Source organism: Rattus norvegicus, chromosome 2, assembly GCF_036323735.1.
Source record: "Rattus norvegicus strain BN/NHsdMcwi chromosome 2, GRCr8, whole genome shotgun sequence".
Classification (NCBI taxonomy): domain Eukaryota; kingdom Metazoa; phylum Chordata; class Mammalia; order Rodentia; family Muridae; genus Rattus; species Rattus norvegicus.
This window is the reverse complement of record NC_086020.1, coordinates 94,497,705-94,569,793: the sequence shown is the minus strand read 5'-3', so window position 1 is coordinate 94,569,793 and position 72,089 is coordinate 94,497,705. Positions and strand designations below refer to the sequence as shown.

The 72,089-nt window shown below is 46.2% G+C and overlaps 1 long non-coding RNA gene across 4 annotated transcripts; it reads left to right on the top strand.

Annotated features, from left to right (window-relative positions):
* Window positions 1–11,750: 11,750 nt before the first annotated feature.
* Window positions 11,751–71,670, top strand: LOC120100771 (uncharacterized). 4 transcript variants are annotated; one of them, XR_010064180.1, is made up of 5 exons: window positions 11,751–12,070; window positions 12,443–12,602; window positions 15,702–15,881; window positions 17,699–17,765; window positions 59,937–60,345. It is a non-coding gene; the product is annotated as an uncharacterized LOC120100771 (long non-coding RNA). The 4 variants fall into 4 exon arrangements; XR_010064179.1 differs by lacking the exon at window positions 59,937–60,345 and adding an exon at window positions 63,713–71,670 and having other exon boundaries at window positions 11,753–11,820; window positions 15,702–15,851; XR_005500788.2 differs by lacking the exon at window positions 59,937–60,345 and adding an exon at window positions 63,713–71,670 and having other exon boundaries at window positions 11,762–12,070; window positions 15,702–15,851.
* Window positions 71,671–72,089: the final 419 nt, after the last annotated feature.

Below are 72,089 nucleotides of genomic sequence, written 5' to 3'. Positions count from 1 at the left end.
AATGTTATGAGGAGTCATTTTATGGCCACCTTGTTGTTTGTTTGTTTTTTAGAACAGAAGCCTTTGGTTTTATCCATGGTGTCCGGACTATCTAGCATCAGGTTCTTGGTCACCCAAGCACTGTTGGGTATGGGTTCCTTCTTGGGGAGGTGGGTCCTTAAGTCGAGTCAGATGTTGCTTGGTTTCTCCCGCAAGCTTTCTGCCACCATTGCACTAGAATACCTTACAGGCAGAACACTACTGTTGATCCAAGAGTTTGTGGCTGGGGGTGTTTGTATTTCTCAGAGTACCTTCTTGTACCGAAGATGCTAGAACGCAGAGGTGAAGACTCTTACGTAGGCTCCAGCTCACTTCTCCATGTTCAGGGAGTTGTGTAGCTGTAGTCTTCAGCAATGGGGTCCTGCTGTCAATTTGTGGAGGGCAACCTATAGTCTCCGCAAAGTCTGGGTTGTTTGGGGATTCCCACAGGATCCCTTTGGCCAACAACTCAATTAGATGTAACACAGTCAGAAATTTCATTTGGTTACAGGAGATGGCTGGTGTCTCCTCTATTACTTGGTGATTTCAATTAGATCACCTTCCTATATCCATATATTTTAGGAAGCTTCTGCCGTATCAAGTTTCCATTCTACCCTTCAAATGGCCCTTCATGTCACTTGTTTCTCCTTAAATTCTCTCCCTTATCCCCATCTTCCCTCTCTTGAACCTTCTGTTCCAGCACCCCTTCCATCCACCCTTAACTATCTATCTATTTTCCCTTCCTAGAGAGACCTATCTGTCCCCCTAGTCTTCTCTGTCATCACTTCCAACCTTTCTCTTTTCTTCATAAGCATCTCAGACATCCATGTTGGTCCCACACCTTCAAGCTACCCAGAAAAGGTCCAAGTCTCATGTTTTCTGTTAACAGATCATGGCAGCCAGGACTTCTACTGTGTTGCTACTGAGCAAAACACTAAATATTGTTTCATTATCTCAATGACTTTGAGAAGCAGGGATTGTTATCCTCATTTTAAGGAGTAGGAATATGGGGGGGGGGAGGTCATTGCCAAGGTCAAGCACCCTGTAAGTGGCTGAGCTGAGATACATACCCAGTTTGCCACCAGAGTTTGCAAGGAGTTTTGCCACGTGCTAGTGCATGTACAATGCGCGTGCGCGCGCGCACACACACACACACACACACACACACATACACACACACACATTATTTAACCTCTCTGAACCTCTTTCCTGATCTGTGATCTGGGTCCCTGGCCTCTCTGAATATGTGTCAGAGAAGCTGATATGGAGGATCTGGGGTGAGGCAGGGTCTAGATCCTGATCTCCAAAAGCCCGTGCCTTCTGCCCATTTTCTTCAGCAACATCACAAGTTATTACAAGTCATGGCACTTCTTGAATAATCAAATCAAAATCATTAGAGCAGATTTCAGAGACATCCACAGAGAGCTTGATTGTCAGGAAGAGGGCATTCTCGGAGATGCATTTCCTGTTTATGTATGGGTCAGCCACTGGCTGTCCACATTGCGAGCTTCCTGGCTTCTCACTTAGCCCATCCTGGTCAAAGTCAGTAGGGAACTGACCACTGGCCTTGAGCTTCTACTCTTGTCTTTGCTTCCAGAGAACTAGGATCACAGATAGATGCCATGTGATGGGTTCATGCTGATGACATGAAACCCCGGGCTGTGTGCTGCAGGCAAGTACAGCTGAGATCCATCCCCAGTCACATTCTGGGAGCATACGGCGGCCTGTGACTCCAGCACCAAGGGATGTCACCTGGCATCCACAGGCAACTGCACTCACGTTCAATGCCCACATAAAGACATGAGCATATATACATATAGATCTTAAAATATAGAAATTATAGCCAAAATGTTAAAATGTTAATCATGGCTATCTTTGGGTATTTAAAGTATATTAAATATGTTTTGATTTTAGTGCAAGGTGGTCCAGGTTGGCTCAGACTCACTGTGTATGGGAAGAACCTTAAAGGACCCTATCTTTCTGCTGCCACCTTCCAAGTGCTAGGATTATAGGTAGGCCCAACCATGCTCAGTTCTAAATTTTTCCTTGTGTTTATATTTTTGGTTTTGAGTCTAGCCTTTAATGGCTGAGCCATCTCTCCAGTCTCCTTGTTCTTAAGTTTGTATCTTTCTTTTTTCTTCCTTCTCTTTTTCTACCATGAGCATGAATAATCTATATAACTTAATCTATACAAAGATAATTTCCATTTGATGTTAAAAAGTGATAAAAATGTTAACGCTTGGTAAAATCTAGCAAGACTGATGATATGATAGAGTTTTATAAAAATTTTATGTGCATGAGTGTTTACCTGTGAGCAGTGCCCAGGGAGGTCAGAGGAGGAACTGGATGCTGAGAACTGAACTTGGGTCCTCTGCAAAGGCAATGAGTGTTCTTAACTGCTGAGCCATTTCTCCAATCCCCTTTGAGACAGGGTCTTGCTCTCTATATAGCCCAGGTTAGCCTCAGACTCAGCATTCCCCACTTACCGTGTCTCCTCCTAATGCTAAGGTTAGACAACTCTCTGGAATCTTTTCAGCAGTGCATGCTGGGGGTTTTGAGTTCATTGATAACTCTAAGATCGGGCCTGATTTTTAACAAAGGTATTAATTCTGTAACTTACGATATACGGCTGTGCATTGCATAAGGATTGGCTCCGAGGTTCTGAGAACTCTGTCCTTAGGCAGGTTCCCCTTGGAATAAACATCAGAGACATACTCAGCAAGGACTCTCAGTGCACTCACAGTTCAGGGTCACAGCTGAGCTGGGTGCTACTCACCAGGTACTCTAGCTACTTAGGAACCTGACTGGATCATCTCACGTTCAAACCAGCCAAAGCAGTAGAGTGTGCAAAAAGGTACAAGATGGGGCCATGACTCGGGGCCGGAGGATTTGTCCCCCACATGTGAAGTCCTGGGCTCCATCCCCAGCACTGTAAACAAAACAGAATGAAGCGGGTCACACACACACACACACACACACACACACACACACACACACACACACACACCACGACTGGCCTGTTGACTTAGGAAGCCAAGGCAAAGGGATAGTGTGAGCTCAGCAGATGGGAGTCAGTCTGGACAATGGAGAGGCTGCCTGGAGTCAGGGATGGGTAAACGTGGAATGCGTGGAGCTGCTGCCAGCCTGGCCCAGCAGACTTTGCCGTGGTATGCAGTGCCCAACTCTATTACACACCATCTCCAAGCCCAGGGAGGTGATGTATGCCTGTAATCCCTGCATCGGGAGACAGAGGCAAGAGGATCTGGAGTTCAATCAAGGTTAGCCTGGACTGTATGACTCTGTCTCAAAAAGAGCATAAAACAGTACATACGTAAAACAGTAGAGCCAGCGAGATGGTTCAGACCGAGAAGGCTCCCAACTCCCATTCCAAGGACACACGTGGTGATCAACTCCTGCAAGTTGACCTCTGACCTCCACATGCACTCTGTGGCACATGAATCTTAATATATCACACTCTACTTTTGCATGCTGGACCCTGACCTTGCTACTCCCTTGGTGGTAAAGTCCTAACTGTGTGTTTCATACATCGTGGAAGAAATGACCTCTGGCTGGGCTTGATGGCACGTGGTCGTAATCCCAGCACTTAAGAGGTTGAAGCCGGAGGATCACGAGGTCAAAGAATAGTGCGTTCTGGGACAAGTGAGACCTTTTCAGAAACAAAACAAAACACAGACCCCAAATAAATAAATGAGGGCTCAAGATACAGCTCTGTCGTCACGGTAAGTACTGCCAGGCCTGTGTGCAACTGTAGCCTGGCTTCAGTCCCAAGCTGTCCCCGGCCTTATGATATCTGGTTGGATATACATACTTGGGAGGTAAAGACCGGCAACATGGGGTAGTTTGTGCTATTCTAAATACACGGGGAGATCAAGGCCAACTCGGGGTTCATTGACATCAAACAACAGCAACAAGCAAGCCAAGGAACAAAAAAAAAAAAAAGCCATCTCAGAGGCGATGTGAAGGCAGCCCTGCTAGCCAGCTGCCTCTCCTAGGGGCTAGGGAAAAGAGCTGGAGGGGGTGTTGCAGGCACCTGAGTAACTTTTCCCTCTGTTCTTCCTGGTGCTGTGGGGAGGGGGCAGGCTAAACAGTATCTGTTCCTACAGGGCTCTGAAGAGCTAGAAACCACCCAATCTTTAATGCAGCCCGTTGCCCTGAGGGGTAGCGGAGGAGTGCATGCTGAATCTAATGGTCTAAAAAGTTAGAACCATTCCCCAACCGTGTGGCAACCAAGACCCACATATAGGTCTGTGAGCAGTGATCTCACAGCTCAGGGCCATCAGGGAGCTGACCAATTATTTAATCCTTAGTCCAGGCCGCCCCATGCGGAGCCCAGAGGTCTGCCAGCTACAACTTCTGTAGGTTTTTTTTTTCCACATGGTGAGGCTTAATGAGAGAAGAAGAGAGGAGAGGCGGGCCATGAGCACATGGAGGAAGAGGGAGGTAGAGAGAAGGGACAGGGACAAAGAGTGCACGAGAAGAGGAAGGGCAAAGAGAGGAGTTAAGACCTTCTGTAGGTTTTGCCTGGTTGGAAAAACTGTCCTCTTAGGTGTGGAAGTTCTAGCTAGCATCTTGCCATTCCAAATATGGACAGCCAGAAGCCACTGTGAGATAGACTTGAAAAAAAAAAAAAAACTCACCTGGCTTGCTTAACACATCTGGGTCCCAATTCACACTTTCAACAGAGCTTCCCACCCCCACCCCCGGGGGACTCTGCACAATGAGGTCAGGGAGCCTGGCCCACAAGGGTCAAAATCACTTCCCTTTCCGGGAGAGCCCGGAGCCCTAGTTCCTGGGAGCCCCGCGAATGCTGATTATTTGTTTTGGAATCTATCTGAATTTCAAAGGCAATAGGTTCTAAGCACAAATAACACCTCCAACAGGAAAAGGGGACAAAGAAGGGGTTATAGTCGGCTAAGCACTAGATTGAGAGTATTTAAGACAAAATAAAACTGCCCACAAAGCACAGGCTCCACCCCAGGTGGGAAGGTCCTGGTCCTCAGAGCTGCTCTGCCTCTGGGGAACCTGGTTGGAAAAATGTATGAATAGACTTAAAGCTTTTGTCTTCGCTGCTTTCGTTACTTTCAAAGACAGTTTTGAGGAATTGAAAAGGCCCTTTTAGGGAAAGAGGACATATAAAGGGGTGAGGGCAGAACCCATTCTTTTCTTCCACATTTAAGCATAGCACTTGGTTTGCTCGTTTAGAAGCAGGAGCCCACTCTTGTGCTCTGGCTGCTCTGGAGCTCATGAGGCAGACCAGGCTGGCCTTGCACTCATGAGATCCACCCGCCTCAGACTGCCAAGCACTAGAATCAAAGGCAGGTGTGCGAATGCCACCATCCTCGAGCACAACATTTAAGATCTTTTTGGTTTGGGTTTTAAGACACAGTGTCACTCTGTAAGACACCTTGATTGATAATTCTCCTGCCTCAGCTTCCCAAGTGCTGCTGGGATTATGGTTGTGTGCCATCACAGATGGCTTGGACACATTCCTTGATCCTCTTGGCATTGTACCTCTGGACCCTGCCCAAGCAGGTCCATGATGCTGGACTCCGAGCTTTATATTAAACAATTAATGGAAGGTCTCGGCATTGCTCATTTTCTCCAGGGCTGCCCACCCAGAGCCTCTGCTGTGAGGCCTCTCAGTTCATCCATGGTTTTCCCAGCGGGTAGCACTCTGGTCTCTGGCCCGAGCATGTCCCTCAGCATACATCTTCTGTACTCATCTTCAGTCTCCCCAGCCTGACATCCTCTTCCTAGAACTCTGTAAGGGATACTTTGTGTCATATGGGCCTCTGTCCCACATCCCCTCCTTAGAAAAGCCCTCTTTATCTGGGCATAGTCCACAGGGCTTTGATCTCAGCACTGTGGTGGGGTTGGGGATGGAGGGGAATGGGAAAGGCAAGTGGCACTCTGTGAATTTGAGGCCAGCCTGGTCTACATAGTGAGTTCCAGGCCAGTCAGGGCTACACAGTGAGACTCCGTCTTAAAAAAAAAAAAGACTTCCTTTGCTGAGTAAGTTCTTAGTCCGGACCTCCAGACTCCCTGGCTACTGCCTCTTTACATGTCTTCCCAGCACTTATCACCTGAAATTATTTTTTACTCTTATTTGTGTGTCTTTGTGTGTGCGTGGACGCACATGCATGCGTGTACACCCATGCTCTCCTGTGCACATACAGGGTCCCGGGTGTGTGTGCACTCACTGCCTATGCGTGGAGGTCAGAAGATTAATTTCAAGGGTCAGTTTTTGCCTTGTTTCGAGGCAGTCTCTCTCGCTGTACCATGTACTCCAGGCATTCCGGATGATTCCTGTCTCGAGTCCCCATCTTGCCTATCTGAGTCCTGGAATCAGAAGTGCAGGCTACTGCATTCAGCTCTTAATACAGGTTCCAGAGATCAAACTCACAGTGTCAAGCTTGTGAGGCCATCTCTCCAGCCTTCCTGTGAAATTATTTTAGTGACACGTTTATGAGGATTTTCTCTCTGACTTGCCTCCCCTGATCAGAGACAAAAGCCCCAAGAGAGGGAGACCTTGTCTGCCATTTCCCAAGGCCTATGCAATGGCCAAGCTCAAACAAGGACGTTTCTGTCTGTCTTTTGAGATAGGATCTTGCTATGTAGCCCATGCTGGTCTTGAACCCTAGGTAATTTGAGTTCCTCTGCCTCCCAAATGCTGGGATTACAGTTGTATGCCACCATACCTGGGTAAGAACACTGCTTAATGAACCAGTGAGGGAATAAGCACAGGAAAGAAAAAAGGTCTCAGGAGATGGCTTTGCTTTGAGCCGAGGAGAACTAGGCCCTCCTGGTTCGAGGGAATCAGAAGCCCCTCAGACACAGCTTTCCTCACTCTCATCCAGGAACTATAGCATGTTGAACTCTCTTCGAAGAGGAGGAAGAGGAGGAGGAAGAGGAGGAGGAGGAGGAGGACGACAATAATTTGTCTTGATATTTGGAGCTGAACATAGGGTCTTACATATGTTAGCCAAGCATTCTAACACTGTTAATGCTCCAGCCCTTCCCCTCAAGAGACATTTGCACGGCTCTCTTTCTGAAGGATTTCCTGTTCTTCGAGAACAAAGCCCAGTGTGGTTTGACTTTGGTTAGTGCCTAAAAGTGTACCATGCAAGCATGTCCTAGGTCGGAGATGCTAGGCAATCAATAAGAATGTTTCTCAGGTCCAAATACAACCAAGCAGATGATGTTATATACAATGAACCATGCATAAAGTATTACTAATAAAGTCTTTTTTAAACGCTTCTCTTTTGAAAACACTGGCCTTTTTGTCGGCTTCCACTTTATTTGGGGTGTCTTTAAAGTCAGATGTGAAAATATGCAGAGAGTACCTTGGTGCCTGTGGGGCAGAGTGGAGCTGGAGGCCAGGATTCCAGGGTAGGGCGCAAAGTCAGAATTGTTTAAGCTTCCTTATTGCAAGGGAATGGAATTGAGCAGAAGGCCAGGTGAGGGACTGCTGGGATTTCCTGCAGGGAGGTAAGTCACCCCACCCTGCTCTTGCCTTCCAGCACAGAGATTCTGGGAACCAGCCCAGCGGGGACTCTCCAGGGTGCAATGGGTGGGGGTGAGAGGGGTGGGGACTGGGGGGGGGGGCTGGGGAGTCAGCAAACAGGTTCTAAAGAACCTTTCCATAGATACGGCGGGTGGGGAGAGGGAGAGAAATGTCCCCAGGGAGAACAGAGGGAGGCTATGTAAAATGCACACTCAGGTGACCCCTGAGAATTCCAGTCTTTCCCTAGCCCCACCTGACAGCCAATTGTTCTGCAATCTTCAGGGCAGTTTGGCTGGTAAATTTATCTAAATCCAATCTTGGGGGAATGAGGTGTGGAGAAGGGATTTCTTCCTGGGGGGCAGAAGGCAGCTGACACAGCTCATGTGACTTGCTCTATTGCCAAAATTTAAAATTCTCTTAAACAAACTACTTTAAATAAAAGAGTGACCTTTTTAAAAGTTCTCTTTCCTACGTTGTGTCTGCTTCTTTGAAATCCTGCCTGTGGAGGCGAGGAAGAACTCTTGGCTAGCCCAAGGAGCCCGAGTTCTATCCCCTGCACCGTAAATTAATAATAATATATAAACGAGCACCTCGTATGTGCGGCTCAAACTGGCTTCCGTTGGAACAACTCTCCACTATTTTGGTGGCACAGGACAAGTCATGATCTGCCTAAACCTGAGTGTGGAAAATGGTAGAAGGCACAGTCCCCACTTTGTGCCCTTGTGGGTGTGAGGTCAGGGGATACAGGGAGGCTCTAGAACACGTAGCTTATTACAAGTGAACATTAGACCTGCACAGCACAACAGATGCCACAGCACTGGCCTTTGTTCCTTCTCTTATTGCACACTGGACCCTGAGCCTTGCACATGTTAGCTATGCCCTCCATCGCTGACTTACAGCCTTAATCATTCTATTTTGATCCGCTTAATTGTCAAGACAGGTCTCTGTCAGCCTCAGGTTAGCTGGGATTACAGGTCTGTACCATCGGGTCCTTTTCTATTTGTGTCTTGAATTCTTGGTGCCTGGGATAGACAGGTCCTGGAGTCTCGTGCCTGCTAAGTAATCTTTCACTCAGCTACAGCGCTAGCCCAGTATTAGTAAGTAGGAGTCACTTGGGTTCGCTTCCATTCCACTGACACTCATTGGTTTGGAATATAAAGTTCTGCCTCCAGAGCTTGGGTGGAGGCCCCTCCAGACCAAGCAGAGGTGAGTATAGTCAGGTACACTTCAAGAAATGGATAAGGTTTGTCCCAGGGGCTAAGGGAAGTGGCTGTGAACATCTGCCTATTTTATTTCTCTGAGGTTTGGCCTCAGTGTGCCAAGTAAAAGGCCACCTCTTAATGTAGTCTCTATTACATATCTGTTCCTGTACCCAGCCTAGGGCCTGCCATACAGAAGGGGTTGAATACATGCCCCATAAGAAAACGGAGCCAACTCATGTTTCTCCCCTGTCAGTTTTAACTAAAATAAGCAAGTAAGTAAATAAATAATTAGGTAAAGAGAACAACGGAGAACCCAGACAGAGACGCCTGCTCAGCAAAGTCTCCTCTGCCAGTGAGAACCATTCTGTGCATGTGAAGAACAGGACCCTGCCTCATGCGAACGTTCACAGGAAGCTGCTCCTGGGCAGACTAAATACTCCCTTGTGTTTGTGACAACTGTGGAAAGAAGGGGCTTCTGAGTGTTCTAGACTCTCGCAAGCATTTACAGCCCCGTGTGTCTCAAGGGCCTTACTTATGCTTTATGTTGAGATCGTGAACATTCAACAGGAGAAACTGAGGAGCTCAAGATTCCTTGCTGCTTCATAAATGGGTGAATGAAACAGTCGCCATCCATCCCAGTAGAAGACTTAGCCGCACTCTCGGTCTAGTTAAACAGACAGACAGACTAGGCCTTCTGCACTCCCAACGTCCATCTAAAAGATTGATCTCTACCCCCTCCCTCCCCCCAGCCTGTCTCCACCCCACTTCTCGTGTGTGTGTGTGTGTGTGTGTGTGTGTGTGTGTGTGTGTGTGTGTGTACATACATGAGGGCAGGTCCTCTGATGTGACAGAACTTGGGTTCTCTGCAAGAGCAGCACAGCTCATGACTGGTGTGGAGATCCAACCGAGAGTTTTTAAAATGCTAGGTGAATACCCTTCCAAATGAACTACATCCCTATTTAAATTCATCTCTTAAGATGTTAAACAAACACTCTTGGTTAAGGTATTGATATGCCACCATCACTGAGTGTGGTAGGGGACCACAAAAAGGGTTAAAAGAGTAGGCCCAACCATGTAGTCACATTTAGCATTACTTTGTCAGCAGCCAAGATAGCATATCCTTTAGTCTCAGCATTTGGAAGGCTACGGCAGGAGGATCACTACAACTTTTAGTCCTGCCAGGGTGCCATGAGCTCTGGACCAGTTGGAGTAAGAGAATAACACCTCAGCTCAAAACAAGACACCATGTTGCTGGAGGCACATGTCCTAGACGCTGGACCAGGCAGACAAACAGGAGCCATGGCTCCCATGGAGAGTAGCAGGACTTGGAGGTCCTGGGGAGGAGGGAGCCAGCGGCTCAGTCTGTGGAGGCAGAAGGTTCAAAGTTTGGTTCAGTGTTATTTCATGCCATATTTTTAGGCTGGGGTTGGGAAGAGGGTGAGAGAAGTTTCATGTAGGTCAGGTTGGACTCAAAATTGCCATGTAGCCCAAGCTAGTCCTGAATTCTTGATCTTTCGGCTTCTGTTTCCTGAGGGCTGGAATTAAAAGTGTGTACCGTCACAACTTAGTTTTTCTTTCATTTCTATCCAGACCTCAAGAAATCCGTCTGTCCAATTTCCCCTTTCTAGCCAGACCTCAAGAAATGCGTCTGTGCAATCTCCCCAGGTTAGAGTGGAGGTGAGCAACGGCACACCTGGAGCCAGGGGCCTTCCCAGTCTCGTTAACTCATTGTCCTCTGGCAAGTGACCTAAACATTCTTGCTCCTCATTTTCCCAACTGCGTAATGAGAGGATTGCGAGAGGTGGAGGGCTGAGCCCAGAGCATGCATGAGGGAGGAGCTGGTCACACTGCTGCTGACCCCTTACCTAGACACGTGTCCACACGGAGGAGAATGTCCTGGCAGCCAACACCCCTAACTTGCAGGAACCTTCGTATGTTTAAAGCCGAGGCCTGGGACTGGGCATGTAGCACAATGGTTGAGCACTTGCCTTCTCTGTGTGAGGTCCTGAGTCTGAAATCAAGTCCCACATAAAGTAAAGAAAAAGTTATAAAGGGGTTGGGGATTTAGCTCAGTGGTAGAGCGCTTGCCTAGGAAGCACAAGGCCCTGGGTTCGGTCCCCAGCTCCGGAAAAAAGAACCAAAAAAAAAAAAAAAAAGTTATAGAGGCTTTAATGTTAATGCTTAAATTTTACATCATCATCATCATCACCACAGATGGGGTCTCTCTTCATAGCTCTAGCTGTCTTAGAATTCGCCCATAGGCTGAGCTAGACTCATTCGCTGAGATCTACCAGACTCTGCCTCCTGAGTAAGTGCTGGAATCAAGGGTTTACACCGCCATAGTTGCTTGATACAGTTTTAAACAGCAGGGGAAAAAAGTGTGTGTGTACGTGTGTGTAACCCCCTAAAACTGGTTAAATAAACAGCCTAGATGTCCATCATGAGTGAATGAACAACGGAAATGTGAGGTAATTATATATGAATATTATGTAGCAGTAAAGAAAATGAAATAACGAATTTTTTATTTTATTTACTTACTTATTTACTTATTTACTTATTTATTTATTTATTTATTTATTTATTTATTTATTTATTTATTTATTTTTTTGAGACAGGTTGTCTCTGTGTAGTCCTAGCTCTCTAGGAACTCAAACGCACAGAGATCCTCCTGCCTCTGCCTCCCGAGGGCTGGGATTAAAGGCGTGTGCCACCACCACACAGCATGTTTTAAGATTATGTTTTGAGGTGGGACCTTACTGTTGCCCTGGATGGTCTTGAATTCACGGGTGGAAGCCATCCTGTAGTCTCAGCCTCCCCAGGTTAGAGACAGGCATACCAGAGCTGGCTTCACGTCAGGAACAGTTGTTTATGTGCTTTGTTTTTGTGGATGAGAGAAAGAAATCTGCTGGGGGAGACTTGGATGGGAGGTGTAGACTAGGCGTTCTTCTTCACGGAGTTTCCATCTGGGGAGGGGTGACGTCATCGGAGGCGGAAGTGCAGACTTCACCTCTCACCTATTGATCACTGAACTCTCCTGGAGACCATCCTTCAGGGTCCCGCCCGACTTTACTTCTTGTTAGTCTTTGGGCAAATCCTTTTTCATTTCTTTGTTTCTTTGATTCCACACACACACACACACACACACACACACACACACACACACACACACACACACCACAGAGAGAGAGAGAGAGAGAGAGAGAGAGAGAGAGAGAGAGAGAGAGACTCATGTAGCCCAAGTTGGCCCTGAAGTCACGCTGTAGCTGAGGCTGATCCTGAATTCCTGATCTCCTGCCTCTACTTCCTGAAAGCTGAGACTTAACTGGTATGTGCGGCGGCCACACCTGGCTCTCTGCTCACCGCCTGGACCCCATAATTTCAGCTGTCCCTTATCAGCTCTCATCTCCTCAGCTAGCTCCAGCATTGCTCCTGAACTCCTGACCTGGATGTGCAGCTGCTCCCACACAGGCCATCTGGAGAGTTCCTAGGTAGCCAGGTGGAACACATCATTGCTCCCGCTTGTCCCTGAAACGCACACTCAACTCTCTCCCCATTTCCAGACCGGCAAATGAGACCCCCGTGTGCAGCCACCCAAGCCGAGTCTTAGAGGTTCCCACTGCCCCTCCAGCTCCCTGCCCTCACCCCCCACCCCCATCTTCTTTTCTCTACCCCTGAAAGTTTCTGTTTTATTTCCCAGAGCTGGGAACCAAGCGGGGCCTTCAAGCCTGCCACACAAACACCGTTCAATGGAGCTCCGCAGCAGCTCTTCCGGGGTTTGAGTCTGACGCTTCACTGTAACGTGCCTGTCCGACCTTGAGCTGTTATAATAGGTTCTTAACTGGCTTCTCTATCTCCAGGTAACTTCCCGGGCCACAAATCATGTCGAAAATCTGGTCCCACAGGTCTTTCACTCAGGCCTTTCCAAAGCCTCACGCTTTTCAAAATGAAGGCCCGGCCCCTAGCCTTGGCATTTGAAGCCTTCACAGTTTGTCTCCAACCTGTGTTTCTGTCTCAGGTCTCACCAGTTCACGCTCCATATCTGATAATACAGATCTTTGCACGGAGACCACCTTTGTATGAGACTCCTCGGTTTCCGGGCCAGACCAGACTCATTCCCACCGTGTTCCCTCATCCACATACTCATTGCTAATTACCTTTGCGGTACTGGGGAGGGAGCTGGATGCTTTCAGCATGCAAGACAGGTGCCATCTTTGAGTTGACTACATCCCTAGACCCGAAAGGTTTGTGGTTTGTTCGTTTTTAGTCTAGAACGTAGGCAGAGTTTCCAGTATAGTTTACTGGATAGCAGACAAGCGCAAACTCTCTGGGGAATGAAAGTGGATGATGGCAAAGAGACTGTTTTTTTTTTTTTTTTGAGCCCTGTCTATCATCAGAATTTTTATGTAGCTGACGCTAGCCTTGAACTAGTGATCCTTCTGACTCCGTCTCTTGGGTTCTGTCTGGGATGACAGGTATACGCCTATGCCTGGCTAGTGATTATGTATCTGTGTGTTCACATACACTTGAGTGTGCATACGTGTTTTGAAGTTTTGAGAGAGGGTATTATTATTATATAGTTCCAGAGGTGTGAACTTCCTGAGCAGTCTAGGATGACCTTAACCATCCTCCTTCCTCCACCCCTCCACCCCTCCACCCCTCCACCCCTCCACCCCTCCACCCCTCTACCCCTTCACCCCTCCACCCCTCCACCCCTCCACCCCTTCACCCCTCCACCCCTCCACCCCTCCACCCCTCCCCTGGGCTGAGATTATAGGCATGCATATATATATATATATATATATATATGTGTGTGTGTGTGTGTGTGTGTGTGTGTATGTGTGTATATATATGTATATATATATATATATATATATATATGTATATATGCCAATTTTATGTGCCTGTGCTTTTTGCTATATAACTCCAATTGGCCTGGAGCTTTGGATTCTCCTGCCCTGGCCTCCTGGTGTCAATCACCAGGTCTCAGTTTCCCCGTTCATTTGTTCTGTTATCAGCATGCAAAGCCCGGGCCTCCATTGCAGATTTTCATTTACAGTTTATTCGTGTTGCTCTTCCCTCCCATCCCTGCTCCCCACACCTCCTGCTAGTGCTCCCACCCCAGCTTCCCCTGTGTCTTCCCAAGTCACTTATATCCCATTACACTCTTTCCCCTCCTTTCCTCCTTAAGGCCTTTTCTTCCTCTCATGACCCTTTCTAGTTTCATGGCCTATGCCCACACCCCCTCCACACGCATGTACACAATACATAAGAATTAAAACCTAGGCTCTGTATGAAAACATGTGGCATTTGCCTGGATTACTTTGTTTACCATAGTAATTTCCAGTCCCATTCATTTTCTTGCAAATGCCACGATCATAATTTTCTTCATGCCAGTACAGTGTGTGTGTGTGCCTGCTGTATGTGTGGCTGTGTGTTTGGATGTGCTCATCTGCGCGTGTGCGTGTGGGAGCTTGAGATCGACTTCTGGTGTCTTCTTCTTCAATGCTCTACCTTATTGTTGGGGGGGTGTGTGTCAGGGTCTCATCGAACCGGAACTTGCCATTTCTGGCTGACAGCAAACACCTGTCTCTACCTCCCCGGAGATGGGTTACAGCTGGGCCCCAGGATGCCTTGCTTTTATGTGGGTTCTGGGGAGTCAAACTTAGGCTTTCATAGTGGTTCTCTACCCATGTAGACCTTTCCCCAGCCCCTGTGCAGTACTTCCTGAGGAACAGTTAGAATGATCTGGGGACCTGACCTCATGACCACATCCTGGGTTGTTCCTGAATCCCCTGGGGCCTCTCGACCCTGCTTTCTCTTGGCATTTATCATTTTTGGTTTTGTTTCTAGTGACTCAGAGTGATTTGCCAGCATAAGATGATGTCACAGCTGCGTTTCTGTTTGTTAAAGTTCAGAAAGTAGAGCACAGACCCAGAAGGCTCCCCCTTCCAGCTCCGAGCTGGAAAGTGCCTCACACCAGCGCAGGGCCCTTAAGCAGTTACCCCAGGGAAAGGGCAGCTAAACTTCCCTGTGGTGAATCTGAATTTCATTTCATTAACATGGCTTTCTTCTAGTATTAGCTAAGTCTTTAGAAAACAATCAAGGGAAGAGAATTTGTCTCTCTTCGGATGTGGTCTCTATTAGAAATATAAAGACACATTGAATATCAGAGGAACTTGTATTTTGTTTGTGGGCCTCACTTATTTGCATCCTAAATGCACAGTGGGCCGGTTGGCCTACCTAATTCTGAGAATGAGAGAGAGCATCTGTCTGGACTACACCTCAAATTAGCTCCCGAGTTTCGGGCATGGAGCCCCCCAGGAGCACCTTGTTCATTTGAGACAGTACTTCACAGTATAGCCCTGGATGGCCTGGGATTCTCTACAAAGTCTGCTCAGGCTGGTTTCCAATCGCTGCAATCCTCCATCCTCGCCTCCTTGAGCGCTAGGTTTGCAAACACAAGTCCTCATGCCTGGTAGTTGTTGTTAGCAATACTGGCCATGTAGAACATTCTCCATAGCTTAAAAGGTGCCATTTCTACCTCACCGGTGGCAGACTCTTTCTGCGCAAGTTCCTGTTTTGTGTTTATGAGAGTCGGGGTAGGCGGCACGGCCTGGTGGGCGCCAGGCAATGCTCTACCAACCGAGCTTCAGCTTTGGCCTCTCTTTATCACCCCTCCTTCATTTCCTTTTCTTTTTTTCTATTTTTTGGAGCTGGGGATTGAACCCAGGGCCTTGCGTTTGCTAGGCAAGCGCTCTACCACTGAGCTAAATCCCCAACCCCTTCATTTCCTTTTCATCTTCCTCCCCCTTCTTCTAAAATTCAAGTGCCCCTTGAACTTGCCATGTAGATGAGGATGACCTTAAACTCTTCGTCCTCCTGTCTCCACACCCCAAGTGTCAGAATTATAGGTCTGTGTGCCTTCATCCGGCTTCACCCTTTTGTTTTTGAGACAGGTTCTCACAGCTGGCCTGGAGCTGGTGGCTTTTCTGCTATTCCAGGTGTGAGCTGCCATGCCTGGGCCACCTCTATGTTTGTACTGCATTTCTTCTGGATTCCTTTTCTTCTCGGAGCAGATTCCAGTTGACGTTCAGAAGTCCTGAGAGGTATTGGAAGCCCCTAAGGAAGAATGGAACGTGAGTCTGTGGAAACATGGGTGCAGCCAGCTACTCAGAGGCCAGGCCCACAGCCAGCCTCACTGTGAACAGGAAGGAGCTGGTGGGGTTCCTAAGCTGATCCTACACACTCCTAAATCCAATCGCCTTGCTATCCTAGTCAAATACTTACTTACAAAAACAAGTATAGACACTGATACACAATATGAAGAAATCTACAAAAACAACCCAGAACACAACCCCAACAGGGGGGTGTGTGTGTGTGTGTGTGTCTGTGTGTGTGTGTGTGTCTGTGTGTGTGTGTCTGTGTGTGTGTCTGTGTGTGTCTCTGTGTGTGTGTCTGTGTGTGTCTGTGTGTGTGTGTCTGTGTGTGTGTCCGTGTGTGTGTGTCTGTGTGTGTGTGTCTGTGTGTGTGTCTGTGTGTATGTGTGTGTGTGTCTGTGTGTGTGTCTGTGTGTGTCTGTGTGTGTGTCTGTGTGTGTGTGTCTGTGTGTGTGTGTCTGTGTGTCTGTGTGTGTGTCTCTGTGTGTGTGTGTCTGTGTGTGTGTGTCTGTGTGTCTGTGTGTGTGTCTGTGTGTGTCTGTCTGTGTCTGTGTGTGTCTGTGTGTGTGTTTGGGCCTTGCCCATTCACATCACTAACAAGTGCTTTTGGGGAAGGCTCTCTTGATTGACTATTGTTCAAGGAACTTTAATCATTTATTTCTTGGAAAAGATATTTAATGCTAATACAACTTAGGAACCCCATGTTACAAGTGGAAAGAGGGCACAGAAAGGTTGATTCATTTCTTAAAGGTTACTCAGCCAATATGGTGATCTGTTTTACTAAAACTCACCATATTTTCAGGATTCTTGGTTGTGCATTGTATCCAAAGAGGAGGGAGATAAATTGCCTACTGTCTTGGGTTTCAGTCGCTGTATGATAAGATGGGAACACATGCTTAGGGCCTACGGAAGGAGGGCTCAGCACCTCAAGGAAGGGAGACAAGCTTACAGGCCATTGCTGCTGCCGAGGGCCCCGGAAACAGGTTTAGTGGCAGAAATGAAGGTGACCTGTGCAGGAAATGGTGTATGTTCCACCATGACTGAGTAGGAAGGGACCACCACAGAGCCCTTCACTGGAGCCCTGGGGAAAGATCAGGATACAGAACTCAGAAGGCCTTGGGTGTTTGGCACCATGGGGTAGTGAAGAAGACTTCTTGAGGGGGTAAAGCCAAATAGGTCATGGCCTCAGTGATGATCTGGTCTCTGCAGACAGCGGTGAGTCCAAATGACTAGCCAAGAAGACACTTGCCACAAGCAAAGCGGGCCCAGAGAACATCAATGACCAGCAAAAGGGAGGGACCTTGGCGGGAAGGAGGGAGGAAGCAGGCCTCAGATTTGGGGACAATCTAAAGCAGAAGAGAATGTTTCCTGTAGGTAAGGAAGCACTTGGTCTGGGGTCTGATGGGGTCAGAATGTGTGGCATTTTGTGTGACAGGAGGTGAGAAGGCTTGGGGAAATGGACTTCCAGGGAGAGGCTGTGAGGCCCTGGCCTCAGGGTCAGCTTAGTGAGGTGTTGCCTGAGCTCGGGCTCCCTGGGAGGCGTTCTGCCCCAGTGGTCTCCTGAGGAGGTTAACTGCTCTGACACCACTGACAGAAGTGTGAAAAAAGGGTTTGGACTCATCTCCACTTGAGTAAGGAACAATGGCTACTAGCTGACGGACCAGTTCCAAAGTTACTGACGGGACTCAGTTTTCAAGAGGTTTTCCTAGGACTGGAGGTTGTAATTAGGATCAACTGTAGTCACAACAGGTTTCCCCCTGAATGCTGATTTTTTTTTCCTTCTGGTTATATTTCAGACGATTAACAGCGGCCAATGACTCAGCCTTTCGAGTAATTCCCACCAATGACAAGTGCCTCTTAGAGGTATGTGTCTCCCGCACAGGGGCTGTGAAGGGGAAGGGAATTTATGGCAATCGAGAGTTCCTCCAGGTGTCAAAACTATCAGACTTTAAATGAATTCCCCCCTTATCTATGTGTGGCTTGGAAAAAAATGGTGAAAATAATTAAGTACCTTTAAAGCGTTCAGTAGGTCCTTCCCGCCCTTTCTTTTCTCCACTATATGAAGGTATCAGGGAAATCCCAGTGAGAGAATGGGTGATATACAAGCAGCCATTCCTAACGCTTGGCTTCCGGGACCTCTCTCTTCTCTAAGGTGTGAAAGTATTTTAGTGAAAGTTTCATCTCGGCTTTGTGAATAATTAATCCTCTGTTTCTTAGGGAAGCTGGCAACTGTAGGAGTACAAAAACAGACCATAAAACACTCCCTAATTGAGCAAGGGCTCGTTCTTGCAGCAGGCTTGGGGCCACCGGAATGTGCTGAAGTCGCATTCCAGCACCTTCTCAGGCCGGGGCGCCAGAGGGGATTAACCTGACTCTATCTCTGCTTCTGCATTCTGAGAACAGGAGGGGGACAGGAAGAGGCCTGGAGCCATTTCCGGGAAGCCAAGGTGGGGGAGCTGAGGGGGGAGCTGAGGAAGGGGGAAGTGAGGAAAGCACCCAAGGAGAAAGAAAGGCACAGGACTCATAGCGCTGCGGGGCGGAGGAGTGGGCGTGGGCGGCTCCTGGAGAGCGAGGAGCTTCCTTGAGACAGAATTTCGGTCAACCTCCGGCCCAAGACAAGGTTGTTGGAAATAGAAACGTGACTGCGGTTCGCATTTTGTCTTTTTGAGACAGGGGCTTAGCTTCGTAGCTCAAGCTGGCCTCCAAGTAGCAGTTGTCCTATCTCAGCCTCCCAAATGCTGCTGAGTCACCCGGTTTGCCTTCGCCGTTCTTCGCGTAGGTGGGCCTGTGGGCGACACAGTGAAAGCAGCTGGACAGTCTTACTGAGCTGTATTCAATAACCTCAAAAACAAAAGCAGAGTCCATTAAAAAATGTGTGTGCGTGCATGTGCACGTGCCGATAAACAAAAGCAACAAACCCACACAGCTTTAAAGACTCTATGATTAATTTTTCTCTTGAGACAAAAATTTCTTAATGTATTACAGGCTGACCTAAAACTCATTGTGTTGCCCAGGCTAGCCTCCGAACTTAAAATCTTCCTGCCTCAGTCCCCTGGGTGCTGTGCTTACAAGTACACACAGTGACATCGGCTGTGAACACTTACTATTTTATTATTTTTTTAATTGACTCTGGTTGTGGAGTTGGTTTTGAAAATGAACTCAGTGCCACACCATTCCCCAAAGCCCCAAACCTGCTTTTCATTTTCTCTTCTCTTTTCTACTCACCCCCTTCCTCCCATCCTCCCTCTCCTGCCTTCTCCTGCCTCTCTGCACTCCTCTCTTGTGAGACAGGATCTCCTGTAGCTCAGGCTGACCTTGACCTCAAAGAGATCAAGCTAGGGATGATCTTGCAGTCCCTATCCGCCTGCCTGTGCTCCCCAAATGTCTGTGTACTACACCTCCTTGGCTTGCTGGTTCTCCTCCTTCTCCTTTCCCTCCTCCTCAATCCTCTCTCAACTCTCTTCTTTATGCAGATAGACTCTTGCTGTCTTTGTATGTAGCCACCTGAATGGTAAAATTATGTCTGTGTGCCTTGGGCCTTCAATGCCCTTTCTTAGGGACTTTAGTGACATACAACAGCTTACCTTTGTACTCACAGGTCTTCGTTGATTTGTACTGGCTGGGAAAGGGTTAAACACAGGGCTGCGGGCGCTGGCTGTGGGTGCTGGTTGTAGAATTAGTTCTGCACCCCAGCGTGGATATTTATTTGTATATTATGTATACAGTATTCTGCCTTCATGTATGCTTGCAGGACAGATCTCATTACAGATGGTGGTGAGCCACCGTGTGTGGTGCTGGGATTTGAACTCAGAATCTCTGGGAGAGCAACCAGTGCTCTTAACCACTGAGCCATCTCTCCAGCCCCAGGCCTTTTTCTTGTTACTTGCACTTAAGCCCCATTCCTCCCTCAAGTCTTAGGCAGCACCGTGTGCCCTTCTGTCTGTGGACTTTGTCATTCTGTATGCTTCACACAGAAGGCATCCACAGTATGGAATCCTTCCTCATAGCTGGCCTCTTGCCAGGTGTACAGCTCTGTTTTCGTTTTGTTGCTTGTTTGAGTCAGGGTCTCGCTGTGTAGCCCAGGCTGACCACCTTCCTTAGCCTCTTCACTGCTTAGATTACAGGTGCGTGTCACCAACTGCCTTTCCAGTGCTCTGGTTTAGGTCTAACTCCAGTCCCAAGCATCAATTCTTTCTCCTTTTCTCATCTCCAAAGGCTCACCCTGTTGCCCAAGCTAGCCAGGAAGATACTATGGAGCCTACTGGCTGACTTCAGCCTTCCCAGCGCAGGTTATGCTGTGAGCTACCAGGCCAGCTTGTTGCAGCTTGGAACTACACTACATTCCGCTTATGGCGGATGGCCAGCACTCAGACGGTCCCTTCAGTGGTGTCCCTTCAGTCCTTCTGAACAGTGCTCCTGTGAATACCGTGGGTCAGTGTGTTGTTCCCTTTCTTCTCAGTTGACACAGAGAACGTATGTCTAACATGTAACATGTTGAGACATATTTTCACAAACCGATCATCCCATTTTACTAAGAACATTTGAAGGCACGCAGATGTGTGCTCCTTTTGTCACATCCTCGGTGCTCTATGTTGTGCTCTGATGGTTAAACTTACAGCCAGGGCACTGAGTGTGGAGTGGTAACGTGTGCACACAGATGTGTGCATGTGCGTGGGTGGGTGACTTGTTTATTTTACTTTTATGCGTACAAGTGTTTTGCCCGCATGTGTGCCTGTGCACCACATGTGTGACCTGTACCTCAGGAGAATAGTGCTGGGCATCGGGTCACCTGAACTGGGATTACCGGTGGCTTTGAGCTTCCATACGGGTCATACGTTCCTTGGGATAAGTGGGGCTTGTGGTACTCCTGTTCAGTGTGCTAATGCCATGACTACCTCATGGATGTATTTGTACTTTCCGATTGGCATTGTCAGTCAGCTGCAGAGCACATAGACTCATGTGCTTTCTGCTGCTGTGTCTTCAGGAGCTAGCATGTAGAGTGAACTTTATTTGATGAACAAATGAATGAGATCCTGGACTATCAAATCAGTTGTGCAAACAAAATCACCCCTGTAGGTATCTGGGGAGTGGGACAGAGGCTTGGACAGGGCCAGCCCTGGTGAGCACAGAGATAGGAGGTGAGGGCTCATTTTGGGTGTTGGTTCCCTCTGTGGCTCTGCTGCCTGGGTGTGCGACTGTAAGGTATGAAGAGGAGTCTGTGGCATCTGATTACCATGGCAGAGGGGAAAACGTCTTGGGTTCATTCTGGTTTCTTGCCTCTTTCTGTTGGCTATTTAGTCTTGGTTCCCTGGGGATGTTTCTATCTCAATTATGGCCAGAAAAGTAAGGTAGAGAAGGGTTCAGGGCTTCTAAAGTAGACTGCTGGGGCTGTCTCTGTAGCCTGCTGGCCAAGCTCAAAGCCCATATTTAGAAGCACCAGCCAATGGGCGGGGCTTTCCTAGACAGCTGTACCAGGCATCTAAGCAGGTGAAGTTCCAGCCAAGATTATATTGGGTGTGTAATAAAATTAAGGGCAATAAAACCAGATAAACCACTTCATTACAGTAGTTTACTGGTAGAGCCACTCTAACAAGACCTGGAGGTGACAGGAAGAATTCAGATTCTTCACCAAGCTCTTCCATATACCCATGTCACTTGAGGTTGGGGGTCATTTGAGAAGTGCTCCTGGGGATGATTTTGTCTTTGTGCAAATCTCATTGGGTCCTTACCCAATGGCGTGGCCACTACACTCCCTGCCTGGCCACGAGGAACAGCCATGGCTGCTTATGTGCAGCACCATTAGGCTGCATTTGATGAACATGAGGTAACGGCTCAGAAGAAAGTCTTTGAAATGGTCTTACCATGTAGCCCAGGCTGGCCTAGAATTGGAGAACCCCTCCCCCCTCGTGCCTCATGCCTTCTCAGAGATGGGGTGCTACATACCTGCCAGCCTCAAGAATATGCACACGCCACGTCTTTGCTTGTTACTAAAGATCACTGTTGAACTGCTCAACATGTCTGAGCATGGTCTATCCCACAACTGAGTGAGTGGAGAGACCATACCAGCCCGTCTAAGTCCAGACAGTTAAATGCTGACCACATCTGAAAATCACACTGGGTTTGTATTTTGAAAGAACTCCTTTTCCTTTTTTAAACGGTTACGTGTGTGTGTGTGTGTGTGTGTGTGTGTGTGTGTGTGTGTGTGTGTGTGTGTTGGTATTTTCCCTGCATGGATGTCTGCATATGACGTGTATGTCTGGTGCCCGAGAGGCTAGAGGAGTATGGGAGTGATCTGGGACTGGAGTTACAGACAGTTGTGAGCTGCCATGTAGGTGCTGGAAACTGAACCAGGGTCCTCTGGAAGAGACAGTGCTCTTAACTATTGAGAAGCCTCTCCAGCCCAAGGAACCATTTTCCTAACATGATGATGTGTTGCTTAGACAGAGTTAAGAAGGGAAGATGGGATGGGGGGGTAGCTCAGTGGAGGAATACCCACCTGACTACATGAACCTCAGCTCAATCTGTTTTCTGCTACAGAGAAAACATGGAATCAGTTTCTCAAATTACTTGTTACCCCCACACACATCCCCACACACGTACATGAATCTACCTATAACTTCACTTGTGCATAGGTAAAGCAAATAACTGAATTAAGAGTGCTTGCAAGGGGGTTGGTTCATTCAGTCACTCCTTAATTCATTCATTGTACAGGCTCACACACTGCAGCACAAGCTGGTCTAGAACTTTCCATGCACCTGCCTCAGCCTCCTAAGTGGTGAAATTATAGATGTGTATGACCAGATAGGGCTTCAAAGCTTCCTTCCCTCCTTCCCTACTCCCTCTTCCCCTTCCTCTTCCTCTTCCTCCTCCCTCCTTACCCCCGCCCTTCCTCCCTCTTTCCCTCCCCCCTCCCTTCCTTTCCTTCTTTCTGCCAGGGTCTTATGTGGCTTAGACAGGCCTCAAACTCTCTGGGCTGACCTTGAACCTCTGCTGCTCTTGCTCCAGCTTCCATGTGCTGGGATCACAGACATATACTGTTACATTGTTATTACACATGGTAATATACACATGTTTGCTTAGGAGTCCATTTTAACATTGGGAAAACAGGAGTTGGGGAGATGGCTCAGTGAGGTGCTGGTTGCACAAGCCTGAGGACCCGAGTTCACATCCCGGCATCTATATGAAAGTCATGGTGGTAGTCATCTGCCACCCCAATGCTGGGGACAAGAGACAAGCAGATCCCTGGGACTTGCCTACTAGCCAGTCTAGCTAAAATGGTCAGCTTTAGGTTCAGTAAGAGACCCTGTCTCAAAAAAAAAAAAGATATGAAGGTAGAGGAAGACACTCAATTTTGACTTCTGATGTATGTGTGCATGTGCGCTCAGGTACAGGTACCCATGCACATGCACAGACATAGGTGCAAGCACCCCCATGTGTATAACACACACACACACACACACACACACACACACACACACACACCACACATACCAAAGCAAACAAAGCATACTTTGGAAGGTCTGTATAAATCCTACCCCAACTTATACTATGGTCCCTGTCTGACCAGCTTCTCTGTCTGTCTCTGTCTGTCTCTGTCTGTCTGTCTCTCTCTGCCTCTCTCTCTCTCTCTCTCTCTCTCTCTCTCTCTCTCTCTCTCTGTGTGTTTACAAAGAGCAGAACTTTCTTAGATGTGGGTCTTAAATCACATGTGTTGTATCATTTACCAACACAAGGAGACCAGTTTTGTATTGTGTTTTGTTTGTTTTATTTTGGTTTTGTTTGAGATGGGGTCTCAGGTACCTGTACCCGAGCGCACATGCATACATACCTCAGAAGTCAAAATTGAGTGTGTTCCTCTATGGCAGGATATGGCTATGGTTTAGAGTCCCGTCAGAGTTATATGTGACAGTGTCTGTATCCTTTCAGTCACTACAGTCACAAGCCCCAGCTTGGCTTAGAGAGCAAAGTGCAGAAGGAAATAACTAACCCAATGCCTCATGTCAGGACATCACCCTGGCAGTGTGAGTGAGCCACCAAGTGCCTGTGTGACTGCGTTCTTCTGCACTGCAGCCGGATAAGCAAGAATACACACAGATTAGTAAATAGTAATAAAAAGAGAGAGTGCTCCAGATGAGACGTGTGTGTGTGTGTGTGTGTGTGTGTGTGTGTGTGTGTGGTGTGCGTGTGTGTATGTGTGTGTGTGTAGTGTGTGTGTATGTGTATGTGTGTGTGTATGTGTATGTGTGTGTTTGTATGTGTGTGTATGTGTGTGTTATGTGTATGTGTGTATGTGTGTATGTGTATGTGTATGTGTATGTGTGTGTTTGTATGTGTGTGTATGTGTGTATGTGTATGTGTGTGTGTATGTGTGTGTGTATGTGTGTGTGTAGTGTGTATGTATAGTGTATGTGTGTGTATGTGTGTGCGTGTGTAGTGTGTATGTATAGTGTATGTGTGTGTGTGTTCTGTGTGGTGGGTGGTACATGTACTGTGTTTAGTATGTGTGTGTAATGTGGTAGTGTGCGTGCATGTGTACCTGTGCCTGTGCCTGTGTGTGTGCGTGTGTGCCTGTGTGTGTGCGTGTGTGTGTGTAACTCTGGGACTCATCATGCCCTATGCTACTCTGCTGTAAGCCCAGGCTCTCAGACACAGTAATACTTATTTGGGGCGGAGCTTGTAACTTAGTGGTGGAACATGTGCTCAGTGTGCCCGAGGTGCGAGGTTTAATCCCCAGGAGACTCAGAGAAAAGATTATTTTGTATGTGTAAGAGGAGCTAGAGGCCCCAACTTGAAACATTCCAAAGAAAAGTGAAAAAGAGATCCAATTCCTCGCATAATACTTCAGTCATTTAATTCCCCTCTCTGGAGGCAAGCAATGTAGCTAACTTTTAAATGTATCTGTTCAGAGACATTTTATACATTCCAAATATAACACACACCATGCCCACCTTCTGTCTTTCTTTCATTTCCTACCACCTTCTCTTTCTTATTTAAAAATAATTAGACGTATTTATTTTTATGCGTGTGAGTATTCTCTCTCTCTCTCCACACACACACACACACACACACACACACACACACACACACACGGGGAACAGTGTGTCTACTATGTAGTCTTGGTTGGCTTTGAAGTTACTGTGTAGACCAGGCTGGTCTTGAACTCACAGAGGTCTGTCTGCTTGCATCTCTGATCACTGATTCTTAAATCAGCAGAGAGCTTCCTTGACTTCCTTGGGGTTACAAGCATGAACTGTCATTCTTAGTTCTGAGCCTGCTTCAGTGCAAAAGACACACACAGAATAAAAGATGTAACCTGCAGATGATCTGAGTGTTCGAATTGCAAACGTAAGTTACCATGCCTGGCTATAACTGTTGATAATTTTGTTTCATGCAGTAATTTTTTGCCCGCCCAGAAAAGCCTTTAGGAAGCTCTTCTGTAGTTTCCCAGAACTCTGTGTGACACTGAAAGACCTTTCCAGCCATGCCCCCACGCCTCCTACTATTTTGTAACGTGGGTTCTCCACTTTATTGGTGGAGTGACCCTGTAACTTTTTAACAATGTTCCTCACTTTGTTGTGAGCAGCCCTTGGTCTCCATGCCCACGCAGTGCGGTCAGTACACAGAGGGAAGGCGGGGAGCCACCCCGAAGGTCCCCTTCAAAGCTCCCTGTTCTATGAATCTGTGACTGACAGGCCAAAGGGCCTTCCGCCTCGGCACTCAGATCCGCGATTTCCATTTCAAGGGTTTGGTCTTGTTTCCCCAGCTGTCCACAAGCTCTTTAAAGACAAGGCTAGCCTGCTGAAATTGTTCCAGAAAGATTTATTGCTTCTGAGCTAGCATCTACAGTGCAGCGCATTAATATCGGTTCCGATCTTATTACCTGAAATAGGCCAGCTCACCTAATTTCCTTCTTTTAGGAAAAAGCACTGAAATCAACACAGTGTGTTGCAACAACAGGATATATTACCTCAGCCATGGGTCCTTATGAATCATGGCCACCAATAAGTACAGAGATGGTGTGATGACCAAGCGAGGCTTCCATTGGAGGGCAGGAACACGTGAAAATATCTATATTTTCATAGATGGATACACAACAAGCTACTACTAGGTGGGTTCAGAGATGGCAGAAAAGTTAAATAAATACCACAGAAAGATAGACAGGGAGTCAAATAAATAACATTAATGGACTGTCTTCCCTATCTGGACGGCCTTACTGGCACTCTGTTCTAATAGGTGCTCTTACCTCCAACTTCACAGAGAAAGTAGTGAAATCCAATGGGGTAGCATCAGCTTCCTGTCCCTGAGTGCCCAGCATCTTCTCTCACAGCACCAGCAGCAAAGGTGCTTGATAGGCAGGGTCCCCTCCCCATCCCCACCCCTGTTTCTACCATGTTTTGTTTGTTTTGCTTTTTCTTTTTGCGCCAGCGTTAAACACTTTCACAACTCCCATCCTCCATTCCCAGGCATCGTGGCCTTAGCTCTGCTCCTTATCTCTGAGTGTGTCCTCTTTACAGCCTTTATTTACAGTGATGTCTCTGTTTCCTTTTTCTCTTAATGTCCGCCCCCCCCCCCCAGACGTTTAGTTCCCAGGGTTTATGTCCTATATACAAATAGTTAAGAAACAGATACAGTAATTTAAGAAACAGATACAATTTGCTTGCAATGCCATCAAGGAAGAAGTTCACATACTTCCATTTTTCCTCAGGGGACTTTTTCATGTGAGGTGTTTTGAAGAGGTGGTCAAGACATCCAGAAGGACTTGTGGGTATGTGCACATGCATGCACATATACGTGTGTGTGTGTGTGTGTGTGTGTGTGTGTGTGTGTGTGTGTGTACAGGTGGAGGTCAAAGCATTGGGTGCTATCCTGAGGTACCATTCACCTTGTTTTTCTCAGACAGGATCTCTCACTGGCCTGGAATCAGCTAGACTGGATACCAGTGAGCCCCCCCAGGGACTCCTCTGTGTCCCTCTGGGATGGCAAGTGTTCATTGTCTGTTTGTGTTTGTTTTCAGCGACAGGGTTTCTCTGTGTAGCCCTGGCTGTCTTCTCTTTCTCTCTCTTGGATATGTGGATCTAGACTTAAAACTTGAATGCTTAGTGTGTCTAACATAGGTGGCCACATGCCCCTCCGTGTCCCCTTCTGTTCTGGATGTGTACTGTTATGCCTCCCTGGTGACTCCTTCCTCTGTTTGTCACTATCACAGTTCCTATGGCCTTTCTGTCTCCTTCTTGCCACTATACAAACACTTCTTAGGCGATGCTGTTGGTGCTTTTGTGGGACAGTGGGGGGCTTTCCACAGCTTTAGGACTTGAAACCTGAGCCTGGTGCATGCTAAATAAATGTCTACCAGCCACCTGCACTCCATTGATTCTTAAGGCTGGCATTACTGTCTCCACACTGGTGCTGCTGCTGCTGCTGGTGTGTGTGTGTGTGTGTGTGTGTGTGTGTGTGTGTGTGTGTGTGTGTGTGTGTGTGTGTACACATTCATGTGTATGAATGCTGGCACATGTGTGTCATAGGTGCATGTAAAGGTCAGCAGACAACCTTGGGTATCAGACCTTACCTTCCACTTTCTTTAAGTCAGGATCTCTCTTTTATCATTGTGTACACCAGGGCAGCTGGCCTAAGAGCTTCCAGTTGTTCTCCTGTCCCTGCTTCTCATCTCCCAGCAGGGCTACACTCAGTTTTCCAAAGCATTCAGCACTACACCCTGGGGATCTGAACTTAGGCCATGGGTCTGCAGTGAACTCTTTACCAGCTGACCCATCTGTCTGCCTAGACCTGGAGATTCTTTGAGTTTCACATTAGCAGGCACAGCTCCATACTTTCTAGAACAGAACTCAGCTTTCCTGCCCTCAACTTTCATCTTGTGTGTCCTCTCTCACAGTAACTGATACCACCATCCACCCCGTTGCTCAAATCAGAAATTAAGAAGCCATCTTTTCTTTATCTTGTTGCAATACATACATACATACATACATACATACATACATACATACATACATAATGGATTTGCAGCTACATTCTCTCACTCCATGTAGATCCGTGGGAGCCACATGCTCCGGCTACTGTCCCCTTGGCTGGTTTTTACCACACTTGACACACACATCACGTTCTGAGGGCCGCTCTAGCGTGGCACGGTGCCATGCTAGCCCCAGGCATTCTACAGCCTAGCTCGGCTTCCAGAACTGAAATAGGCTGTCTCTCTGCTCTCCAGGGACTTTGCTCACACAACTGTAGCCCAGTAAAATCAAAGCTCTAGAAACTTGTGGTTTAACAATTAGATTTATATGTTAAATTCTCAATCTACAATACATTCACAGAATAAATTCACTGCCACTTACTAAAGATAGAAACCGCCCACCTAGACAAGATAAAATTGACCTAGACCACCTGGATGGGAATCCTCCTCCTCCTCTGTCTCCATCTTGATTCCCTCGCTCCTCCTCCTCTTCTCTCCTTCCTAGACTTTTCCCCGCCTACCTTTCCTTCTCATCCAATGATAGGCTATGCCTTATCCTGGACCCACCTTGCTGCATAATGACAATATCATCTACAATCTTCAAATGCTCCACAACTTCCTCTCCCCATTAATTGGCCACTGAGTTACCCCTGTCCCTTCCTGTCACCATGCCACAACCCATTCAGCATCTTCTCTCAGCCACACAGCAGGAGAACCTCTGACCTTTCCACAAAAGCATGGCTGACTGCTGATGTCCTCAGTGGTTCCCCTATGGCCATAGGATAAAGGGACAAAGTCTCAAGACCCCCAGGGCTCTGTAGGGTGCTATTACTTTATGTTGCTGTGATAGAGCGTCATGACCAAAAGCAACTTACAAAGAATTTATTTTGCCTTATGATTCCGTGTGGAGGGATCCTTATGATAGTGGGGGGAGGGATGGAGGCAGTTGGTCAGAGCAGGAAGATGACAGAGATCCATCTTAACCACATACAGAGAACAGAGAGTAGATAAGACCATGTGCTCTCAAAGCTGAGCTCCCTGGTCACATGACTTCCTCCAGCAAGGTTCACCTCCTACAAGTTCTATGACCTCCCACACAGTGCCACCAAATGGGGACCAATTCAGATATGTGAGGCTCTTATCACAAGGACTTATTTCTTATCACAAGGACTGTCTTTGGTATGGCTTGACTATGACATGTCACCCAGTGATTGGCTGGATGCTTGGTTCCCAGTGGTGGAAAAACCTTTGGGACGTGAGACTAGCTGAAAGACCTTGCTCACCAGGGCTGGCCATGCCTTTGAATGTTACCCTGGCACCCAGTCTGCTTGCTTATCCCCCTCTGCTTCCCACTGCCATGAGGTGGCAATCTCTGTCACATGCTCCCACTGTCATGATATTCCTCCCAACCACAGGGATTGTGCCACCATGGTCTGAACTCCTGAACTGTGAGCTGAGAGAACTTCTCCTCAAGTTTCCTCAGGAGCCCGCCACAGGAATGGGAAGTGGAACAGTTGTTCGCCTGCTGCTTGAGGTTTATGACATGACATTTATCTTTTTCTCTCTGTCCTTTGCAATAGAAAGCCTCCCTTCCCCTCCACCCCATGACTCTGCCTGGAATATCTTAGTTTAACATTCAGGCCATGTAGGAACATCCTCCAGAGTCCTTCATCCAGTTTAAAGAAAAAGTTAGTTTACCCTTCCAGTCTTAAATATCACTTCTTCAAGAGCAAGGCCCTGGGTTCTGTCCCCAGCTCCAATATATATGAAAAAGAAATATCACTTCTTCAAAAAGGCTATGGCTCTCCTTATAACTCTTTGCATTCTCTCTGAGCATTGTGTAATCAACTATGTCTGTAGATGTTTTCAACAGCTGTTAAGTCATTATCTGTACTGATTTATTTTTGTAGCCCAGGCTGGCCTCGGGTTTACAGCAATCCCCCTATCAGCCTCTCAGATGCCGGGGTCATGGGCAGGCCCCACCATGCCTGGCTCCCTGCTAATCCTGTGTAGCTGATGGGGAAGTCATCCATTTCTCGGAGACGTGGTTCGTTTCTCTTTCTTTTCTGCTTTTTTCCCTTCAGTGCTGGGGCCTTGCACACAACAGGCAAACTACTGCACCGCAACCCAGGGGTCCTTTACTTTGTATTGTAAATCCATTTAAGATTTATTTATAATAGATTTTCATAACGTTCTCACTCATTACGTATGTAAATTTTTGAATAATAAAACACATATATAAGATATGTAAGATACCGTAATGTAACACACACATATAAGACTTAGATATTTTAGATATTGTTTCATTTTGAGAGAGAAGAGGAGAGAGAGGTTTCTGCATTAGACACATCATATTCTGATTTTTTTTTTGAGATGGGTTTTGCTCTGTAGCTTGGGCTGACCTGGTATTTACTAGGTAGCCCAAGATAGCCTTGAATTTAGAGCCATCTTCCTGCCTCAGATTTCCAAGTGCTGGGATTACAGTCATAAGCAACTGTGCCAGACGGTAGCTCTTGTGCCTGTCACTCATTAGTCATTTGTTTTCCAGAGGTGGTGCTCAGTGCAGCATTGTGTGCTGTGGGTTGAATTTTAACTGCTCCGAAGGCACATGTATTACAGGCCCATTCCCTGCGTGGTCTATCCGAGGTGGTGGAGCCTTTTAGAGGTGGGGCCTGGCGGGTGGTCCTTAGGATATGGGCCCTACCTTGGAAGGGGTCGTGGGCATTTGGTCTCTTCCAATCCTGCTTCTTGGCCATGAGCACTTTTGCAGTTTTGTGCTACCAGGGGCTCCTGCCTTGCCACAGGCTCGAAGCCCCAGGACCAACCTGCATGGACTCAAACCTTCAAAGGCAATAAGTCATAATACACCTTTAGTCTTTAGGACTTGATTATTTCAGGAACTTGACATAATGTTGGCAAAAATAACAGTGTGTGGGCTGGGGACGCGAACATGTGTTAAGCATGCATGGGGCCTGGGTTCAAATCCAGCCTCAAGAATAAATGGCAAGCTCTATAAAGTGGTGGCTGTTTTTACCGCAGCGCTGGAGAGTAATCACATCTCACGCCTTCAGTTGGGCCATACTTTACTGTTACACTGGGTTCCGATGACGACCAGGATTCTTGGCTGGCGGCTGAGACAGGTCTCCTGAGGTGCTGCCAAAAGACCTTGTCTGTGAGCGTGTGCTGCCTCGTGCATCACAAACTCTTCCCCAACGCACGCATCTGGCTCTACCTGATTCCATCCCTGCCAAGGGAATATACCCAGGCACACACTGCCCTTGGTGTCATGCGAGCCTCTCCTTGTGGGATTTCCCTCTGTGTTGCTGGAACTCACAGCCTAACACACTTGGCTTTAAAGTCTCATTCCATCTGTTCCTGGGATCCTGTACTGTGAGAGAAGAGGCCATTTTAAATGTATAGAAGAGACACGTAAGGTAGTCTAGCTGGAGAGTGAACAGGCAGCAGGCCTCCTGCACCAGGCACCAGGCTAGAGTAAGAAGTGAACAGAGGGGACAGAGAAAGCAAGCTAAAGGTTTCTTACATCTGATTACAGTGACTGAGGGAGCACACTTGAATCAACACAGGAGTTCATCTTTCCTGTAGGGTGCCCAAGGGAAGCTTTGTGAAGAGCTGAGAATTGGGGTGGTGGAGAGGAGCTTAGCTATGCGGCTTTTCTGTGGGGTAATCTCAATATTTTAGGAGTGAATTATTATTTAATTTTTGTTTGCTCTGTTCAGTTCCTTTAACTTGGAGTAAACGTCTATCTCAGTCTTCCAGGTGTTGGGATTCCAGGCGCGTGCCGCTGTCCAGTTTTAGTACATGGGTCCCTCTGTATTAGTGCAAACTCCTTAACATTGTTCAGTATACATAAAAATGCCTGGTGTGGCTGGTTCCGGGAGAGAAAAATGAACAGAAGAGATGGTAATTCACTGTCACATCGTCAGAGGAGGAGCAACCTCTTGTGGAGTCATGGATAGAGGCAGGAGGAGGGAGGCAGAAAAAACCTTACAGGATGACTTCCACTAGAAGGGCTTGGAACCATGCTCTTCCAAGATCTCAAAATACAGGGGGTTATTGCCCTACCAGCCACGTGTGTGAGACCTAAACTGAGAGCTGGTGGCAGGGCCTATGCCTATAAAGCCAGCACTGAGGAGGCTGACAGGAGGCTGACCGTCAGAGGCCAGCCTGGGGTACATGGGAGTTCATGGTCAGAGTGTACACACCAAAACTTTGTCGCAAAAACCCCATGACCACTATCCACAAAGGCTCTTTATAAATTCCTAGGGAAAAAAAAACCTCTCAAAGTATTAGGAGTGCTTCTGTTTGTAATATTAAAATGTAAATGATTTTTTCTTTTTTAGGTTTTTTAAGACAGGTGTGTGTGTGTGTGTGTGTGTGTGTGTGTGTGTGTGTGTGTGTGTGTGTGTGTGTGTGTAGCTCTGGCTGTCCTGGAACTAGGTCTGTAGACCAGGCTGGCCTTGAACTCACAGATCTGCCTGCCTCTGCCTTCATGAGTGCTGGGGTAAAAGGCGAGCGCTATCCACTGTAAGTGTTTTTATTTTTATACTTTCCTGAATTTCCTATAGTAAACATTGGTTATTCACACCACATGAACCATGGCTTTGTTCTCTCTAGCCTTCTAAACTGTTCCTTTCCACCACTTTGTTTTGTGTAATTGAATATTTATACTATAGGGAAAATAACACTATAAAGTATATAATCTTTTATACGACCATGTCTTACTTTTTAAACAATGTTGTCACGAGAAAAGGAGGAGCAGGGAGTTTGCTTGGTGGTTAATCAAGTGAATCTTGCTTTCACGGTGGCTTCTGGGCGGTCACAGTAAATGACTTTTCCTCCGTGTCTCACCTTCAGCGAGCATGTCTGAGTGTGTAAGCGTGATCCTGTGACTGTCCTAGCAGGAATAAAAATGTCCTAAAGAGACGCTTGATCCCTTCCCTTTGCCTGTCAGAATGCTGAAGCAATGGTCCCCAAGAAACTGAATTTCCTTGTGAACTGTGCTGGGAAAGGGGCCGAGGTGTGGTGCTGACCAGAGGCGCAGATACCCGCACTGTTCCGCCAGCTTGACTGGCCACCTTGCAGGGGAGACTGGAGCTGAGCCACGAGTGATGACCGGTGAGGCGCAGCTTGACCATGACTGCATAGCTACGAATACTCCTTCCTCTACTGAAACCTAGACCTCATCTTAGGACCCCACAGAGGCATTTGGGGTGGGGGCACTTACCACACCTCAATATTTGGCCTTCTCCCAATGTGGCCACATTGAATAAATCTCCCTTTTCTGTTTTTCACTGTACACACACTCTATTCGGTGTGTGTCTACACACCACAGCACACAGCCACCTGTGGGGATCAGAGGCTAAATCACTCCTTCTCCCATGGAGGTGGGTTGCAGGGGTCTCACTCAGGCTCCGATGCTCGATTACCTCTATCAGCCGAAAGTTTAACTCTAGGAGTTGCTAACCGGGGACTTCTACTTGTGTGCCATCATGATAAACATGTCACGTGGGCCACCTCATTATTTCTCTTCTTCCCTTCTAGACATAGGCACTCCATGGTTTCAGGTTAAGGATGGGAAACAGGCTCTTACAGCAAACGGTTTGGCCAAGTATCTACAGAAAAAGAAACAGAACTTGGAGACCTGGGGTCTTCAGGTAAAAATGTGGCTTGTTTTCTGCCTTTTAGAACCAAAATTTGACTCAATATTTGTGACTTTCTTTTTGTCCACTTGCACCTTAAAATCCAGGGAGTCTAAAGTATGTAAGATCGGCCTAACCAACTGAAGGAAATTAACTGTCCAGTGCCAAAGGTAGCATCTGTGGGCACAAAAGGTCTAGGCCTGTGGATCATTAAGGGCCTGGTGCTCTAGACTGTTACGTTTAGAGACAAAGGGGTCTGACCCCAAACTTTGAACTAGCTCACAGTAGAGAACGTGTGACATAGTGCATGACATACCTACCTGAAGAACACTTCTTCGCAAATACATCCAAGCTGGTTAGTAAGCTGAGCACGCAGGAAGTGGATTGGGCCACCGCAGCCCACACCATGGGAATTGTGCCTTAGTTCTCTTGGGCTTTCTGAACCAGCCCTTTCCACCACTGTTCACCCTTTGATGGGAAACACGGGGGTGAATGTGGTAACAAGCACACACGTGCCTTTGTCTGAAATCTTTTGAAGGGTGACCCCCATCTCTTCCCCTCTGGTGTGCTGGATCTTCCTGTGCGGTGGCTCCAACAAGAAGCGTACCTAAGTCTGGTAGCAGCCCAGTCGCACTTCCCCTACCCTTCCTAGGCATCTCAAATATGGCCTGGACCAAAGGCAAGTCTGTTGAGCTCCCAGCAGGCTGCTGGGTGTGTTTGGGGGAACAGCAGGGAGCAGCACTAGGCTATGGTGACAGAGAAAGACAGACTCTTACCCTCACACTCCAGAGCACCCACCTGAGGCAGGTTAATCATCACAATTGCCTGTGGATGAATCATGGCAGAAAGGCAGTGGGCAGGAGACGAGGAAGAAAGGGGAGAGAGCTGGAGGTGGGTTTCGCAATACAGCAGTTCACTTCCTGGACTGAACTGGGTCAGCCTGACTGGGTTCCCCTACGCTTTTGTTTTTTTTTTGTTTTTGTTTTTTAAAATTAAGTTAAAAAAAAAACTTTGTGTGAATGTGTGTGAGTGTGTGTGTGAGTGTGAGTGTGTGTGTATGTGAGTGTGTGTGTGAGAGTGTGAGTGTATGAGTGTGTATGTGAGTGTGTGTGAGTGTGTGTGAGTGTATGAGAGTGTGTGAGTGTGAGTGTGAGTGTGTGTGAGTGTGTGTGTGTGTGAGAGAGAGAGAGAGAGAGAGAGAGAGAGAGAGAGAGAGAGTACCCATGCATGCGTGCCACTCTGAGTATGGAGTCCCAGGGTAACTGAGTGTTAGTCTTTGCTGTCCACCATGTTTGGGGCAGTGTCCTCTTACTGTTCTTCTCTGTAGGACAAGCTATCTGGCCTGTGAGCTGCAGATGCTCCTGTCTCTGGCTCCTAGGCTGCCACAGGAATGCTAGAATTCCTGATGTGTACCATGTGTCCAGCTTTCCATGGGTCTGGGGCTGGAAGCAGTTCACTGGACCGGTATGGTATGGGACATTTAGCCTTTGTCCCACCCCTACTGCCTCCTTCCTGTGACACACACCCAGCCTCCTCCCAGCCGTGATTTGGGGTATCTATGAAGACCCCTCTCACCCATTCAAAACCTGTCAGTGCGGTGAGAGCAGCGATGGGGGTGGAACAATAATGATGTACTTTGCTCTGTCACTCTGGTCTTCGGTGTGCCCGGTCCCCAGCATGTGTTGCTTTTCCATTGCTGTCCTGACAAACTACCACAAACGCGACTGTTTAAAACAGGACGATGCATCAGCTTGAAGCAGTTTAGTGCCCACTGCTATGCCCTCTTTCTCGGGGGTGTGGAGGAGAGTCTATTTCTTTGTATTTTCTTTTTCTATTCTCTGGCTTCTGGGCATCGCTTGTTTTCCTCGACTCATGGCTCCTTCCTCCATGTACAAAGCAGTATTTTAGCATCTCTCTTCCTTCCCCTGGCATGTTTTTAGTTTATTAGGTTTTGTTTTTGTTTTGGCGGGGTATCACTGTGGTGCCCAGGTTGATCTTGAACTGCTAGGCTCCAGTGATTGTCTCTCCCTCAGCTGGGACTACTCAGGCAGCCACCACACTGACCTTCCTTCTATCTTTGAATATCTGTGGGTCAGCAGTTAAGAACACTTGTTACTCTTTCAGAGGACTCAGGCATCAGCATGCGTGCACACACAGGCACACGCACAGGCACACTTTTAAAAAAGAACATTTGTGAACTAGGGAGATGGTTCATTCAGCAAAATGCTTGCGGAGTAAACAAAAGGGCCTGAGTTAGATCCAGCACCCACTTAAAAGGGCAGGACAGTATGCGTTTGTAAGCCCAGTGCTGGTGGGGCAGGCAGGCACAGGGGAGTCCATGGTTTGGCCAGCTAGTCTTTTAAAATGTATGTATTTCTGTGTGTATGCATATGTACCACATGCATGTAGGAGTCCAAGAAGGTCCAAAGAGGATGCCAGGTGCCCTGGAACTGCAGTTAAATGTGGTTGTCAGCCTCCTTGTAGGAGCTTCTGGGAGAGCTGTAACTCCCTTAGCCCCTAAGCCATCTCTCCGGATGCAGGCCAGCTATTCTTGACGTATCAGTGAGCCCCAGGCTTAGTGGATTAGGAATGCAGAGCTCTTTGGGGGCTAGAGCCATAGAGCCAGTCTATTACCACGTATAGATTCAATTTTCCATTAAAATTATTTCTTTTCTGCTTTAGATAGGGTTTCTCTGTATAGACCAGGCTGGACTTGAACTCACAGAGATCAGCTTACCTCTGCCTCCCAAGTGGTGGGATTAAAGGTACCCCCACCACTGACACTGATTAAAAATTATTTTTAATTTACTATTCTGTGTGAGCGTATCTTTATGTGTGTGGACTTCTCAGTTGCTGACGAAGCACTGTCTCTCCTCACTGTGCTGCACAACAGGGCAGCTGGTCCAAGAGCTTCCAGGTAATTCTGTCTCTGCCTCCCATCCTACCATCTGAATCTTTCATTCTAGAATGAAATATTGTTTCCTGATGATCAGATCTCTCCTTTCTCTACATGACACTACAGAGCTGTCTGGGCTACCCAGTGCTGCCACACGAGTTATCAGTTCAACCTGCTAATCATTAGCGTCCAGTGCTAACCCTCACAGTACACAGGCATGCATTTGGTTTAAGCCTGAAGAAGAAACTGAGGGTAAATTAAATATGGTCAGAAATTCAGAGTACAACTTTGTATTTATTTAAGCATACAACCTTACTAACATTACTTAATACTTATAGTCAATTTTAATATACAATACAGAAAATGTTAATATTTATAGTTGTTCTGCTAAGGCTTACACTAATTATTTTTATTCTGTGTGTCCCTGCACAAGGCACAGGACAGAGGTCAGCCTCCCTCCCATTCCTTAGGCAGTGTCTGCCTTGGTTTTTGAGAGAGGGTCTCTCACAGAACCTGGAACTCACTGATTTGGCTGCCCTAGATTGTCAGCAATTCCCTGGTTTCCTCCTTTCTCCACCTCCCCAGTGCTGGGATTACAAGCATGTGTCACCACACCCAGGTGTGTGTGTGTGTGTGTGTGTGTGTGTGTGTGTGTGTGTGTGTTATGTATGTTTGATCCTTTAAATGCAGACCCTCTTTTCCTACGTAGAAAGCACTTTACCAACTAAGCCATCTCGCCAGCCCTGGAGTTGTATTATTTACTGAACCAAAATAATGATAACAACAACAATAGAGTGTGAGGAGGTGAATTTCTCCACCCCGACGGCTGCTGTGGCACTGCCTGCTGCCACAGCCCGAGTTAAAGCATCGTCTGCGCACGCCTCAGACCACAGCCTTGAGCTGAACTGGACTCTGCTCTGCAGCTAGTGGTGCAGAGATTCTAAGGGGGTAGGTGGGACACATGAACCTCAGGGCGGGGTTCTCTAAAGGGAACCAGGCCACTTGTGTGAAGCCTGTGGCCTTTGTTCCTCACTGTGCTTGCCCTGGACCCCTGTGGTGGCCTGAGTTATATCTGCCTTAGCTGTCCGTTTCCTATGACACACACCCCTCCCAACATTTCTATTTTTCTTTATATGGATTCTTCTAGTGAGGTTGCTTTGGCTACACATTCCCATTCCATCTAAGAACGTTCTTTCCTTCGTTTCATGAGCTCACTGAGTGCTCTACCACAGAACACTTCCTGTGAGTTAAAAGCAAAGTGGTGGAGCGTGGGCTCCAGTCACAGCACTGTTTAGTGTTCCGAGTGACTGTTCTCTGAGCCAAGCAATGGCCATCTTGAATGGTTCTGCTATGCTCTCTTACAGAATGACTACCCGATCTGGGCTTGCTGTTTATCCCCCTCCCGGAAGGACGGGAAGGTCACAAGACCTCACCTGAGCATCCCAGTCTCCTACCACCTGTTGCTTCAACTCTGCCTTAATTGCACAGCACAGGGCAGGCAAATTGCCTTGGGGAAGGGCTGGAATAGAGGCCAGGGGACACTGAGGGAGGGGGTTCATCTATGCAATTAAGGAGATGCTCTCACCCTTCCTGGGTAGAGGCTTTCCAGGTGAGACCTGTGGAGGAGGGGCACCACACCCTCCAAGTAACCTTTCACCTGGGCTCTGGAAGGAAGTCCGAGAGGCTCCTCAGAGCAAACTTCTGTGCAATGGTAGCTTGGTCTGTTAGGACCTCAGGGGGATGGGTAGACCTTGCTATGTCTTCTACTGGGAAAGAAGTTTAACAGCAGTGACATGTGACATCCATTATTTCATACTGGCCGTTGCTGAGCCACAAGTCCTGTTAATAGGCAGATAAACTGTGCGGGAGAGTTCCTGGGTTCAAGAGTAGGTTTAAGACCCTAGCAGTAGCACGTAGTAACTGTGTGGTCAGGGGAAGTTTTCTTCTCTCCAGATCTTCTGTTTCTTCCTCTGTAAAAGAGAGTGACAGCATGTGCCCTTGTGAAGACTGACTGGGATAAGGTGAGGTGTCAGCAGGGTAAGGAATGAAGAGCTGTGGCTTCTTCTGTAGTTCTCTGTGCTACCTTACAGTGTGCTGGTTCATTTGAGAGTGTGCCTGAAGCCGGTACCAGAAGACGTACACCGGCTGTGGATGCCTTTCCCTTGGTCCTTCGTAAGCTCTCTCTGTAAGATTCGAAGTGTTCTTTCTCCTCTCCATCTGGATGAGGAACCCACTCTCAAGGAGATTTTCCAAGGTCATACCACAAGCACATGGCAGAGCATCTGACTCCAAATTTTTCTCCACTAAGGCTCTACTCACTTTTGTCCTCTCTGATGTGGCCTCTAGCCCAGGTAGGGTTCGTGTCCCTGATCCCCACAGATGTTAATGAGCACCGTATGTCACAGGTTGACTGTGGTGAGACAGGGCACTGCGGAGTCCCGAATGGAGCGCTTCAACAATAAATGACTATGGTTTGTCCTAGCCCCTGCCACCCCTCAGAGCCCCATTTCACACTCTAGGAAGTGTAACTGTTAACTACAGGACGGAGTGGTGGGTCGCTCTTGAGAGCAGACTTGGGCAGTGCTGTGAAGTCCTTCGTGTGCCTGGGTATGAAGGCTGCCGGGTGTCATCTCAGTGGGCCGTGTAAGCAATGTGACAGCATTTCTTTTAGAAGTTCACTGGGACATTCCACTCTCACTTGTATCTCATTTTCTGCATCCTGGTTTGGGGAACTACCCTCTGCTGCTCAGACAGGCGATGAGACTCAATTTTGGTTTGATGTGTGTGAGCTGAAGTGCCAGGGATATCAGGCACCCCTGTGATCTGGGCTCTTCAATACTTTATAAGAGATACCTCTCTTGGTCCACCTTGATGGTTGGTTTTGTTTTGTTTTGAATTTTGAAACAGATTAAAATTTGCAAATTAAACTGAGCATAGCGGTGTCTGCCTTTAGTCCTAGTACTTGGGAGGTAGAGGTAAGTGGGTCTCTATGAATTTGAGGTCAGCCTGGTCCAGGGCAGCCAGGGCTACAGAGGGAGACTGCCTCAAACAAACCAAAAAGAAATAAAAACAAAAATGAAAAAGAGAGAAAAAGAAGAGTTTGAGTGTTTCAGGGTGGAAACTATGATAAGACAAAAGGGGCCAACGCTGATCGCCAGAGCCTTAGGCCATATTGAATTCTTTCCTCACTTTCTGCCTCCTAAAGACATAGGCTAGCTAGGTCGCAAATTAAAAAAAAATTAAGACTAGAAAAATTCTAGAATTTAGTATGGATGGCACTATGCAAATGAGATCTCAATGCAAAGGGAATCCAGATTTGTTGGTGAACAATTAGTACTATAATCTTAGCAGATGAGGGAGAAAGAAAGTGTCAGGAGTTAAAGGTTATCCTTGGCTACATAGCAAGTCTGAGGCTAGCCTTGCTACAAAAGAGCCTGTTGAGGAGGAGGAAGAGGAGGAAAGGGAGAGAGAAGACTGGTCTAGAATGTAGCTCTTACCTGCCTAGTATTTAAGGGGCCCTAGGCTCAAACCCCAGGAAAGCACACACACAACACCCACACGCACAGGCACATACACACCATGAGGATCTGAGTTTGATCCCCAGAACAGGCGTGTAAATATCTGAGCCCAGTAGTGCATACTCTTAATCTCAGTGTTGGTGAGACAGGAGGCAGGCAGGTGGAGCCAGGTAGTCTACTTGGCAAACTTCCAGGCCAATGAGAGGCCCTGTCTCAAACAGAGATGGAAAGCAGCTGAAGAATGGCACATCAGGTTGTCTTCTTACCTGCACATGCTTGTGTACACATGCATTCATTCAAAAATAAATAGCCGGAGAGAAGGAGGGAACACCCTTCGGCTCTAAGGATGCCTATCAAGTAATCCCCTCCCTCCCTCTCTGCTTAGCAGCAGAACAGCACCTTAATGGGCACCATGAAAGACAGCACTCGGCAGCAGTTCCCAGCGCTACGATTAGGAGTTGTAGATTGTCACAATACATCTGACAGAGCAACAGCGAGCCTGCTCCAGACCGATACGGGAAAGGCTCAGCAGAAGTGTCCTTCAGAGCAAGTGGGAGCGTCTGCTCCGTGCAACATCCTGACGTGTGCCGGTGCCTCAAGAAGGTGCCATGCGACAGCTCTATCCTAGCTGTGTAACGTGTCACAACCGTCACCACAACAGCTAAGCGTTTTGACAAGTGGGCTGTGTCAGGATGAAAATATCCAAGAGGGAGGAAGAATATCTCCCACTGGAAGCTAAGTGCCCCTTCAGCTCTGTGGCACACTCTGACTAGTCTTTCCGGGGATATAATTGGAAGTGGAATCAAACTGCCTCTCCAGCCCACAAAACAAATTGCAGCACCACCTGGGTTGGCAGCCCCCAGGCACTTCTCACTAAGGGTAATTAGCAGTGCATAAAAGCTAATGGCTAATTACCTTGGCCTGTGTTCACGTGTCTCGGGAAAGCCTGACTTAACGGTAAACCTGAGCTTTTTCATTCAGTGACTCCTGGGTCTGGTGAGGGCAACTGTGGAGCTGGGGGAGATCAAGGAGGTAGGGAACCTACCTGAGTAAATTGGCAGGTGGGTCCATGATGGCGGCACATGTGCGCAGTCCCAGTACTTGAGAGGTGGAAGTGGGAAGAAGGCTATAGACCAGAGTCCAGGGCTACATGAAAAGCCCTGTCTTAGACAAGACAAAAAATGAATGGGATTTGGCTCTCAGAAGGGAGAATTGGGTAATTGCTAGCAGCTGTATATTAACTTTGGAAATAAGGTTAATTTAGGGAGGTGTGCCGTCTATGTACATTTCCTTGAAGGCCTGTTTTTCTCCAGATGCCCTGTTGTCAGATGCTGACATGTAAAACTGATTGCAGAAGCAGCGGATTACCACCCTCCCACCCTGGTTTCTCTGTGTAGCCTTGGATGTCCTGGAACTCACTCTGTAGACCAGGCTGGACTCGAACTCACAGACATCCCCTTGCCTCTGCCTCATGAGTGCTGGGATCAAAGGTGTGCGCCATCTCTGCCCCCCTAACATCTGGTTAGAGTTAATTAAAAATATTATATTAACAGTCCCAATATGGGAGGCAGAGGCAGGTGGATCTCTGTGAGTTCAAGGTCAGTCAGAGCTACATGTCAGATAAATGAGTGGCCTGGGGAGAGAAAAACGTGTAATTCACTTTTCTGTAAAGCAAAGAAAACCAAAATCATGGTGAAAGAGATGAGTGTTTATAAGAAGGTGTTAGTGAGCTGTCAGAAGAACACAACGTGCCCCTCCAAAACACCTTCAGTCTGCCCTGAGTGATCCTTTGAGACTACCACTAGTAGGAGAGAAATAGATTGAGTATTTGAGCCAGGCATGGTGGATGGCCTGCAATGGCAGACCAGCCTGGACTGTGTGGTGAGATCCTGTTTCTAACTGCAAACATAAATAGACAAAAAAGTGTGTGACCTTATCTGGGGAGACATGAACAAATGTCTGCTAACCCCAAAGGGGTACCCGCAACAGCTAGAAGAAAAGGTTCCATCCAAATTACTTATAGGAGCACAGGTGAGTCAAGTGGCATTACCAGAATGCCCATTAGTGCATGTGGAAACTCTTGAAAACTGCACCCCTGGGTCTCTCTGAATAACTTGAATGTGAAATAGTCTCCTCTCTCCAGAAATGGCTTTTACATAGTCTTAGGAAGCGGCTCTGTGAATCTTGTTAAGGTTCAGGAACTTCCTGGGCCTTGTAAGTTTCACCTACATCTTGAGTCCTATGGGAGGTTTTCATTAAGAAGAAATAACTACAAAACACTCCACCCTTTCCTCTGGCCCTTTTAGTCTTCCCCTCCCCTCCCCATTGCAATGGCTTCTGAGTCTTAGAGGACAGGCTGTGGATGCTTGATGACAGTGATGATGATGACGGTGATGGTGATGATGAGGAGCAGGAGGATAGCGATGGTGATAGTGGTGATGGTGATGATTTGTGCCCTGGTAGTTGACTGTGGGTAGTCCTCTGCAATGTGATTATTTGTTTTGCATCTGTGACTAAGAATAGATGAGCATAGGTACCCAAAGGCAGATGCATCACCAAGAAGCCCACTCCAGCATGACTTATACCTCTCTGTATAAGTTCAGGTAGCTGAGCTGGGGAGAGGCCTTGGGAACCTTGTGTCAAGAGCACCCTTAGCCTTGTAAGCTTGGTTGTCTTTCTGAATTCTGTGAGACCCCTCCCTTCAAGAGGGGATGTTTCAGTTCGGAGGAGATAGCTAAGGGAAAGCCCGTCCTCTGCCAGTCTTTCTCACTTACTTGGTGTAATATTGTTTTCTTAGAGATCCGGAAGGCAGCCTCAATTCCTACTGCTTAAGCTGAATCTAGGGGAAGCCAAAAGAATGTGTTCCAAAATTAGGACTGGGACAAGGTGCTCCTCTTTCTATTCATACACACTGCAGTGCTCAGAGTCTTAGAGCAAAGCCAGGAAAAGAAATAAGAGAGATACAATTAGAAAAGGAAGAAGTTAAATCATCCCCATCTGTTGGCAGCATGGTTCTATCCTGATATTCCAGCTAAGGATTTTAGCAGAAAACACAGAGAACTGATCAACACTTTTTATCAAAGTAGCAGTATTCAAAAATCAACATCCAGAAATCAGTAGCATATATATGTGCCAATATACATATATAATATATACAAAATCATATAGATGTACACATAAACATAAGACATTTATCCAGAAAGAAACCAGAACAACGTTCTTAGATAAAAGCTTCTAAAATAAAAACAAAAATTGTATAAAAACCTGACCAGGATCTAAAAGACCTCTATAATGAAAGCAGAACCACTGAAGGAAGAGACTAAAGAAGACATTGTGAGATGGAAAGATCCTCACAGGAGCTCTTGGCTTGGCAGCTAAGAGGCAAAAATGATATCACCAAAGCAGCCATATACTCCTGCAATCCCCATTGACATTCCAGTGTGATTCTTCACAAAACTACGAAAAGATCCTAAAATTCATATTAAAATACAAAAGGTCTCAAAGAGCAGGGCAATTGTAAGCAAGAGGAGAGATGCCGGAGGCCTTGTAATACCCAACCTCAAACTACACTACGGAGCCATAGTGTAACAAAGACGACAGCTACTCGCACAAAAACAGACACATAGGCCAGCTGCACAGTGTCAGACCCCAGAGAACTCCACACAGGCCCGGCCAGCTACTGCTGCATCCCCGCATAGTGTGGGGGTTGGAGCCCTGGCTTGGGGTGACAAGGGAACAGAGGACAGACAGACAGACATGCAGCAAAGGCTCTATTCCTTTTGTTTACCTCTTCTCCTGTCCTTCTGTTCGAGTGCACTCCTTATATCAATATATTTTTAAGCACATATTTAAATCTAGATTGTACACATGGCCAAATGTGGAATATTTGTTTTCCTGAGTCTGCCATGATGATGTCCAGTGCCGTTCATTTTCCTACAAATGTCATGGTTCTTCATGCCAGCTCAGGGAAGCCCCGTGTGGAGATCTGCCACTTTTCCTTTAGTCATTCAGCTGCTGACCAGGACAGGGTGGACTGGGCTCTCTGATGGAGAAGCTGTAGCACCTTGGGAGCTCGGTGTGTTTATTCAGACATAGCTGAACAGGGAGATGACGGGCTATTGCACACAGCTGCACAAAGAGAGGTGGGGTTCGTGTACACTGATAAACAAGGAGGAATGATAATTATACACCTGAGCAAGGAGACGGCTTTAGCTAATCTTGGTAGAACTATCTCTGTAGGTGAGCAGTCTACAGGCTGAAAGGTTTGGGGAGAGTAGGGGGGAAGCTGCTGGACATTTTCTGCAAACACTGTCAAACATTGCTGGACAAGAGGAAGCCCTTGCTACTCTTCCGAGTCTTACTTGGATAAAGCGTTGGCCTTGCCATGGGTCTGAGGCACTGGGGCTCTTGATATGGTTGTACCTGTGTCGAACTGGATGCATTCACCCAGGACTTCACTTGCTCCTCACAAGCACTGACCAAGTTGTCAAAATCATACTTTTGAGAAAAGACGGCCTCTTCAACAAGTAATGCTGGGGAACACAATTCCTACCACGATTTCTACCTGTAAAAAAATGAAGCTGGTTTACCCCCCTCCCCTGAAAGTTTGAAATACCCAGAGGAAAGCACAGGTAGACCACACCAAGACAGAGATGTAGGCAAGACATTTTCTAAGAAGTTCTCCACAGCAGAGGGAACATTCAGCAGAGGAAGACATAGGCTGGAGACTGGGAAAGAATATTTGCCATCTATACATCACGCAGAGGATTAGTATCTAGAACCTTTAAAGAATTCTAAAAATTAAATACAAAAAGGTATCCAATGAATAATTGGGCTAATGAATTAAATAGAAAATCTTCAAAGAGAAAAGTATAGATGGCCGACAAGCACTCTGATGCGCTTAACATCTTTAGTCATCAGGGAGATGCAAACTGAAGCTGCTCTGATGTTCAGTGTCACCCCAGCTGGACGAGTCAGCTTAAGAAGAAGAGCGGCAAGTGCTGGTGAGGGTGTGGGCAGAGAGGAACCTTACGCACGTTCAGTGGGGACAGAAACTGGTGTAGGCGTGATGGGAACCAGTAGGAGTTTCCTCAAAAATCTAAATGTAAATCTACTGCGTGATTCAGCTCTGCCAACCCTGGGTATAGTTCTGTGAGCCCAAGTCAGCGCACCCCAGAGACACTGCACACACCCATCTACTGCTCCATTACTCATGGTAGCCAAGACAATGGAGCCAGCCTGGTTCGCCCTCAGTGCATGAGGAGCTAAAGAAAATGTGGCATCTCTACCACAGAGCTTCACTGAGTTCAGGGGTGTGTGTGTGTGCGTGTGTGTGTGTGTGTGTGTGTGTGTAGGATATGGAAGTAGAAAGAAGACATGATGGGAAGGAAGAGGTATAGACATATAAAAGGGAGGAGCGGGGATAAACAGGAATATAAAGTTCTATAAGGAATGGGTTCTATACTCTACCAACTGTGGTTCACACCATCCCTTGGCTTTCTGGCTCAGAGTTTGTAAATCATTCCTAAATAATGTGACTTTCTGAAAATCAGTGAAATGTCTATTATTTATAAATTTATTTGTGGCAAGTGTACAGACACTCCCATGCATGTCACATACCTGCAGTACACACAGTGGGGCAGTGGGCAGCACGCCCCTACTGATCTTGTCTTCTCTGTCACTCAGACATTAGCTCTTTGGCCTCCCTTTGTTTCCTTGTGATGTCACTGGGCCACTCGATAATCCAGGCCAAGCTCGGTGCCATCTGTTGCAACAACTCCCCTTTACCATGCAAGGTGACATCACACGCACCCCAGGAGTTAAATTGTGGTCAGTGTAGGGTGCTCTTCTGCATGCCATAGCAACAGCATGTCACAACAGCAAGCGTTGTGAAGCTCGGCGCTTCCTCTCTCCAGCATTTCCCAAAACCAATAACCCCTTCTCAATCTGTCTTAGTCAGGGTTTCTATTACTGCACAAAGAAGCAAATTATGGAGGAAAGGGCTTATTCAGCTTACACTTCCACATCGCTGTTCATCACCAAAGGAAGTCAGGACTCACACAGGACAGGAAGCAGGAGCTGATGCAAAGGCTATGGAGGGATGGTACTTACTGGCTTGCTTCCCCTGGCTTGCTCAGCTTGCTCTCTTATAGAACCCAAGACCACCAGCCCAGGAATGGCACTACCTTACAGCTGGGTCTCATGGAGGCATTTCCTCAACTGAGGCTCCTTTCTCTGTGATAAATCCAGCTCGTTTCAAGTTGACACACAAAACCGGCCAGTACACAATCCAAATAAAACTTGGTCTTAGTCTAAAGCCATGAAGCAATACACGTCAGGCTTCCCTGTCATCTTCAGGTTGCACATTTGGGGCAAGTACTTACTGGTTGGCAGGGACAGTTCTGTGCATCCCACCATGCTCTGTGACACATCTCTCCTCTAACCAGTGGATGCAAACAGTCCACTGCCCCGCTACACACGATATCTCTCAACACTGCTCGGAGTCTCTGTGAACCATTGAACTAGATCCAATCCTATTCCTTAGTCTCCGATTACAGTTAGAGATGAACAGGAAGCAGAAAACTAAATTAGGCACAGCTGTAGGCAGAGAGCGGGAGGGTCCCTGTCTACAATTCCTTGTTTCCTTAGATTTGATGAGCAGAGCTCTGAAAATAACAACTGTCATCTATGGCCACTCAACTAGTTCAAAGTATCCATATTATGGAAACATGGGCCCTTTTTAAAAGTAAAACCAAACCACCCAACCAAGATCCCACACATAACTCAAGGGCAGTCTACATACAGCTGCCTTCCCTGAGGAGAATACAGTGTCTGCTTTTGCACACATCTGTTCATACTTCCACAACTTTGGTAGAATTCTTCCTTTAAAATTGAAACGGTAGAACATATCATGTTCAAAACATCCCAAGCTCACCTATTCAAGGAAAAACTTTGTGTAGTATTGGATCTTTTGCAAGGGTGGCTCTGAACTTTAGTAGGGTAAATTTTGACTGCAATGGTGTGGTGGTTTGAATAAGAATGACCCCATAGGCTCATAGATTTGAATGTTAGTCAGCAAGGAGCATGACTGTTTGAAAGGATTAGAAGGATTAGGAGGTGTGGCCTTGTTAGTGGAAGTGAATCATTGGGGGTGGGCTTTGAGGGCAAGCTAATTGGCACAGAGCATCTCCTAGCTGCCCGTGGATCCAGATGTAGAACTCTCAGCTTCTCCAACACTGTGTCTGCCTGCATGCCATCATTCTTCCAACCATAATGACTATGGACTAAGCCTCTGTGACACACTTCCTCCAACAAAACCACACCCACTCCCTCAAAAGCCACACCTCCTAATAGTGCCACTCCCTATGGACCAAGCATTCAAACACAGGAGCCTATAAGGGCTAAACCCGTTCAAACCACTGCAGTCATGGTGTCTCTTCATAGCAAGAACAGTGACTAGGACAAATGGCTTTTTGTGTCTGATGCTTACATTTAGTGCTTTCGAGAAAGGAAAGTGACCAAGAAGTTAGCATTTGTTTTTAGCCACACACACAGAAGAGTTAAGAAATTTCATAGAGAATGTGGAGAAAGCAAAATCAGCCTGGAGTTCTATAGCTAACGTTTATTGGCAGCCATAGATAATTTCTAAGCCTGCTAAATTCTGCTCTCTTCAGTATACCCCCAAATATTTCATTGAGGAAGCAGTGTTACTGAAAGTGACATGACTACTGCTATCTCAGTAAGAGTGATCATCACCCTACCAGGGGCTATCTGTCCTTATGGTGTCATTGAAATCAGCAGCTATTAAGTTTGAGGCTGGCCTCAAATTTGCAATGTAGCCAGAGCTGTCTCTGAGTTCCTGATCCTCCCTCCTCAACCTGCCAACTGCTGACATTAAGGTATATGGCCCCCGATCTAGCTTAACTAATTTTAAGTGTCTGTAGGTTGGGGGCAAGAGCAGGGGGTGTTGATCGTGCTTTGAAGGCCTAGTTTTGAAGGAGTCTTGCAGTGTGGTGAGCAGGTGTCTCAGTCTGCTCTGTGTTGCTGTGACAGTGGACCCGATGCTGGCGTCTTCACGTAGCTTGTTCTTCATTCACCCTGTCATCTGCTCGCATTTTGGTATTCCCGTCATCTAGGAAGTGTTAGTAGTTGGTCACTCTCCACCACTGCCCAGGACGCTCAAGCTTCCTGCCTTGTGTTCTTCTAATAACTTATGCCACCACATGAAACCAGTTCTCCTGAAGCTCTCCCTTTGTCTGTGACTACAAATAGACTCTAAGATGCCTAAAATCAAGACTTCCAGCACTTTCCCGTTGGCATGAGCCAGTGCCAAGCCTTGCGCATGGAAGCTCTGAAGGGGACTCATAATGACTGGCTTGTGCAGAGTAACCAGAGACAGGGAAGCGAGCAGAGATGCGAGCACGTCAGTGCTGTCTCTTGGAAGCTCCACATCCAAATTTAGAATGACAGAAATGACAAAAGAGTTATAGAATATTTGTGCTCCTGATAGCCATGGTGACTAGATTGATGAGGACATTATTAGGTTTCTTTCTCTGTCTGGTTTCCCACCTCCTCCTCAAAAGTTTGTTTTATTCCAGCTTAGATGGTCTAGCAGGCTGACTAGAGCCTTTGTGTAACCCTTACTGTTTTCTTAGTGGCTTTGTTTACAACCTTTTAGAGCTCTGTGGTTCTGTGACTCAGTGAGACTTTTCCCTGACCTCACTCCCATTAGGAGCACGGCCTGCCGCCACTCACTGCCCCAACTGACCATCCCTCCCCAGTTGGTGTGAGACTGCCACAGGAAAACAAGAGAGGAACTAAAATAAACCCACAGGCTTTCATCCTGTCAGAAACTACCCATCGGAATAATTCAAGCACCCTTCAGATGCGAAAATGTCAAGATGGGCAGAGAGAAAGAAGTGTAGTCACTAGGTTTGAGGAGACTCACACAGAGTTAGAGAAGACTTGGGCTATTAGGGTTTGTGGCAGGGAGTGTCCCAGGGAGGACAGGGGTCAAAGCAAATGTGGTTTGCAGGTCTGATGGAGGGCACTTTCCAGCAGTTTTTCTAATTGAGGTCTAATGGCTACTTGCTCCTGTCCTCTCTCACCTGTTCCAGAGAGTTCCGGAGGCATAGCCCTTGTCTTCCCTGCACTGTCTCCAACCTTGGCTTCTCTTAAATCTTTCCAAGCCTTTCTTTATCTCACCCTATGGTTCCTCAATATCTCATCTCTCTTTCTATATGAAAACCCCTTTTTTAAAAAAAACCAGTTTTCTATACTGCTCTCTCCAAAATACTTCCTTCACATTCTCAGTTAAACCCGGTGCAATTAGGCTTTTGCCCTGAAACGTCAACCGCTCCTGTCCAGGTGACCACAGATTGCCCCACAGCTAGAGGCAAGGCAATTTTCATTCTTGGTTTGTTTGGCCCACTGGCAATACTAGCACAAGTCTCCCCACCCAGCGTTAGTGGGGATTGAACTCGGGGCCTTGGACCAGCTCAGCCAATACCACACCACTGAGCTACACCCTCATCCTTAGCCCACTATTGGCTCTTTAAAAAGACTGCTATCCCTCCTGGCTTCCAGAGCCACACTCTGGTTTTTCCAGCAAACTGTCCTCCATCCTCCACCCACCCCACCCCCACCCTCCTGGTCTTAGTTTCTAAGTTGTTTCATCTTGCTGCTATTGCTGACATTACTAAGGATGCTGTTCTTGAAAGTCCTCGAATCTTCATTTACTCTCTTAGTGAAATTCAGTTTGGTGACTAATTACACATAGGGGCAGTGCTGAGCATGTGTACACCTTTAATTCTAGCACTCGCGAAATAGAATATACATTACATCAAGGCCAGCCTGGTCTACATAGCAAGTTCCAAGCATGGTGAAACTATGTCTCAAAAAATTTTTTTAAGCATCAGCTATGAACTTTGAAATCTGTATGTCCATCCCAGACCTCTTCCCTGACCTGTATATTCTTCACGAAGGTATTAACTTAGTATGTGAATTCCACTTTTCCTCTGAAAATCTCTCCCTGGAGGGTATCCTCAGCTCAGTGCTGTCCTCATAGTTCCTCATGTTCACCCATAGCTAGCATTCAAGCCTGACTCCTGTTATGCCCAGGTACAGTGCTGTCTGCACTGGTTTCAGCATCTGTCCAAGACCAACACAGGGAGCCAGGTGTGGTAATGCATACATGTAGTTCCCCCACCTGGAGCCAGGTATGGTATTGCACACATGTAGTGCTCCACTGGGAGGCAGAGGCAGGTGGACTATGAGTTTGAGGCTATTCTGATTTAAATATAGACTTTCAGGCCAGCCAAAACTTTACAGGGAGATCCTGTCTCGAGACATAGGAGAAAGATTTTCTGAACATGTGACTTTTCCTGCAGTATGGCTACCAGGTCCACGTCAATCACTGGTCTTCCCAGGGTTCCTGAGAGAACACTTCTTTGGGCTCTTCTGACTGCTTACCAGAGACACACTCCATTGCGGTCCCTCTTTCTTGCTTTTTTCATGGTATATTCATTATCCTTTTATTTCGGCACTTCATCTGTCGCTGTGATAAAATATCTGGCAAGAATCAACTCAAGGAAAGGTTTACTTTTGGTTCATTGTTTGAGGGTACAATCCAACACTGGGAGGAAGGCATGGTGGCCTAAGCAGGAAGTGGCATGTCACAAGCATCTACAGCCAAGGACAGAGAGAGCCAAGGAGAGCAGCTGGTACTCAGTTTGCTTTGGTGGTGATGATGATGGTGATGGTGATGGTGGTGGTGGTGGTGGTGGTGGTGGTGGTGGTGGTGATGATGATGATGATGATGGTGATAATGATGATGAACTATTCATTCTGGGACTCCATCTAGTGGATTTAGTATTACCTAGGGAAACGGCCTCTGGGTATTGGAGAGGGGTTTCCACGGAGGTTCAGTGGGGTGGGATGATGTCTCCTCAGTGATTCTAAATCCTGTCATACCACGTAAGACATTCGATAAGGAACATATTCATGGGTGAGTGACAACCTGAGTTCAATTCCCTGACCCCACTTTTAGGTGAAAGGGAAGAACCAACCACACTCATCATACACATGTGTGTATACCAATAGATAAAAGGAAGGGTTTAAAATACTGATAGATACTGAGTTTTTAGTACAACTACATAGAAACACCACCTTATTTTAATGTAGGACCATGATCTGTCATTAGAATTTATTAAGGTAACATGTATTTATTCGTTAAGGTGAGGGGTGTGCATGCCATGCATGCATAGGGAAACTAGAGAACAGCAAATTCACTTCTTCCCCCATGGGGGTTACAGGAGCTGAACTCAGGCTGTCAGGCTTAGCAGCAAGCTCCTTTACCTGCTGAGCCATCTCACCAGCCCTAGAGCAAAGCTTCTAATCACTTTTACTGATGTGTATATAATTTATAAGTCAGTCACGGAACATTGATGCATTTCGACCTTTTATCCATTTGTAACGGATACCACAGTCAAGACACGGGATGAGGCTGCAGTGGGGCCTCCATGGTGCTGCGTTTGCCTGCAGAGGGACAGAGCTTCAATCCCCAGCACCAAAAGGAAAAGAAGAAACAGGACATTTCTAAGATTTGCAGATGTCTCCTTTCCCCATCCCTGACTCCAGGCAACACTGATGTGCTTTTAAACAACCTGGGTTAGACTACGGAAAAAAATTGCATGTTTTCTTCTAATAGAAAAGATCTAGTGAGAAGAAAAACTGGTGATGCAGAAATGCTGGATTATACTGCGTTCTTCTTTTCCAAAAGGACCCACGATGGCATGACAGGCGTTCTTTGCCTCTGGCGTCTGCCATTCAGCAAACTACATCTGAGATTTGTTCATGTTAGAGTTTCAATGGATGACTCCTTCACTACGGATAATGTTTGAATGAGAATGGCCCCCATAGGCTTGTAGATTTGAATATTTAGTTGCCTGGGAGTTGAACTGTTTGAAATGATTGGAAGGATCAGGAGGTGTGGCCTTGTTGGAAGAAGTGTGCCACTGGGGGTGGGCTTTGAGGTTGGAAAAGACCACACCAGGCCCAGTCTCTCTGTCTCTGTCTCTCTCTCTCTCTCTGTCTCTCTCTCTCTCTCTCTCTCTGTGTGTGTGTGTGTGTGTGTGTGTGTGTGTGTGTCTCTCTCTCTCTCTCTGTCTTTCTGTCTTCCTCTCTCCATCTGCTGGCTGTGGATCACCATACAACTCTTAGCAACTGCTCCAGTGTGTGTCTGCCTGCCTGTGTGCTGTCATGCTCCCCACCATAATGCTAACTAATGCTATGCAACTTGAAGCAATCATCTAATTAAATGTTGTCTTTTGTAGGAGTTGCCTTGGTCATGGTGTCTCTTCACAACAATAGAATAAAATGCTATTCCGCTTTAAGGAAACATTACAATTGATTTATTTTTTTTTTTTTTTTATTAACTTGAGTATTTCTTATATACATTTCGAGTGTTATTCCCTTTCCCGGTTTCCGGGCAAACATCCCCCTCCCCCCTCCCCTACAATTGATTTATTAAATTCACCAGTTGAAGGTCATATCCGTTGCTTTCAAGTTGGGGCTTTTTATATATGAGTAAATATGAACTAACGAGCTAAGGTGAGCAAAGCATTTGTGCACACAACTTTACACTGGGGCTGTTTTCACTTTTCCAGAATTGTGCAGTCACATGGTAGCTATATTTTACTTCTTAAGAAGCTGATTAAACTCCAAAAATTAAACACTCCTATCCAACCATCCAATCAATAAATTCAATATCTGTAGCTGGCAGGGAAATGCAAACCACATTGGGATACCACATCATTCCAGTCGCAATGGATACAATCACGAAAACAGACAACTTCAAATGTTCAAAAGAATATGCAGAAAGAGGGGTCCTCACAAACCATAGCCAAGAATGGGAATTGTGCAGCCACAAAGGAACTCACTGTGGAGGAGGTTCCCAGAAATTCAGCGTAGAACTGCCACATGATGCCTGTACCTCCAGGGCTGTAGGTCAGCGTTCAGAGCCAAGATATGGAGTCAGTTTTGGCTCCCATCAATAAAAGAGCAGACAAAGGAAATGTGATGTACATTCCCATTAGCCTTGGTTCGGCCACAGAAAAGGGTGGGGCCAATGAGAAGGCTCAGCAGGCACAGGGGCTTGCTGCTAAGCCTGACATCCTGAGTTTGATCCTGGAATTCACAGGGTAGGAGAGAGAGAACCTGTTCCCACAATGTCCTCTGACCTCCTCATGTGTGTCATGGCATGAAATGCACAGTAAATGAAAGATTATGCCATTTGTTGTTTGTTGAGAAATAGGTGGAACCAGAGATCGTGTTACACGATATAAGGCAGACACAGAAAGACAAATACTTCAGGTTTTATTTCATACGTGAAATGTATGTGTGACAAAAAAATACTAGAGGTGCTTGTGGCCAATGGGACTGAAAGGAAAGGGAATCTAGAGAGGTGAATGGAGAGGAAGCCAGAAAGACAAAATGTGGCCTGTTTTCTCTCGGAAGGGGCAGGGCGAATATGAGGAAGGCAACATGATAAAGGTGCATTAAATGTCATTATTATGCCTATTATTTTGCATGCTAACTAAAGAATTTCGGGAAAAGAGAGAGCTGGGCATGGTGGTGCAGGGGTTTAATCTCAGCACTCACGAGGCAGAGGCAGGTGGGTCTGTATGAGTGTGAGGCCAGCCTGGCCTATACATGAGTTCCAGGACAGCTGGGACTATGTAAAGAGAGAGTGTCTCAAACAAACAAACAAACAAAAAGAGAAAGAGAGGAGGGGAGATGGAGGGAGAGGGGAGGGGGAGGGGGAGGGGGAGGGGAGGAAGAAGAGGAAGGGAAGGGGAGGGGAAATGGGGAGGGGAAGGGACAGGGACAGAAAGAGGGAGAGGGATGAATAGGGAGGGGGAGGGGAGGTGGAAGGGAAGGGAAGGGACAGGGAGAAAGAGGGGGAGAGGCTGCCTGTTTTCCCTAGAGGAGGCTGTGTCTCTTTGCATTTGTGGTGTGTGACAGCCCAGCTGCTTGACATAGGCACAGCTGGAGTCATCTGTGGTTCCTGTGTTTCACGCTTTTTGATCCTTCTCACTGTGGGCGGACGTTTGCACTGTCTCACTGGTCCTGACTTTCACTTTCCTGTGTCTAACAGCAGACTGCTTTCTCAGTTCTTCTCAGCCCCCTTCATCTTCTCCTGTGAAACATCACCTCAGATCTCTTGCTGTCTTATGGTGATGTTATTTTATTTTTAGAAAGATTTTAACCTGTGTGTGTGTGTGTGTGTGTGTGTGTGTGTGTGTGTGTGCGCGCGCATGCATGTATGTGTGTGTGTGTAGGGGAGGGGCAGTATGTCCTTATGAGTCCAAGGACCCTCAAAGGTGCTGGATCCATGTGGAGCTGAAGCTACAGACCATTGTGAACTGCGATGTGGGTGCTGGGAACTGAACTCTGGTCCTCCGAGAGAGTACTACATGCCTTTAATCATTGAGCTATCTCTCTCCTGCCCCAAGAAACCTCTTTATGTATTGTTAACACAAGTCCTTTGACAGACGTTTGCACTCCAAGTATTTTCTTCAGTTTTTAAATTGCTTTTTGTTTTCTTAATGGTTGTCCTGAAGAGCACACATTTAAAATGTCTTGAGGAAGACATAATGTCTTAAAATGTCCAAATTAATGTTTTTTCTCCCTTATTATTTGAACTCCTAAGAACTGTGGCTTTCACAAACTTATAAAAAATATTTATTCTCTTAGAAAGCATTGCATATTTTGTTTATTAATTTTGTCTCCACTCGTTTTTAAAATGCTATAAAGTAGTACAAGGTACTGGAGAGCATTGGGGTAAAACCCACTGATTGACTCCGGGAGGCTGGCAATTACCTGAAATCCCAGCAGTGGGAAGTGAGATCTCTCTCTCTCTCTCTCTCTCTCTCTCTCTCTCTCTCTCTCTCTCCTTCTCTGTCTATCTATCTCTGTCTCGTTCCTCCTGTCCATCCTCCTCCCCTCTCCTTAACCCTCCCCTCCTCATTTTGGTTATTCTAGACAAGATCTCATGTGTAGCCCTGGACAGCCTCAAACTTATTGGTACTGGGATTTTAGGTGTGATCTACCATACCCACCTTTGCTGGTGAGTTTCCTATGAGACCGTGTGATAAACACACTGGTGATAGAAACACACACATTGGTGATAGAAACACACACACTGGTGATAGAAACACACACATTGGTGATAGAAACACACACACTGGTGATAGAAACACACACACTGGTGATAGACACACACACTGGTGATAGAAACACACACACTGGTGATAGAAGCACACACACTGGTGAGAGGACAGACACACAGAACAGGCCCTGACTGACCAATCACAGCAGCTCTCTGCCTGTCTTCTCAGGCCCATCAGTGAAACCAGTGATGATCCACATACCGTCCCTGAGCACACAGAAGACCTTAACCCTCCACGTCATTGTCATCCTCAGTAAAGTGACTGTGACGCCGGCCGACAGCACCAGCTAGCCAGCAGCACATGGCGAGTGGTATTTATAACGTAGTCAGGTGCTCAGAGCACACCTTGGGTACCCTTGCTGCTATAGGGACACTCCCACACACCTCCCTGCTGCCGGTATACTCTCCTAACCAAAATTTGGGGTTGTTTATAATTTGTTGGAGCCATGTGTCAACAGATTCCTTCCAAACTTCTAAGAAGAGCATCACCTCAGATTATTTCTACCACAAAAAGGCCGTCTGTAAACATGTCTCCTGGCTGTTGCTGTTTCTGTTTCGAGCGAGCAGCCAGGTACAGAAGAGTTTTTGTGAGTTTGCAGCTCCTGCTTGTCTGGGCTCTTCTCGTGCTGGTTTAATAAGTAAAGACATTTACTCAGCCACCGAGAAAGGTGATTCTGGATCCTTGTGAAAATCGCAAGCCACACGATCAAAGGCCTCTTGATGTCTTCTGAGGTGACTTCCCCCAAGAATGTAAACACACACTGAATTTGAGGTCAGGAGGTTTCGATGATAATGGGGCTTTTGCTGTCTGATCTCAAAGCTGCAGTGCTGGGTGCCTCTTCCCTGATGAGACATCCCAAGAGCACAGATGACTCACTTGGCCTGCCTGATTTAACCACGCACAACCGTGCAGATCGGCCCCTGCTGCTTCTCATCTGGCTAAGCAAGACTTAATCGAATGCTAACATGCCTTCTCTCTCTCTCTCTCTCTCTCTCTCTCTCTCTCTCTGCTTGCTCAGGGTATATTTCTTTTTCAGGAGTTCATGGTGTAAAAGAATATTCCCACTTTCCGATGACACAAGGGACACAGATGTCCACAAGCAATTCTTTCTATGTCTCCCTCTCTCAAACAGACCCTACATTTCTAAGTATGAGCACAGCCCATATGGGGTTTGTGCCAAAACAGGTTGTCCTCGGTGAGTTACAGTCTACTTCCGCTGGCTTGTTCTGGGGTGAAGTGGGTTTATGCCCTGTCACTTTTCAGCGAGCCGAGATCAAACCCAGGCCCTCATAAGCTCTAAGCTAGCTCTCTACCGCTAAGCTCGCTCCCAGCCTACCCAGCCTAGTTACATATTTTAACTTGGTTGTCTCCTACTTCCTGTTCGCTGCTGCAGTGGAAAGAAGAAAAATGAAACAGAAAGTAAGAGGTGGTGGTGTGAAAGGCTGCGGAGGCAGTACTGAAGGCCAGGTGTGGAGATCGGTCCTGTTCCTTATCTTCATGCTCCTCCGCCACCGCCTTTTTAAGCACAGTGCACAGGCCTTTGTTTATCTATACACAGCCTAAAGCTGCTGTTCTCAATCTGAACTGTGTTTAAATGTCATCGAGAAGGTTCTGAAGCTACCTGGGGTAGCACCATGCCCTGTCTTTAGCCAGGATGGCTTAACTGGTGAAGTGCAGATGGGGCAGCATCTTTAAGAACACTCCACATGGGTCAGGACTCAGGGGAGCTTCCGGATTCCTTAATAGTGGGGTTCCCCATTTTGCATCTTCTCCTTGGGAGACTGGGGAAGTCCTGAGGGCTGTTCAGAAAAGAAAAAAAAAAAAAGAAGAAATCCCCACTTCTGTTTTGTGGAAAGGGAGGAGGAGCTGGGGGTGGTCGCCCTGGGAAGCCCCTGGCTCACAGAATTCTCCTAACCTCTCCACAGCTGCTGCCACTGGGGCCTCCCAACGGGTGGGGCCTCCTGCTCCTCCTGACTCCTCAGGGTCTTTCAGGACCTTGGAGGTTTTACAATTGACCTTTTCTCAAGTGAGATTTCAGGGAAGTGATCCTGTGATTTTTTTCATTTGGCACGGCTTGAGAGCCATCTATCCAGCAGCAAGAGGCTTGCGTGGGGCGCATTTCTTAAGCACGATCATAGCACGGTTTACAACTGTCATGGGTGCAGACAAAATGTAACCCACTTTAACACTGCATTTGCACTCCGTCAAGGTCTTGGGGCACTTAGATCCTTTCTAGCAGGTGAAAGTCACTGTAGTGTGCCCACCTGAGGAGCAGGGTGGCAGACACCCATCCTGCCGAGGATTTGTTTATGAAGTAACATCCAACAACGTGTAGCTGAGTGGACTCTACAGATTGTAAATCACTGTTTAGAGACACAATGTTAATATGGTATCGCTTAGATATGGTTTTTTTTTTTAAATCTAGAATCGATCCCAGTTGAGAAGTGCCTCACCTCGGGCTGGGTGTAGCTCACTTCGTGTGTATATCCATTCTCCCCAGGCTGAGGCTGGTCTCTTGATCCTCTTGTCTCCATCTTACCAGAGTGGGGAATTACAATAAATGCCACCATACCCCTAGGCAGTGGCAATCGAGGGAGCATAAGTTGTAGTTGTAGAATCCAAGGTCTCCAAGTCCTGTGCCATTCTTGGATATGAGGTATTAAGGGAAGTCTAAGCAAGAGTGAAGAGGGCCTTCAGAGGGGAGCCACTCTGCTGGGGTGATCCTGAACATTAGGGTGCCTTGAGCATCCCCTTTCTACAATCCCTTCTCATTAGATGGCTGCTAACCACGGAGCATCCCCAGCCCACTGATTACTGATTACAGGGATCTGTTCCCTGGACATTCAGATGTCATTAGACTGAAGTGCATCTGAGGCAGGGGCAAATGTCTGCGTTCTTCAACTGACTCTAACGGACGGCTACGCTTGTGAAGCTCTGCCTTTGTGAGAGGCTTGCCCTATCTGGAGCTCTTCCCAGGAGAAGGGCTTGCGCTCACTATCTAGAGACCACCATGTTAATTCCTGTGGGAATTAATACTGCCCTGCTCTGGGACAGGACTGCAGGCTTAAGCCTTACATAGTATCTTACATAACTGCTCATTACATTAAGTTGGTGGATGGATATTCAGAGCCCAGCTGTGACAATCTTACCTGTCCTTAGAGTTCTCATCACAGGTGACACGGACTCAAGGTGACTCTGGAACCCAAGGAGAAAACTGATATCTTCACCGAAGCCTTCTCAGGTCAAAGTAGTTTTGCTTCGCCTAAGCATTGAGAATTATATGTCTGCCCACAAGGCAGGCTGTCTTCAGCTTTCCCCCTGCAGATGTTTGTGGCTGGACTCATGCAGCAGACAGTGTGGCCAACTTAGAATATGAATAAGATTGCGGCTGGTTTGCCACGGATTGCTCTCTGTCTTCATCAACTGAAAGCAGGTCTTTGTTCACACTAATGTCAAGATGTGCTTCTTAGCAAGTCAACTAAATGTCTTTGGTACTGTATGTAACAACGCAAGTGCTTAGATATTTATTTTTGCACTGAAATATTTTAAATTTAATTTTATTGTTATTATGCGTGGCAGTCAGAGGAGTGAGTGAGTTGTGAAGCCTTTTTGTATTCTTCTTTGCTATTCTTACATTGAAACAGCAACGGTACAAAGATACAAAGGGGAAGGAAGTCACAGGTGAGAGGGTGATTTGCCGGCAGACAAGGGAAGGAATGATTCGCTGAAGCAGACACTGGACTGTTTTGCACAAAGGATGTTTTGCTAAAGCAAACACGTAAAAGGACACATGATGCCAAGAAAGACCCAATAGATGGTAGATGATGCTAGATGGTATTGGTACACCTTACCATTGTCTATTGGTCATGATTTGCCAGGACTCCATAGAGAGAACACACAAAACATCTTCTGGTGTTGTGCTGGTGGCTTCTTGGAGCTTCTGCAGACTCGGGCTGATTGGCAAGGCCTGTGGGGGACAGGGATGATGTTTGGAGGGAGCATAAATAAGATTCACAGACAGTGACAGGGCTAGGCTTGCTTGCATAGCTAGCTTTACGATGCTTCTTGGTCTCATCTTTGCTGAGAGAGGCACAGCCGAGAACTCCTGGTAACCCTGGTGGTCCTGGTGGTCGGAGGACTTGTGCCGACTCAACTGAGGCCTGGCTAACTCTGCTAGGCCGAGCCATTGCTGCTCTTTCATGTCTGCTCTCCGGACACTACCAAGCTGGAGTGTGCATATGTTCATAAAGTGTTTGCAAGTAGATCGAGCTGCTGCCGTGGCTGATTCCCGTAAAGTGGACTGCTAATTTCCTGACAACGCAAATGAGATTTGCTCCAAAAAACAATTTCCGAACAGGTCCACCTCCCCCCTGTATCCTAATAACGTTTCATTTCCATTACCTCTGGTGGGTTAAAATCGAAGTTAAAGCATTTAAAAACCATTATTAGGGTTTAAAAAAATCAAAGCCACACCCTACAGACTACCGTACTGGTGGCCAGCCTTAGCCGTCTGTCCCAAAGCATCGTTGCTCTTGTTAACTGAGTTCACAGCTAGTTGCGAGCTATTAAGATTGGGATCTGTAACTTTTCCTTCCCAGTCAGCAGGAGGACTGGATTTGTAGAAAAGCATCAATAAGTATTCAGCTTAGTTAACTGGATAGTAATATTATCAGCAGAAAGATCTAGTCAAGTCTTGCCAGAGCTACTTTTTAAGCAGTGTTTTAAGAGAAACTATACTTTTCTTTCTCTCCTTTGTATGTAACAGAACATGAGCTGGTACAATAATTCGAGGAGGAAAGACTTCAGTTTATGCACCAAATATGCTAAGAAAACCTTTGCGACTCCTTATGTTCATTCGGCATTAAAACTGCCTCGTTTAAAGTAACCCAGGACAGACAGGCCTAGCGTGGCTCCCGTTCTTCAAGGATAAGAAAGCTCCAGCCCTTTTTGCAGGGCCCCTTGGCTGATGCCGGCAGATGACCTCTGGGCTTCTACAATTACACTGGATTCCTTCTTTACACTCCTGGGCTTCGTCTCACTGGGCTTCTCTGGCCCAGGCTGGCCCAGAGATCGTCCCACCTCTGTCTCCCCGGAACTGAGATTACACCTGGCCCATGGAGGTGGCTTTCTGTCTTTGTACTATCATTAGCACTCCATAAAGGACATCATCCTCAGACCTACGTCCATGTATGTTTGATGGGGCAGGAAACACAACTGAAACTTCTCTCATCTGGCTATGGGCTCCTTAAGTTAGGGCTGGGGTACAGTTTAATGATACAATTCTTGCCCAGCATGCTGGAGACTCTAGATTTGATCTTTAGCACAATTAATTAATTAATTAATTAATTAAAAGTCTAATTACTAATTAATTAAAGTCACTGGACTGGGAGTGTAGTTCAGTAGCAGAATACTTGTGGAAGTATATGGAAGGTGTAGGTTTCTTTCCTCTTTTTAAAACACAGTTAAAATTTTTACAAACTGCATTATAAATAAAAATGTCCTTGAAATAAATAAAACCAACCAGGCTTAGTTCCTAATACTACCAAAACAAAAAGAGAAGAAAAATGAAAGTAAGCAAATGCTTTAAAAAAAAAAAATCTACCTGGCAGTGGTAACCCACACTTTTAATCCCACACTCAGGAGGCAGAAGCAGGCAAACCTCTAAGTTTGAGGCCAGCCTGATCTACATAGAGAGTTCTAGGACAGCCTGGGCTACACAGAAAAACCCTATCTTGAAAAACAAAACACAACAAACAAACAAACTGTACAAACGCAGTAATCATTTATCACGGCTCTATCCTTCAAACCGTGTGATTTTTAAGGCATAAGTGTATTCTCATGTCCCTCAGCCGAGGAACCCGGAACTAAGTGTCCAAGTAAGCATGAACGCTGCCTTATCTGTTCTCGAAGACTCTTGGAGTTCAGCTATTTTTCAGTAATGAAACACCTGCCATCCTGGAGGCTGCCCCAGGAGGCACTGGTGAAGTGGGAGAGGGTGGGGCAGCAAAGATCGCCTGAGTCCCCGGGAGAGCATCTGCAGATGCCTTTGACAGCAGTCATTTGCTCCTTTGCTTCCTCAGGCTGTGGAGGTTCTAGGGCAGAGGGGAAACGGCAGTTTCATTCTTTCAAATCACAGACTCCTTCATCCCCTTGGAAAGGTTTGGATGCACTCAACCTTCCATTTAAGGTAACTCTCAGCACTTTGACAGACAGTACAAAGAGTAAATGGTAAATTAAAATTGGGAACGGGTAGTCTGACATGAATTCACTTTCTTGTGTATGGGAGCAGAGCCTTAACGGACAACAGGCCAGATGTTCCAGAAAGTTCTTCCTGTAAGCTCCCAACTCCCCACCCCACCCCTCTCCCCCAGGCTTTTGGTCTATCTGAGCAGGGCAGGCCCACAGTGCCTAGGCTTATAGCATATGTGTTTTGAAGTGCAAAAGGGGAGAGAAAAGAGAGTAATTGACTAGATTACTTGGTAAAACCTTAAATTAAGCCTCTACACACACAATTAAAAAACCAAAACCAAAACCAAAACCGAAAGTCTCTGTGTGGTGGGATGTCTAGGGATTCTGTTATAAACTAGCCTTAAGTTGTTGGGTGTCAACATCTTGAGTCAGGCCTGGGGAGGGAGCTCAGCTGTTGCATTGCCTGTTACACATGACGCCACTCGGGAGGTACAGGGAGGATGGTCAGACGTTCCAAGTTGTACCCAGCCTGGGATACTTGAGTTTGTGTAGACTCTTACTCTTGATTGAGCTACATTTTAAAATTATTGTGCTTTGGGGGAGGGTTTCATTGTGCTGCCCTGGCTGTCTGGGAACTTGCTCTGTACACCAAACTGGCCTCAAACTCAGAAATCTGGGATTAACGGTATGCACCCCCACTACATAGGGAACTATATTGTTATTTGAATTTTGAGACAGGACCTTTCCAAGTTACCTATGTTAGACTTGAAATCCTCCTATAGTCTAGGCAAGTCTCAAATTTGGGATATTCTTGCCTTAGTCTCTCCAGTATTATAAGTGAATATTACCACACCTGACCAATTTTTAAAAAAAAAAAAAACTTAGATGAAAGAGAGAATTATACCAATAATTTTATTTCCACTCCTTGAACCTCAATATATCCAACACACCGGATATGAGGCCTTAAAATGAATACCCGCAGCTTTTAGGTGGCCAATATTGACGTTAAGGTACAATGTAGTTTATTAAGCAATTACAATTGGGAAGTGGTCCCCAGTGCATTTAGTCATTGAGGAAATCTTCACTTCTATGTAGGTGGAGTATACGCGTGGACCACAATAACATGTGAAATACATGCTTTCTGAAAATGTGCATTGCGAGTTCCACTCACGTTTCACAGACCTAGTTCTTTGTCGACCCATCTTTGACTATACAAAGTCTGAGTCCACAGGCGCCAGAACTGGGCTGCTCTGGAAAGCAAATTGTCTCTTTCATTTCCTGCTGGCCTCTGAATAGGGGTACTACCTCCCAAAATTTAACTAATTATATAGAAATTTCTGATCAGACTTGAGAAAAACTGAGAGAATACCTAGGAAGCAGGCCTCTAGCCCCAGCAGTCCCAGAGCTCCCCAAGACCACAAACACTGTGGAGGCCAAACGCTCCCCTTCTCCTCTCTGCGGTACACCAGCACAGGAAAGACAACTGGAGCCAGAGGGATCTGAGAGAGAACCTCACCTTCCCACTCAGCTGTGTTCTTTTAAACTTCTTCCTTTCCATCATTTACCACCTATGTACACGTCTCGTGGACACTGGCTTTGTCTGGCTGCTGCTGCGCTGGCTTTAGGATCCTCGTGTGTGTTCATCCAGTTCACTGCGGGGCGTCCTGCACGATTCTCTTTAGTTGTGTCTCTGTTTATTTCTCAGTTGCAACTTTCCGTACTGTGCGATCCCTGAAATCTGTGGACCCCAACAGTATCCCAACTTTCCTCTCTAGCTTTACCCACCTTGATCTTTTCTTTTCTTCAAAATTGATCTATTTTTTTTATCGTTATCCTTACCCACTTTACCTTTCCAAGACTGATGTAACGCTAAATCGTGATTATCTTTTCAAAGTCAACGGAAGGCTCAACCCTGATTCTTACCTACTTATTTCCTACCCATTCTTAATCTTATTACTAAGATCTGAGTATGTGATAGAGTACCCTTGGTTGTTTCTTCCCCGACAACTTTCCCAAGTCTAAGGGGCAGGGGTTCTTCATTGGCTGGTATGACAGATGCACAGTGGTGATGCCCCTCACCTACGGTTGTCCCCCAGGGATGCCTACGCAGATGACATATAGCTTGTACCAGTCACCTGGAGCTTCTGGTCTGAGGAATCATTTTCTAAATCATCATTATTACATACAAATCCCATCTGAACATTGCAAATTTTGTCAACTGAAAACATATATATTCGATAAAAATTAAGCCAAGCAAAGAAAAAAACATTGGATGTATAAGTCTTGATGAAACAACATAAGAAATGTGAGAAAATAATATGACCTAATTCTTCAAAACTTACTGTTTTACAGCCATGTTGTCTAGTGAATGTGAGCTAGATGACATCACAGACATAATCATCAACATTTCCAAAGTCCAAGCAGTCAAATGAAGTAGAGAAGGTGATGGGTGATGTGAAGGAGGAATTCAATACCAAGAACTCCTCAGGAAAACCAGGCTGACACATTGGAAATAAGGGAGCATAGACGTGGAAAATCTTAGCAGTGGAAAGAACAAAAGAGAGGACAGAGTCTAAGCTTGAAGACAAAGTCAAGAACCGGAACAGAACAGCAAGATCAAGAGGAGATGATAAAAGGTATCAGCTGGGCTTGCAAGATATGCAGAGCAACCTGCAAAGTCCAGGTTGACCAGTTGTACGCAGAGAAGAATGAGAAGAATCTCATTCTAAATACGCAGACAACCTTCTCAAAGGATTTTAACAAAATTCCCCAGAGTTAGGAAAAAAAGATGCCAATCCACCAGGCAAGGAAATATTTAATTCACCAAACGGACAAAACCAGAAAAGAACCTCCCTAATCAGGTTGTAATTAAAACATTAAATATATAGCCCTCCCCCAATGTATATTGAGATCAGCAAGAGAGAAACACCAAGTCACATGCGAGGCAGGGCCATGAGCAGAATACTTTGAAAGCCAGAGAGGCTTGGAATGATGCCTTCTAGGTTCTGAAAGCCAACAACTATCCCAAAATACTATTCAGCAAAGATTTCTCTCACAATTGAAGGAAATAAGAAATTCTTATAAAATAAAGGAATTTCTGACAACTAAGCCAGCTCTTACTGAAGCTATTTGAAAGAATTCCACAGAAAAGCAATACAAAGAATCCGCAAGGCCACAAGAAAGAATAAACCAACCTAAAATAATAATAAGAAGGAGAAAAAGAGTCCCCAAACCACAAAATCACCAAAAATATCAGCAATAAATACATACATTTAGAGTTTCAGTAAGAACTCTAAATTATCACTGATCTCAATTCCAGAGTCAAAGACATAGACTGGAGCTGAGGAGAGCCTGGTGGTTAGAAGTACATGCTACTCTTACAGAGAGCTTACCTTTTGTCCCCAACACCTATGCTGGTCGGGTGGCTCACAAGTGCAGGTAACTCCAGCTTTAGGAAATCTTATGCTCTCCTCTGGCCTCAGCAGGTGCCTATGCTTGTGTTATGTACACATAAGTAGACACACACACACACACACACACACACACACACGCGCGCGCACACTCAACCAATAATTACAAACCAAATATAAATTGTTTTTTAAAAATGCAGACCAGTAGGTAGGGTCAAAAATAAAGAGCCATCTATTTGCTGCTTCTAAGAAACCTACCTCACCACAAAGGACAAACAGTGCTTTAGGGTGAAAGGGCAAAGAAGGGTATTCCAAGCAAAGGGATCTATGATAGAAACAGCATATTGTTCTCCTAATCCTGACAAAATAGACTGCATACCAAAGCAAGTGAGAAAAATGGTCACTTCATACTGACTACCAGTCACTCAGCCAAGGGACCAGTAATCTTCTAAACACATATGCTCACAATACATGGGCATCTCATGCCATAAAGCAAGAGCTACTACAGGGAGTCACAGATCAGCCCCAATACAACAGTAGCAGTGGCTTGACTACTCCAGTCTCACCTATTAATCCTGACAAAAGTAAACAGAGATATAAACTAAATGACATCACTGGTCAAATGGACTGAACAGACATCTGCAGAGCATTCCATCCAAATATTGCAAAAAGCACAGTTTTCTCAGTGTCTCATGGGACTTTATTAGGACACAAAGCAAGTCTTAACCAAAGGAAACTTGAAATAACTCTTTGTATTCTGTCTGATCACAATACAACTAGACTACAAATCAACGGCAAGAACACATATGAACTTATACATGTTAAACAATACAACATACTATGGAGCATGAGTGGGACCTTGAATAAATTAAGGAGGAAATAAAATATTTCTAGGATTGAATGAAAATGAAAACACAACACATCAGAACCTATGTGATACAATGAAAGCCATCCTAAAAGGAAAATTTACAGCTTTAAGCACTCTATTAAGAAACCACAGAGGCCAAGAGTGCGTGCTTTTAATCCCACGAATTGGGAGGCAGAAGCACGTGAATCTCTGTGAGTTTGAGACCATCATGGTTCACACGGTGAATTCCAGGTCAGAGGGGCTACATAGTGAGACCCTGCCTCAAAAAGAAAAAGGGAAAGTAACAAAACCTGCATAGAGTGATCTCCATGCACGTTAAAGCTGAGGAAAGGAAGCACAGCCTAATAACAGCCAAATAACAATCAACCATTAGCAGCAGGTCAGAAATTCATACAATGAACATGAACGTGTATCTAAAGAGTCAATGGTGCAGAGTCGGTTCTCTGAAAAGACAGATATGACTGACACACGCTGAGCCAAGAGAGGACCGAAATTAACCAAATTAGAGGAGAAAAGGAGGCTGTTGTAAGATGTGCTAACAAAATTCAAAACATCCTCGGGTCTTATCTTGAAAACAAATATTCCACTAAATTGGAAAAATCTAAAAGAAATGAATAAATTTCTAGGTACATATGAGTTACTAAAATTAAGTTAAGAGGAGAGCAACAATTTAAACTGGTTGATAAGCAGTGAATCAAAGCAATAATTAAAGAATTTAAAAAGAGCTTAAAATTTAAACTTAAAAAGAGCTCAGGTCCAGGTGGATTCACTGGTGTGAATTTCAACAGTTCTTCAAAGAACTACCGCCAATGCCTCTCAAACTAGTCCATAAGTTAAGAAAGGGAGGGGCAGTAACAGTCTCATTCTCCAGCGTTGGTAGTGTCTGATACGAACAGCAGGTAAAGAAGATACAACAACAACAAAAAGTTACACATGAATTTGTCTGATGAACTTAAACACAAAAATTCCCAACAAAACATTGTTAACCAAATTCAAGAACATATCTAAAAGATTATTCACCATGATCAAGTTTTCTTTATTCCATAAATGCAGGGCTGGTTTAATATATGTAAATCAATAAGTTAATAAGTTATGTAAATGGGTTCAAGGACACAAATCACTGGATCATCTCTATAGATGCAGCTTTGACAAAACCTAACACCCTGTTAAAAAGTCCTGCAGAAACTAAGAATAGAAGGCAAGGAGCATATCTCAACATAATAAGAGCTTTATATGACATACCTACAGCTAACAGCATATTAAATGGGGAGAAACCATTCCCTCTGATATCAAGAACAAGACGAAGGTGCCCACTCCCTTTATCTGTATTCATTATAGTGTTGGAAGTCTTAGCCAGAGCGGTAAGACCAGGGAAGAAACTCAAAGTGACACATTGAGAAAGGAAGAAGTCAGACTGTCTCTCATTTGCAGCTGATATGATTCTATTTGATTTGGGTCTCTTATAGATATCTGGTCTAAAAGTCAGATGACTTTTAAAACTAATGATGATCTTCAGCAAAGTAGCAGGGCACAAAATTAATACATGAAAACTACTCGTCCTCCTATACATACCAATGACAAATTGTAAAAGGAGTTAGGGAGACAGTCCCATTCACAGCGAAACAGAACCAAACACCCTTGGGAAAAACCAACTAACCAACATTGCGAAAGATCTCAGCAATGAGAACTTGAAAGCAATGAAAAGAAATTGAGGAAGATACCAGAACAGGAAAGACTCCCCAGTCTCATGGGTCTGAAGAATCGAAATTGTAAAAACGGCTGTTATTGAAAACAGTATACAGATTCAATGCACCCACAATCAAATTCTAGGGACATTATCCAGAAAAATATTTTCAAAAATTAAAATTCCAGCGGGAGCACAAGAAACTCGCATAGTTAAAACAACCCTAAAAGAGATTACGGCTCAATATCTCACTGTACCTGATTTCAAGTTTACGCCGAAGAACCATAATGATAAAGGCATGACCCAGACCAACGCACTAGAACACCCACTTAAAAGGCCTTACAACTACAGCTGTCTAAATTTCAACAAGGACATCAAAAACCCACTTTGAAGAATAAACAAGCTCCTCAACAAATGGGGTTGGGGAAGCCAGAGAGATGCACATGTCGAAAACGAAACTAAACCCTTATCTTTCAACTCACACGAAAACCAGCTCTGCGAGGATCAAGGCCCTCTTGACAGAGCTGAAACTACCAAACATCTAGAAGAAAAAGCAGATAAAACAAGTCAAGCTGGAGGCCAGACCGGAACGTTATCAACGGACGTCTTATTGGTAAGAAAACAAGGATAATACTCGATAAATGGAATCTCAGGAAATCAGAGCTTTTGCATAAGCAAGGAAACTGTCAATCAAATGAAGTAACAGCGTGCAGAGTGGGAGAAAACCTTTGCCAGCTATAAATCTGACATACAATTAGTATCTAGAATATACAAAAAACATCAAGAAAAATTTTAAAAATCAAGGAAACAAGCCACTAAAAATAGATGGGTCATGGAACTCAACACAGTTCTCAAAAGAAGAAACATAAGTGAGTATAAGACATTTAAAGGGGTGTTCAATATCATTGGCCATCGGGAAAATGCAAACAAAAAGTACTTTGAGATCCATCTCACTGCAGTCAGAATGCACATCATAAAGGCAAGAATGGTAACGCACGGAGGCAAGGATATGGGGAAGAAGCATCCCTTCGTCATTGTTGCTGGGGTGCAGACTCCCTTAGCCATCAGCGAATCAGTGTGGAAGTTCCTCAGAAAGCTAAAAATAGGGGTAGTGTGTGATGGAGCTTTGCCACTCCTGAACACATACCCCAAGGACTCCATAGCCCCAGTGGAGGGATCCGCTCATCCCTGTCCATTATTTCTCTGTTCACAGTGACTAGGAAATGGTATCAGCCTGTGTGCTCCCCGCCCGATGGGTAGATAATGAAAGCGGAATACACACTCACAACAGAATTTTATGCAGCTAGTAAGAAAAAAAGAAAACAAGCCAGGCATGCTAGCACACACCTTTAATCCTAGCACTCACAGGGCAGAGGAAGGTGGATCTCTGGGTTCAAGGCCAGCCTGGTCTGCAGAGCAAGTTCTAGGACAGCCAGGGCTACACAGAGAAACCCTGTCTTGGAAAACAAGAAACAGCAAAAAAGAAATCAAAACAAAACATGTGACAATAACAACCAAAAAAATCCATAAAAATGAAAGAAAAATACAACTGTGAAATTTGCAAGAAAATGGTTGGAACTAGATATTCTCCTATCCTAAGTGAGGTGCCTTAGTGCTAGAAAGACAAATACTGTGTGTACTCCTCATATGTGAATCCTAGCTTAGAATTCTTAGATTTGTGTATTTAAAGAACCTAGGAAGATGGAGAGGAATGGGTGGGAAAGAAGAGAGAAGTCTTAAGGGGAGAAGAGATACTAGAACACATATGAGAGTGGAGAGGGGACACTGGGTGGGAGGGAACAGTCTATGCAGGACGGGTGTACAAGCAAAATGTATCCACTGTGCAGTCTGGCCATGCAGGAGAGCAGTGAGTTCACCAAAGCTAAAGATGTAGGAAAACCCCACTCCTTTGAAAGCTAATCTAAAAATAGCATTAAAAGTTAGAAGTGGTCTGAGCATAGAAGCTTTGCATAGGTAGACAATTCCCCCCAGAAAACACAGATTATTGCATGGAAATCTCAGTAGCAGGGATGATAGACTTCCCTGTGAGTTATTCACCAGAAGTCTCCAAAGCAGCACGTGTGATTGGCATTGTTCTTGGTCACCCACCAGAACTAGGCGGTACCAGGACGCTGTTGCTGGAGACACAATGTACTTTGGTTGCAGGATATAGAGAGATCATGGCAGAGCTCCCTTGAGAACTTCTTCCCTGCTGATAAGCTTTCATAGTCCCCGAATGTCCTGTGCAGGACGGTGAGGGAGAACAGACATGAGTGATATCCTTGCAGCCAACTCTTTCGGCTACAACATTAACCTGCCAAGCATGCCAATTGCCCAATTGTTTTGGGATCTGATTTGAGGTCTGATCCACAGGAAGGAATTCAGGTCTATTACTATAAAACTCGCCCAAAGCCCATAACTTTGAAGGTCATAGACCCTAGGGATTGCATGCCGTCAAACTGCCTTCTAAATATTTGTGTGTATAAGCATAGCTGACTGCCACCCTTGACCTTGGCCAGAGAAGCTTTCTCTTCAGTGGTCAGCAATTAACGCAGACACTTATAACTGGCCAAACTGCTGATCATCATTTTTTTTTTGCTCAGCTCAAAATGGAACATTTAAAGCAATATCTCCCCACCCCCAACCAAGACTCAGGGACCATTATGGAAGAGGGACAACATGGCCACCGTACCTGTGGACTCACTGTAGCTGCTATGATTACCTATGGGATCAAGTCAACAAAACAGTTGACGTCCCGACAGGCAGCACCGACTCGAGTTGGTGTGTTAGCAACAAATTCAGGCAAGAATAGAAGAGGAAGGCTGCATGTCGGAGGTGCCTGGGAGAACTGGGAGGAAGGAACTGAGGGTCCGTATGACCAAAGGGAATTGTTTTCATGTAGGAAATTGTCAACGAGCAGGTGAAAGTCCATTAGAGGGAGAACAAGAGAAGAAGGAATACAAGTTAATATATAAGAAGAGAAATGATGGGGTTGGGGATTTAGCTCAGTGGTAGAGCGCTTGCCTAGGAAGCGCAAGGCCCTGGGTTCAGTCCCCAACTCCGGAAAAAAAAAAAAAAAGAACCAAAAAAAGAAGAGAAATGATAACTTATTTCAGGTGATATGATTCGCTCTGTACAGATGAACATCATGAGCATTCTTGCAAGGACTTTTCTTACAAGCAGTTAGGAAAAGAATAACAGAAGATTTTCCTTTAATAGTAATGCCAACAATAAAAAAGCATATCCAGGAATAAACTCAAATATGTAAGAATTATGTGTTGGGAAGTGTAGCTGGAGAGAAGCTGTTTTAAGTCCAGTGTAACAGTTGTATGTATTTCTTTACGTCATTTCATCAGTGTGACGCAATATAAATACATGAGATTTGTTGATGTTATTGCTGAAGTTGTTCAGGGTCTTTTCTTTGAGATAGGTTTATGTAGCCCAGGCTAGCCTCAAAAACAAAGTCTTCCCGTGACTGCTTCTCAAATGGTAATCTCCTTGAGGAAGCAAAAAAAAACCTACAAAATTCATAGGTTCATCGAGAACAATGAGGAGAAAAGGTTGGTAGAGCACTTAGTTGCTCAGGGAAAGCCTTGGGTCTAACCTGTAGACCACATGAACTTGGCATGGTGGTACATAGCCGTAATCCAGGACCTGTGAAGTGGAGCAGGATGATCACAAGTTCAAGGTTATTTTTCATTACATAGAATTCAGTTCAGCCTGGTACAAAAGACCCTGGTGTGCTGGCTCACATCTGTAATTCCAATACTCTGGAAGCTGAGGCAGGAGGATTTCTGGGAGTTCTAGAACACCATGAGCGATATAAGAAGTCCTCACAACAACAGCAACAACAATGACAGTGACAAGGACAACAACGAAAGAGCTCGGGAAGAAAGGAGAGCCACCCAGCCCTGAATGCCGCGGCCCCTCCTCACCCAGTGCAGTCAGGCCCTGCTTCACCCAAGGCTCCCATGGAAGCAGGTCTGAGACCGTCTTTAAAGGTTCATTCATCGAAGGAGAGAAGCACCGGCGAGAAAGGAGGGCTGATTGAGGTAACCTGCAGAACTCCTCAGACTCCGAGTGGGAACAGGGCAGTCATTCTCAGTATCATCACAGGTGGAGAGCAAACCCTGTCCAGCCTTGACTCGGACAGAGCTGAGTAATGCAGAAAAATGGCCTCGAAGCGGCTACTGTGTGCAGTCTTCCATCTGGGACTCCCTTGTTGCTGCTGCTGTATCTGTGTACATGAGTACTTAGACACACCATGTGACCCTGCCACTCACACGTGACCAGCTATGTGAAATGAACAAGTACTTCAATAAATAAGTGTGACACAAAGGAAGAGAGAAAGGAGAAGGGAGGGGAGGAGAGTATGGGGTGGGGCGGGGGGAACAGGAGAGATCTAAGTCTTTTGCTGCCTTGCTGCTGTCATCTGTGGTAAGCTGAGGCAGTCACCCTGGAGTGGATGCCCACAGAGTTCCCTGGCGGAAAAGGCCAATCCTATTACAGCCGTCTCTCCTGGGCAGTCTGCTGCAAACAGACTAAACTCTTTGGACAACGGCCTTGGAGCTACCTTTTCCAGCCAATCAGCTACTGCCAGTCCTCCACTGGTCTGGCACTGGTCGCTTAGGCATTTCTCGGTTGACTCAGACTCCTCCAGATGCCTACTTCCTTGCCTCCCTTTGTGACTGGCTGAAGCTCCAGACAGGCCCACGGCCTCATCTAAATCCAAGTCTTCTGCAGAGCTTTCAATGTCCTGAAGATCTC